Source organism: Strix uralensis, chromosome 2 (genome assembly GCF_047716275.1).
Source record: "Strix uralensis isolate ZFMK-TIS-50842 chromosome 2, bStrUra1, whole genome shotgun sequence".
In the NCBI taxonomy this organism is placed as follows: Eukaryota; Metazoa; Chordata; class Aves; order Strigiformes; family Strigidae; genus Strix; species Strix uralensis.
The window spans coordinates 16,158,940-16,231,028 of NC_133973.1; the positions used below are offsets into that span (position 1 = coordinate 16,158,940).

The 72,089-nt window shown below is 39.5% G+C and overlaps 1 protein-coding gene across 1 annotated transcript; it reads left to right on the forward strand.

Moving 5' to 3' along the window:
- Nucleotides 1–590: 590 nt before the first annotated feature.
- NSUN3 (NOP2/Sun RNA methyltransferase 3) lies at nucleotides 591–20,315 on the forward strand. The gene is made up of 6 exons (XM_074860757.1): nucleotides 591–716; nucleotides 2,046–2,155; nucleotides 3,691–4,034; nucleotides 5,630–5,784; nucleotides 6,316–6,437; nucleotides 20,045–20,315. Exons 1-6 carry the CDS (start codon nucleotides 591–593, stop codon nucleotides 20,304–20,306), a joined length of 1,119 nt encoding a protein of 372 aa, XP_074716858.1. The 3' UTR covers nucleotides 20,307–20,315.
- The last annotated feature ends 51,774 nt before the right edge of the window (nucleotides 20,316–72,089 follow it).

Here is a 72,089-nt window from a genome sequence, read left to right on the forward strand (position 1 = left end):
CATCAGCTAGGTCAGTCTGTTCTTCAAACCGTTAACAATAATTAGTAAGAAACTTGTAATCAGGAGTGACTGTCCTTGGAGAAACATCCTGGAACACGGAAGCTTGTTAGAATTGTTCAATGTAAATCAGTTTAATTAGAGATTAGAGTGTCCTTTGGAAGAACTATCCTCATTATAATAGTAAAAATCACACCCACTGCTTCGAAGACCCCTGCCTGAATAAAGACCCTCACCCTTTGAGCCTGCACAGAAAATTAGAAACCCACTGTAACCTTAAATCCGAGCGAGCATGTTACTAACCGATGAGGGACAGAGGCAGTAAGTAATTAACCAGTAATCATTACAGTAAATGTGTAATCATGTAGTTTGGAGTGTATGAATACTTCTAAGTTCTTTTATATGGTGTGCTGGATTTGTGGGTGCTTTCCACCTGGCACCCTGTGCAGAATAAACCCCCCATCTTCTCTCTGACCCCATCTTGGTTTCGAGTCTTTATTTCTGGTAACCCGGGGCGGGGGCGGTGGGCCGGGCGAGTGGCGCTGCCCCCTCAGCCGCCAGGGGGCGCCGCGGTCCCGCCCCCGGCTCCCACCATGCGGCTGCCGCGCGCGGCGGCCCGGCTGCTGCTGCCGCCCCCGCCGCGCGCCGGTGCCGCCCTCCCGCCGCGGCGGGAGGATCCCCCGGGAGGATCCCGCCATCCCGCCCGGGCCTCGGAGCAGGTGAGGCGCCGGCGGGGCCGGGGCAGCGGTGGCCGGAAGCGGGGCGGGAGGGACGCTCGGCCCCTTCCTGCGCGTCGCCCTTCCGCGGGCCCGGGGCCCTACAGCGGCCGCGGGGCGGTGCTCTGCCCGAGAGGGGTGGCGGCGGCCGCCCGCGGGCAGGGCAGAGCGGAGGGTCCGTCCCTGGGCTCACACTGAAGCTTCTCCGTTGGCAGCGGTGGCGGTGTGCAGTGTGGTAGCGCTCCCGGGGGTGTTTGCAGCTGCCGAAGGCGGCCCGATGCCGCCTTGTGCCCGGTGCCAGGGTCCCCCTCGGCAGCCGTTACACCCTCTTTGTGGTCAGTCCCATGTCCCTTCCGCAGACACCTGCGCACTCCGGCCCTCCTCAGTCCTGGAAGCTCCCCGGGCCCCGTTTGGCCTTTGGGGCCGTTCCCCCCCGCCAGCCCGCGGGTGGCTGCGGTGCCGCGGTGGCCCCGGTCCGCGAGGCCGCGCAGCCCCCCGGCTAGGAATCTGTTGGTTAGAGAGAGAAAAACCGGACCTGCCAGTGCACCGTGGTGCTTCATTAAGCAATTAACGGACAACAGAAGTAACTCGGAGCTTGGCAGGTCCTTCTGTTAATGGTTCAGAGGGGAGCGGGAGGAGGAGGCAGGATGGTAGGGCGGCTGGAGGAAGCGGAAGGCTGCTGCATGTCCTTGGGGAGGGAAATCCATCTAAATTTAGTGTTTTAACTTTGGGGTGTTCCTTCTGAGTAGCCCAAGTTTGCTAAGAAACCAGAAGTTCTTCCCCCCCATTAAAAGAAATTTTCACAGGTTAAAAATATAAAAGAACCAAAAGGTATAGGCGATTTTTTTTTTCCTTATTCCTGGAATAAAATAGTTATTACAGTGCTTCATGGCTCAACTCCAGCTGACTTCCACAACGATTCAAATTATTTTTTTTTTCTTTTAGTTAAGCACATGGGTACATCTTGGCAGAAGTGATCGTAGTGCAGGATCTCATGTCTTGCTTATTTTGCTCCTGGTATATTAGAGTCCCAGGAACCCACTGTATTATTAGCACAGTGGATGTAGAAGAGTATTATCAGCAGGCTTTGAATAACCTCTTCACAGGTAGGGAAGAGAGGAGTACATTAGCTTAACTTGTTTGTTCTCTGAAATTTCTGTTAGGTCTTGATTGCATGTGTGGCGTGACCTTGATATTTGAGCATCCTAATATCACTGATACAGACATCATTTAAATTGATAAAATGTTCTTTTAATAATTTAGTGGGAACTAAAATTCTCACTAGAGTTTCGTTTGGGTTTTTTTACTGCTTTTTTTCTCCTTTCTCTGAAGCTGGAAAATAAAACTAAAAAGAAACTTCAAAAGCAGATTTGTCAAGTTGCTCTGGATCATTTTGAGAAGCAGTACACAACGGAACTGGGAGAAGCATGGGCCAGCGTCAGGTCTGTTGTTTTGGGGAGATGGCGGTGTGAGAGGAGAGGTTCTGTTATTTTTTTAAGTGGTTCATGAAATAACTTTGAAAACAGTCATGGACTGTTACAACTGCTTAAGTTTATTTTCAGTTTAGAACTAGTGTAAAAGTGTTAAATAGCAGAAGACTAAAGCTTGGAATTTTAGTTTTTTCCTTGACATGATTCTTTTGGATGTGATGAAGCTTCTGTTCTCCTGTATGCTGTGCACTCCAAGAAGACTACAATCTTATGTGTTTGTTGACTGTTTTATAAAAACTTGATCCAAAAACCATCCCTTTATACTTAACAGCTTCTGTTAGGGTTTTTTTCCCTACAGCTTTATGTATCTTGAGAGACTGAGACAAAGATTTTTAGGAGACAGGTACATCCCCTGATTTCTTCCATTAGAAGAAGTTGAATATTGACAACATGTACAGAAAAGGCTATCGCTTTGGGCCTTGATCACACAGCCTCTAAAGAACTGGGTGTGGTACTGAGAGAAGACACTTTTCCTGCTCGCTGGTGGTGGTTGTTCGTCGGAAAGCCAGCGGAGGAGCCCTTCTGGAGAAGTTCACTGCCTAGCTTATATACTTTTCAACAGGAATTTGAACAAAAGCAATTGACTGACCTAAAGTGCATGAGGAGCGACCCATGATCAGTGCCACGTTACTTTGAACGGAAAAGCATCTTACATGATCAGTCTTAGAAACCGTGTGATTCCTCTAGTTTAAAATAAGTGTCTCCATTGTTTAAAAAAAAAAAAAAAAAAAGATGTGTAGCATTAGTTTAAGTGAATCAACTTAAAAACTCTTTCAGGTTGGATCAATGTGTTTCTCTTTTAGGCAGTAAATATTCCTGAGGAGTATTTTTTGAGGCTAAAAGAAAAAGTAATGAGAGGAATTCAAATGGAAAGTGGGGGAAATCCATGTAAGAAAGGTCTGAAAAAGTGAACTGAAATACGAACAAGCATGTTCCTCCCACTGCAAAACACTGCTTTTTGACTGTCTGATAGGAATATCTATTGGTTAAAGTTTTTCTGGCCCAATGTTTGCAGAACATGAAAGGAAATTTAGAAAAGAACACTTGTAAAAACTCCGTTGTATGGTGTTGGCTGGAACAACCATTGCAAAGGCAATGTGATTCTTTTTGTTGTGATATTTACAACTAATATTACAGTTGTCCTTTGTCCCTAGGGAAGTACTTTATAGTCAGAAGAAGCATTATGCTTCATCGTTTGTAAATTCTGCAATTGTTTGTTAAAGAATGAGGAAAAGTAGAGAACATCTTGTTTCAGAATAAGTGCTTTAAATGCAATAACTAGAGAAAATGGTGGCTTGATTTCCTATTAAAATTATTTTCCTGCATACTTTTCTTAATCACACCTAATCAAAATGTTTCCTTTTTGATTATATCAGAATCATCCCATGGTGAGATTGTTACTCTTATGTAAGAAAAGGCTTCCTACACTATGGAAAGCTCATTTTATTTGTCAAGCTGTTAAATTACTTTTCCTTTTTTCAATCTAGAGATGTACTCACATACCCATTGTGCTGGCAGTACGCCATTCTGCTTAACAAGTTCAGCCCATCCGCTGAACTGGAAAACACCTTGCGTATGAAGGGATATCATCCTGCCTTTCCAGGAAGTTTGCCCTATCTTCCAGCATCCTTTAAGTGTTACATCAGGAGAACCCCTGGGAGATTCCCTGCACAAAAACACCAGGCTGGTAAACTGAAAGAGTATTACCTGCTGAATGCCGCTTCACTGTTGCCAGTGTTGGCATTAGAAGTGAAAGATGGGGAAGATGTTTTGGATCTCTGTGCTGCACCAGGGGGTAAATCAGTAGCTACACTGCAGTGTGCCTATCCAGGTAAAGCATCGAAGTGCTGTTAGAAGCTGATCCCTGGCTCTGTGCTTGGGCTATTTCAGTTGTGCCTGTTTTCTGTACAAGATTTGGGTTCGGGGCAAAAAACCAAACAGCAGTTTAAGTAGTTCCATGCTGTTTAGTAAGATTTTTATGAAGTCTGTTTACCTAAAAGAGGATGAAAAATGCAGTAGTTATTTAAATATAGGTTACTGTAGACTGATAGACAAAAGTGGAGTAGCTCTTATGTTTTTCTTCCTCCACCGGTTGCTTTTTTGTTACTGTTCAAAAAGTTACTTAAAATGATGTAGATTTGTTGGCACAGGGAGTTAAGTAATCTGCAATCTTAACAATACTTGTAATTTTGTTTCTTTTTTTTTTTTTCTCCTTTTCCTCTGCTACCTCTCTGGCCAGTTCTATGCAAACCGTATAAGTAAATCTAAGTGTACTGATGTAAAACAGAGAATAACAAATTAAATGTGCAAGATCGAGGCAGAAGGAGAAAGCTTATGATGAGGAATTGTTCTGTATCAGTATTTAATAAGCTTTGTGGGTCAATCCACCTGGTGTTCTACAAGGGCACAAAAATAATCATAGTGTTTAGAAGGTAACAGCAAACAGCAGGTTGGTCTTTCCAGGGCAGGGAGTTAAGGCAAGCTGTGATTGCTGTTTCCAAGTGTCTGTATTAGCTTGGGTAGTAACTGTCTCAAAATGTTCCCAGCACCTTATGTTCTTACTGTTGAGACCGTTACTATAACCACCTGCACCTGTTGATTACTGCTGGTTCTCCCTTCCTCTTCTAGAGGAATGAGGTGATGCCACTGAGGTAAATTAAATGTGGATTGCCCTTTACAAAAGGTTTGCAAAAATATCTACTTCTATCCTATGGTTGCTTCTGAAGATACTAAATTGTTGCTGTGAACATAAGATATAAGGAAGTTGACTCTTAATATACCTCAAAGAATGCTAAAATGTCCCATATTGTGCTTGACAAACATGGTGTAGGACAACCTGTGGAGACATGAAAATAGAAATTTTATTAAATTAGAAAACGGGACTAAGGAAAAGATACTGTGCTGTGTTTCTGGTCTGGGTGCAAGCAACAGCAGTGTTTCTTCTGAAGGGCTAACTACTCTGGCTACAGTGTTAAAATAAGTGCAACCAAAAGGTTTCAGTTAAAACACTTCTAGCTTAAATTTCAAATAACTAGGGAGTTGGACTGCTTGGCTTAGGATACACAAAACCGATATTTTATTTATTTAAGAGGTAATTAATAAGGGTAATGTATTTAATTTAGACAATGGCTCAAGGAGCCCAGAAAGGCACTCACTTAGCACTGGTCTTTGGATATGGATTATGTTTAAAGTTTGTTTTACTATGGAAGTCTATTGCTACAATAAGTATTTGCTACTAAATATGGATTCCTCTGTAGAAGCATGTTGAAATTTACTTGGGTTTATAAAAATTCAGCAGTGTTATAAAACATGCAATAACATAAGCACATAAGGTGTATAGTCATGGCAAAACAGTAGAGCTTCTGAAATTGGTGTAACTCCTTGTATTTGTAAAAAACCAAAACTTTATTTTTTTAATTTTCTAAGGTCAGTTTCACTGTAATGAATATGATGATTTGAGATCAAGATGGTTGAAACAGACAATAGAATCCTTCATCCCGGATCCTTTGATTAACTTAATAATGGTCTCTAAACTGGATGGTAGACAGATTGGAGATCTTAAGCCTGAATTATATGACAAGGTAACATTATGTCTTATTCGCAAATATATTTCTACATTCTGCTGCTTCTTCCTGTGCTGCTTGCTTTTTAATTTTCTTTTTTTTTCTGGCCCCCACAAAAATATCTGATCTGTCAAGGGGAACCAAGGTCATGTACAGGATTTGCAGAGCCTCAGGAATTACTTTATGAAGCATGTTGTACATTTAATTGTGTTAGATGATGTTACCCACTGAGTCTTGGTAGTGAATTCTGGAGACCTTGCAGCAATGTTCTTTGCGCAATGTGTAATTAGGAAGGGGGGCAACAAGTGAGAGCTCATCAGGTAGAGGGTACTTTTGGAGCAGTAATTTCTTATCCCCCCCCTTCTCCCTCCATAACTCAATAAAAACATCTCAAAATAGTAATTACATCATTTCTGCCACAAAAATGGAAAATAAAAAGGGTGTTCTAAGTGTTTGCAAAAGTAAGTTGAGTGGATTTTTGGCACACAGTGTTCAGAAAGTGAATATCTTTATTGTGAATTGTCTTATTTGCTCTTATTTATTGTTTAGGTACTGGTTGATGCTCCTTGTTCAAATGACAGAAGTTGGCTATTCTCTTCTGATATTCAGCAAGCTACACTTAGGCTAATACAAAGGAAGGAGTTACCATCTCTACAATTCCAGCTGCTAAGGTGAGAAGTGCAAAGGAAAGCTATTAAAGGAGTTTTTCATAATTAATAAAAATGATATGGAGGCAAGATTTGTCATGTTTCATAATCAAAACCAGGTTTCACCATGTGAAAAGAAAGTGAAGAATATGTTGTTGCAATGCTGTTTGCAATAAACAGTTGATCTAGGTTAATGTGAATATGGAAGTTTGTACAGGGTAATATAAGCAGTGAGGCATAGGTCCTCTATTACTGTACTGCTGTACAGTCCTCAACTCACTTGTTCACGTATATGTCCATTTTCAGATGACTCAGAACAGGCTGGTACAACATCAAAATATTTTTGGTGGACACAGCTAAAATGGTTTCAGATATATTCCTCAGCTGAAGCAAAAACACACATACAATTTTTAATAGTGCTTTTTAAAATGTCTGTGAAAGTAGTTTATAAACCTACCAAGTTGGGCGTTCTTCCCCAACTCCTTTTGTTGTTGTTCTTTCACAGAATTATCCTTTACGGTTCTTTATTGCAGTCTTTTTGATAACTGAGCTGTAAGTCAGGACTCGTTACCAGCCGTCTCTTAGGTCATTAGTTAGTGCTGCTTCAGAATTTGCTTTCTGGGCTGTTTATATGAAAAGATTGCGTCCACTATTGTACTTTCTTACATGCTGCTAGAATTTAATACCCGTTTGACTATGTGTAGCAGAGAAAGATTACTGATCATAATTGATAGGGAAAAAAAAGTAAAAGAATGTGGGGTTTGGTGGGAAAGGATTGTTTGTTTATTTTTCAAGAACATCCACCTGTAATTCAAATCAAGGTTGTTGTGTATTACATTTTTTAATACCAGCCATAGGCTAGAATTTGTGAAGCATTTGAAACTACAGTTTTTCTTATTGGGGGGGAAAAAAAGTGATTTCCCAATAATACCTTCTAGACTTGAGTGTTTTTTGCAGTCACGCCTGAAGTCCATCTGTCAAAGCAAATTGAGGGAAAAATAACATATTATAAAAAAGAAAAAGAAAGTTTTTACGGAAAGTTCCCATTGCAGCAGTTCAAGATAGTTTTGCATGACTTCCAGTTGAAAAAGGCCTTGCAGAAGCCTATGATTTATAACAGAAATACAAGTATCTTATTGCAATAATGCATCATGTCACCCATTTCCTTTGAAGAAATCAATCACATCTAAAACACTGACCTGTTTCAGTTTTCCCTTTTCAATATTTGACATATAAAATCCAATTTGTGAACCTGTACCAAAAGAAAGCATATATCATGCAGAGAAACTTTTGAGAATTTGCATAAATCACTCCAGATTGTAATTCTGAAGTGGAGAACTCATGACAGCAGAAACCTTGTTTTTAAAAAAAGGAGACATTCCTGTCAGCCCAAATCAGATTTAATTGAGTATTCCTAAATCAAGAAGAGAACTTTGCTTCTGTTGAAAGTATACTTTACTATAGCAACAGCAATAAAAATTAGATTTGTAAGGACAATATACTTTTGATATGTAAATTGAAGTAAAAGGACGGTAATTTCATTGCTCTGCATAGATCTGAGTAGTTCTGTAGATTGACCAATCTATTGTTATGTGCACTGGATTTTTTTTTTTTGTCTTTTAAAAGATTTTGGAGCATATGAAATAGATGGTTAGGTTCAAGAGTTAGAGATTACAAGCGTTATTGGGTAAAATATTTGACGTATACTTAGTAAATGGTATAGCTGTTCACTGTATTTTTATTGTACCTTTTATCCAATCACTTTAGAATGAATTTCCGCTACTAAAAACATCTCAGATCCCATGTGAAAGGGAAGAAGGAAATGATAAAATGAGACCAGGAAAGACTAACTGGTTCATGCAAGTGCATTAGATGTTTGGCAGAATTAAAATTGTGGAATGCTACCCTGTTCAAGCCTTTTTTTTTATGGCTAGAGTCTATAATTATAAATAAAAAATTGAGTTTGAATCCCATCTCTGATACTTCCAGTAATATTCAGGAAGGCTGAAGCTATGTTGATCCAGCTGTACTGCATTTTACGTGAGTCAGCTCATGAAGAGCTACCTATGGTCTATCTATTCAGATTACCTGGTGGTTTATGCTCATGGGCGTTTCTCACCTTGATTCCTGTATCTGTAAAACAAAAACAAGCATAAAGCTTGATGCCAGCAATATTGTTGAGAGTAGTGTAAGAAATACTGTGTGATTTGAAGATGAAGCTTAAAGTATAAGGACCAAGCATTATTTCAGTTTAGCAGTAGTATTAAGTATAACACACAAGTGGGAAGAATGAAGTGCAAAGGGTCGTTCTGTTTTCATTTCTATCAAGTCACATTTAGCCCAGAATTTGAGATTCCCTCTTAATTAAGGAAATGCTTCACTTGTAATCTGTTTTTCTGGGTTTGGTCATCTTGCGCTTTTTTTTTTTTTTTAAGCAGATCTGCTTGGGGGGGGAAGCTGGGGACATCAGAGAGGAAGTGAAAGAAAGAAAAGTAGGTTTTGCAAGACAGTGTCATTTATTAAGAACGTAGAGGTTTCAGAGAATGAAGATCTGGAAGAAGTGTTGAAACTGATGCAACAATCTTCCTACTCCAGTCTGAATAAAAACTGAAATGTAAATAAGTGACATAAATGCTGAACAGCAAATCTTAAAAGCAGTGAGGGCACCACTGATTTGAAGGAAATTGAGATTGTAACGATTGTTAATACCAAAATCAAAGCATCCCTGCTGCGTGCCATAATGCAAGAACACACTGCAAATCTTGTTATTATTTGGAGTGTTCATGCAGAAAACAAACTGCAAAGTAAGGAAGGAATGTTCATTTCCTGACACTGAATGCTAGCACAAAATACAGTGGTTCCTCTAAGTGAATTTGCCAATGTTATCAGTTTTCAGATAGAAATTAAATTTTGGATTAAGCTCAAGTGCATAATACCTTAGTGGTGAAACTGTTATGGATGTTATAATTATTCCTAGACCAGTTACTGCAGCTAAAAGAAACTGCATTAAGGTTCAGCTGAAAATAAATCCAACAGGATGCAATTTAGAAAACGCAGCAAAGGCATTCAGACTACTGTAACTCTTCTATACACAACATCTCTCAGCGCCAATTGGTATTTAATAGCGTTCTGGTCCACAGGAGCTCAGACTAACTTTAAAAAATACATATTGGTTGACTTTCCATTTTCACCTCTTTTTCTTCCTAGTAGTTGGCTACAATCGAGATTGTGTGTATGTCTTAGGTATTATTCAAAGCAAAGTTAAGAGATTTGGGTGAATTCGGGATGCATGAGAAGTTTGAAGTGTGCTTTGGATTACTGGTGGCGAAATAAGCCATACAAAATGCTCATTTTCCTAGCTTATCTCTTTCAAGTTGTATGTATTCTCATTTTCCAGAACTCAGGGTGAAGTATTAAACTTGGCTTGAGAAATCCAGAAAACCCTTTATTCTTCCTAGTTCATGAAATGTTTCAATCCCTGTTTTGTTTCTAAATACGATTTTTAAGGAACTGTGTCTGGTTCTGTATAACATACAAATCTCCTCTTACAAACCCATGCAAGTGGAGCGCAATAGTGAGGTAAAATGAATGTTTCCCTCTGTACAAAGAACGTTTTTGCTTTGGGTATCAGTCATAACATGGTATTTGAAATTGCTGGTCTTTTTCAAGAAAAGGTTACCAGAAGTTTTGAGGTTTTGGGTTGGTTTTTTTTTTTTTTTTTTTCTTATTGAATAGTTTGGGAGGTAGAAGGGTTGTGCACATGCTTTTATTTTGAAGGAAATAAAGCAACCTCAACCCAAGTATTCTGAACCTATTTTTCTGAATTAAAGGGTACTTAAACCATTAGTTAATGTCATATGTAAGTAACCAGATGTTGTGCAAGCGGCTTCATAAAGTTTTTGATCTGTGTTTGTCTTGCTTCTGTCCCAGAGCAGTGACTGATGATGATGCACCCATTTCCTATGGTGGTTTAGCAATCTACACACATGGGAAGTAAAATGAGATTGACTGTTTTCCTTGAGTCATCAGGTAGAATTGACAACCTGAGTCTCTAAAGCCTAATCTACATGTCACAGGACCTGCTTTATTTTCTCTAGTTCCAGACCTTTGAAAATATATCTTAGTTAGAATAAATGTTAAAACTGTTGGTGAAAGTATAGGACACAAACATAGCAAACCTTAAGTTATAAGCTGCTCTGTTTTCTCTGGTATGTGAAAATTAGTGATGTGGTTTCATAGAATGCGTATAGATTTACTTGTTGAAAAAAAGTCTTTTTCACATAGTGTGTAGTAAATACTGTGATTTACTGGAAAAATCCTGATAGTCCTCCTCCTGCATTCAGTGTCACCTCTAGTTTTCACTGAAATGTAGCGTTTTCTACGTGTACCTAGAAGAGGAATTGTGTGCTCTTAATTGGGGGGGGGATGTTGTACAGTGAAGGCAAAAGTTGTTTTTTATACATTATACCATCATATATTTAGCATATGGTACTATTGCACCATTTCTGTTTTAAGACAAAAGTGAAGTAAAAAGGAAGATACTCAGAAATAGCTAGCTGTCCTATGCAGTGATTCAGTTTTGTGATTTGCTACTGACAAAAAAAATAGCAGCCTTTAACATTCATTGCAAAGGCAAGGAGAGCCAGTGTCTTGAACCTTTAAAAAAATTTACCATCGTAGAAGTTGCTTGAGTGTTAGTGTCAGGCATTAAAAGGGTGGTAGGGCTGAATGTCATGGGGGAAGGAGAAGCACAAGGGAGTCCCTCCAGAAATACGTCAGCCATCTTGTGCCACAGATTTCTGTTTCAGCATGTGCTGGAAGGAGCTCTCTGGGTGAAGTTCAAGGGTGTTTTGGAGTGACCTGAGGGGATTCTGAACCGTGGTACCAGAAGGGGAAAGGTGAGCTGAGGAAAGAAGTGGATGCCATTTTCTGTGGAGAAGGGAAAGAAGGCACATAGGAAAGTGGAGAAAATCATGTTGAGGATTGCTTCATCACACTGTTCTTCAGCTCTTTCCCTGGAATTTTTCCCTTTGCTGCCCTGGTGCTGCCCATTTAATCCACTCGTTATCCATAACCATCTAGTCAATTAGCTCCACTGGGAATTTTTTAGAATTGCAACTGCTGGACCAGCAAATCTTTTGTGGGTTGTGTGGATGATTCCTTCATTAACCACCTTCTATCTTAGAAAAGCTGCATACTTTATATAGTCTGCTGGCCCTGGGCTCCAGATTGGGCATGCTGCCCAGGGTGTCTTGCTGTGCAAACTGTGTTCCCTCTCTGTGCATTCTTGACCCTCCAGATGAAAACAGTTAGGTAGCTGCTGACTGGACAAGGAGATTTTGGTTTTTGTTCTAACTTCGTATGCTTTAAATGTGCTATGTTTGTGCTGTGCCATTCCTCAAAACACTGTTGATTATGTTGCTGGTGGTATGAGTCATTTTACTGAGTGTTTTAGACTCGTGGTTGGTTTGAATTTCTTCACAAAGAGTGACTGCTGTGGCCACTGTTGTAGCTCCATGTTGTCTTCCATCAGAGATGTTAAAATAAATAGTTCCTGATTTTATGTACCGCCTGGTTCCTTAAGCTGTGGCAGTGCCCTGTGAGTAACTCACAGATCAAGTCCCTAATGATATGTTGCAAAACAGTTAATTGAGTTAATAAATAACTGCATGAATAAACAAATAAGCTACCCAGCAGCTAGTCATTTGTTTTGAGATCACAGGTTTAAATTCAGACACAAATTTTGCTTTAATTCCACCTTCAGTCCTTTCTGTGTGTACGTGTGTTTCAAAAGCTGTAAGGAAAAACACTAAAGCTGTGTGGCAAAGTCTGTAGTGGGCTTCAAAGGTCTTTTGTTCTCCCTTCTGTAGCTGAGGTGGTCCTGCTTGGGCTATATATGTTCTTCTTCTTGTAAATAGTAAGTTTAAGTTGGAAAGAGGGATGGACCTCTGAGAGTGTATAAGGTAGGAAGGTAATTCTGGGATGACTAAAACAACAGAAGGATTGAAGGTCTGTGACAGTGGACTACCTCTGGCTGCTGGACAGCTGGAAACAGCCTTGCTGTTAGTGATACAGGGCCTGCAGAAATCCAGTGTGTGAGTGTGCGGGGCAGCTGCAACATTGAGAGTGAAAGCAAAATTCTTGAGCATTGTGTTGGCACTTGTGGCTCTTAAATCTGTGAACGGGAAATAAACCAATCTGTTACCATTGCAAAGGCACTGCAGTTCTGGTACTGCAAAGGACGTCTCATAGCCCTGTGTTAGCGAGACAAATATTTCGGAAGCTGCCATGCATTAGAGGAGAAGACTCAATAATGTTAAACTGAACGTTCATTTTTTTTCTTTAGAAGAATTTAAATTTGTTTGCTATGGAAATGTTATTTATCAGAATTTTCAGGACACATTTTGGCTAGAGCAGAACAGGCTGGGTTTTTTGAATTTGTGGTGTTTGGTTGTTTGGGGTGTTTTTTGGTGACTGTGTCTACTTTTATTTAGAGTTCAATCTAATGCTGAAAAAAAGCAGTTCACTTCATGTTTGTACTGTTGCTACCGTGTTATTCTGAACTGCAATTCTCTCCACTGTAGCAAAGCTTACTTTGAGAGGAGCAGAGGGAGTACCTGCTTGGGATATGGAGAGAATACTTGAACTACTGTCTTTGTCTTCTGTGCACCTCTGTCACCGCCCATCATGAAGTATTAAAAAAATTGGTATTTTGACACAGGAGGAATTTCCTTATCATTTTGAATTGGTTTGGAGAAATAAAAGCAAAACCTTTAACATGCAGGCCTTATTGCCACAATGTATCTGGACTCCTTCCAAGAGGAAGAAGGAAATGTGTGATATCTTCAGTAATATCTTCATATCTATATTTGACACTGTCCCGCATGACGTCCTTGTGTCTAAATTGGAGAGACAGGGATTTCATGGATGGACAACTCAGTGGATAAGGAATTGGCTGGATGCTGGCACTCAAGAGTTGTGGTCAAAGGCTCAGTGTCCAAGTGGAGAGCAGTGACAAGTGGCGTTCGTTCCTCAGGGGTCGGTGTTGGGACCGGTGCTGTTTAACATCTTTGTTGGCAACATGGACAGTGGGACTGAGTGCACCCTCAGCAAGTTTGCTGATGACCCCAAGCTGTGTGGTGTGGTCGACACGCTGGAGGGAAGGGATGTCACCCAGAGGGACCTGGACAGGCTGGAGAGGTGGGTCTGTGTGAACCTCATGAAGGTACAACAAGGCCAAGTGCAAGGTCCTGCACATGGGTCGGTGCAATCCCAAGCACAAATACAGGCTGGGGCATGAGTGGATTAAGAGCAGCCCTGCAGAGAAGGACTTGTGGATATTAGAGGATGGAAAAGTGACTATGAGCCAGCAATGTGTGCTCACAGCCCAGAAAGCCAACCGTATCCTGGGCTGTATCAGGAGAAGTGTGGCCAGCAGGTCAAGGGAGGGGATTGTCCCCCTCTACTCCTCTCTGCTGAGACCCCACCTGGAGTACTGTGTCCAGCTCTGGGGCCCCCAACATAAGAAGGACACAGACCTGCTTGAGTGGGTCCAGAGGAGGCCACGAAGATGATCAGGGGCTGGAGCATCTCCCCTGTGAGGACAGGCTGAGAGAGTTGGGGTTGTTCAGCCTGGAGAAGAGAAGGCACCAGGGAGACCTTATAGCGGCCTTCCAGTTTATAAAAGGGTTAGCAGTTTTTATTCTGATCAGACATTATCTTGCATATTGAGCAGAAATACATCCCAGCTGCCAAAAGATGGCGCTGTTGAAGTGTTGTATTATTTTAAAATTGCTCTAAAATATATGTAATCTTTTTACTTTAATACTGAAAATGGTTGAATGATTAACATAATTAATGCTGACGCTTCCAATGGCATGCAACATAAACCCAAGCACAGGAGGAGTAGGCTGGACATGCAGGTGCTAGCTATGGAATGAAATATGTATTTATTGTCTGCCTATTTTTAAAAGGATGTTTGAGATGCCAAGACTTTTAGAATGAACAAAATGTCAGCCTTTCATGTTGAAAAGTGTGAAAAATCCTCTTTTTTGGTTCTGGCTAACCACATTTTAGTTGCATGTAAGAGTTTTTTGGTTTTAAAATTATTGTGTGGCTTTAGAGTGATCTTTTTTTCCCTGAGATATTAAATAATAAAACTGCTCTCTTTTACCTAATTTACTGTTAGCATTTTTTCCATTGTTAGATTTAAAGTAATTCTTGAGAAATAAACTAGATAAAACTGCTTTAAAATAATACATTTCTTAAAAAAAAAAAATAAAAATCTTATGCAGTACTTCTGTAATATGAGGAGTTAGGACAGATTAATGCATCTTTCGTACCTCTGACTTCCATAGTACAATACATGTCATTGAGCCCGTATCCAAAGACACACCTTGCAAAAATGGAAAGTATTGTTAATTCTTTTTTTTTTTTTAAAAAAAAAAAACCACTAAACTTAATTTAGAATGAGGAGAGGAACAATCTGTGTGTGTTAAATTGTTCTAGAGTACTTCCTGCACGGGATGGACATCAACCTTTTGTTTGGATTACAGGTGTCTGTTGTGCTAATGTCCTGAAGATTTAAGAGTGGATTCAGTGGCTATAAAATGATAATGTCAGTAGTTCAAAGGAAGTGTGGAGAAGCATGAGGCAAGTTCCTATAGAATGATGTGCCAGTGAATCCCACTCTGGCAGTTTTCCAGCTATTGTAATTCCAAGCTATTCATGATTTGAAAATGTCATTAAAATTTTCAACTATTGGATATCACTAAAGTCTCCTAAATTCTGATATACTGATATGAACTAAAGTTGTGTTCAGAACCCCAGAAAAGAGCTGCTTTTTTTTTCTTTAGTTTAGCACGTATGTCATCTTGTAACGAACATGCATTAATACTTGCAGTTCTCTGATATAATTACTACTTTTGCATACTGTTTTATATTGTCTCCTGGAAGAACTAACCTTGGAGATCTTGTATACAGGCAAGATTTTTATATTTATATAAAAATATATATTTAAAAATATATATTTATTTTAAATATTTTCATATTTACCTGGTAAATAGGGCATGTTAATGGATTGTCGTGCATTTCACCAATTTTGGTCTTTTCTGCTAGGCCTTGACTATATTATGACACTAGAACAATAACCTCACACTTGTGCAGTGGTGTAGTATAATAACAGGCAACATAAAAGCTTGATTTACACATATTAGCTGTCAACAGTGATGGTGCTACTGTAGGGTCTCAACTGCAAGTACTGAGGGGTTGTCGTCTTACTAAAGCAGAAATGGTTGTAGGGAAAGGTGAACAAGTTACGAGGTTCCAGGGAAAGTTTCTTGTGCTTTTAATGTGTGTTCTTATGTTTATCCATATGAAGCTTGAGACTTTGCAGTATTAGTACCTCTAACATGTAAAATTCTTTATAGTAAATGTGTATACCTGAATTTAAAATTATGACATTATATATAACTAGATCTATATTTGAACTGGAAGTTTTAATTCTTTAATAAACATGAAGGTCATCTGTACCACTAAGAGAAAAGTAACTGCAGATTAATTACCTTTAATGTATTTTATTTTTAAACAATATATTATAATAAGAGGAAGGTGAAAAAATATTTTCAGGGTCTTTTACCCTGGCATTCTTTTTAATCATTCTAGATTTGGAGCCCATTTTTAGGTGTTACAAAGTACCTTACAACAGGCACCAAATTCCTTCAGCTAAGAGTCAAGCTTTAAGGAAGGATTTGGAGGATAATCAAGATGTAATGTAAGAAGAATCTTACATTTTTAGATGGTGAAGTCATAGCAGCAGTGAGTTCTGCTAGATGTCTGTAAGTTATTCTCCAGCTCAGACCTCTCCCTTGGATAAGCTTGTTTCTTAAATTTATCTGAATAAATTCTCTTATGAGTGAATTGTCTGTCTGTCTGTCATGCTGATGACGAGGGGACCAAACTCTCTGGATCTGCTTAGCCCAGCATAGCATCACCCTGTGACTTTGAGCCCAGCACTTCCTCACTTTGAATTTTGCAGCTCAGTGCAGGTTTATCAAAAGCCAAGCACGGCTTAATCAGGGGTGGCGGTCAGTTGACTTTGAACACAGACACTGAAACAACTGTTGCTGAACTTGACAAGATGGATAGATACATTGATTAACCTTGCAGTGTAAACCAATCCTCCTTAGATATTTTAATTCATGACTTAGGTTCAGAATAAAGATAACTGCACTGAGCAGCCTGACCTTTCTGGGTCATGGGCCAGTGAAGATTCCTAAGCTAAGGAGGCTTAGAGTTAGGGGCGTTTTGATGTGAGATTTTCAGGATTTTGTTTGGAAGCCCATGCTGCGCTTTCCTCTGAATCACTGCCCCAGTGACTCAGTTGTAGGAGCATGGTGCCTTTAAAAGTGTTGTCTTGAATGGTTGTTACTTTACATATGGTAAGGAAAGGACTCTTAACAAGTGCCCAGGCTTTTAACCCTGTAAGCTGTAGTTATATCTACTTTTTTGGTGTTTACCTTTACGTTCTACCTTTTCCACTCTTACATGGTAAAAATATTTTCTCACTTGTTTGAATGTTCATGTAGTATCTGTCTTATAGGTAGGAAAGCAGTTGCTGTTATCTACTTCTATGAGTAAAGTTATCAGGTGTGCTAAAAGTACATCTTGATTGTCATGCAAAAATATTTTTGCATTTTCAAGCCAGCTAGCTGCCCTCTCGTGGCTTGGCATTCCTGTATGCATGGAAAAGGTGTAGCTGGAGGGGACAATTCTATGAAAATGAGTAAAGTAGGTGGTTTCTAATAATACTGTGAAGATCAGCTTAACTTTGAGAGCCCATTTAGACTTCAGCTCTGTTCTCTTTGAGTTCTAATGTGAAAGCTAAAAAACAAGCAACTATTACATGGGGGGAAAAAATGCTTTTATGTTTTCCAGAAGCAGTATGAGGCTGAGAAGCTGGAATCAGTGTGTGGTTCTCTTACTGTCTTGCTGTTCATGAGAAGGGAAGGTTGTACATTCCTGCTGTGCTTTACAAGTTACCTTTCATACATCTGGGTGCACTGTGGTTGCAGCCGCATAAGCCCTGCCCTTTTAAATGGACAGCTGCAAACAAGGAAGGTAGCTGGAGTGACAGTGGAGACAACCTAGGACCTCGAGGCCAGGACTGGTGCTTTTGTAGCCTGCTGAAGAGTGTTTGTGTGTTGGGATGAAGAGGGGAGGAAGGATGAGTGTCTGGAGCTGAGCAATTCAAATGCGTGCTGGTAACTGCAGAATTTTAGAAAGTAAGATCTGGAAGGGACGTTAGGATGACACCTGCTCTGTTTTACTGTCTCAAGGTAAGTGTCATCCTGTATCAACCTGTTTCTAAAACAGTCTTAAACATTTGTGTAGGCTCCCAAAAGCTACTCAGAGGTCTGAGATAAGCTTGTAGTTTTGTGATAGCTTTAGCTAATTTTGGAAGTATCCTAGAATGAGTCCATTAGACTCAGTTGAATTGAAAGTATTCAGACTAAGTGCTCTGTAACATGTTTTTTCCCTATAACAGGCTGAACTTGAACTGCTCACTCACATACGCTAAATGTGCTAGCCATCTGCTCACTCTCCATCTTTTTACTGAAGACTGATACAACAAAGGCATTAAACACTGATTTTTCTTTGAGCATCTTCACTTGAGAGCTCTGCTCTTTTACGCTAACTAAAATTGGAGTAGTATAGACTCCGGTAAAATATGTACTTGGCTTGCTGATTAATGTAACCAAGACTCATAGAAAAAATGAGCAAGATAATGTGTACACTCCCCAGAGAAACAGATTGGGTGTAATATGCAGGAATTTTCACCTGGGAAGGTGAACACAGTTGTATTATCTCTGTTTGAAACAGTAATTTGTCCTGGTGTTTCCATATTATTTCAAACAGGACTTTCAGAGTAGCTTTGATCTGTGATCTGCTTTGATCCTGCTTGTGATGAGGCTTTTTTTTATTGATTCTTTTCCTGAAAAGGTCCAATCCTGTTAAAAGGACTTATCTTTTTCCCCTTGTATTTTCTTCTTTCCTTTCTCAACTGTTTTTTTTTTTTTCAGATATCACCCTTAGAAAGTCCTCAGTGTATCTCTGGAGTAATTGCTGTTTCAGTGGCATTGTGTTTGTTTATCTGGGCTCGGAATCAGGCTCACTGCATTTGGGGGCTGCTCACCTCATGCAGTCTGAGGATAGGGGGTGTTTTCTTTTTATTTTTCCCCGTAGATTTGTTTTTGAGGGGTTAGTGCAGTATTGTCAGTAATATCTACCAATCTAAGATTATTCAGTGTCTTTCCATACAGCAATACTGTGTGTGTCACTGTGCTCCATAAATCCATGCTTCCAATATCTGCCCTGCCCTCGAGCACCTGCTAAATTCCCAATGACACACTTGCAGGTCCCCTGAATGCCTGCCTTGTCTCTCTGATATTCACAACCTGAGTAACAGCATTCACCTGTTCAGATTCTCTTGCTTTTAAACAAAAGAAATTTTGGTTAGGGAACAATTGTATTTTAATGTGGTATTTGCTTCAGCCCAGTAGTATCTGTTTTCCAGAAGCAGTGAGGTGATCTGTTTGAATACTAGCTTACAACTCAGTCTTTGAGCCATTATGTCCCGGAAGGCTCCAAAGTGTGTGATTAAAAGGGATTATTTTAAGAGAGCATTTTAATAGCAAATGAACCTTTAGTGTAGCTTCCTCTTTCAGTTATGTGGTGGTACCAGATTTGAAGAATGCTCTTCTGTGGTGCAAGATTTGAGATTTTTCTTACTCTCTTAATTTGCAGTAGGTAAATATGGATTGCATATCTCATTTCTATACTCTCATAGGTTATATTTTATCTATCCAAAAAGAGGACCTTGCAGATCTGCTTTAAAGTAATCTGTTTAAACTCGGTTTCAGTGGGAAAGTGAAAAAGAGCCTCTGTTCTGTCCATCCACCAGTAGTCATGAAGCTTTCAGGATACTTGAAATCTTAAGCCACCATTTTGCCTTTGTTTAGTCAAAATTTGTCAGCAGGTTAATAGGTGAGGGGAACATAAACAGGAAATCCAGTAAGTCATATTTCCTTAGGAAATCAGGTTGAAAAGTAGTGGCTCAGTGAAACCCCCGAGTCCTCTTACCTGCTAAATATATTGCTGAATTTGCAGAAATGTTTGTAGAATTACAGCCCAGTAATTAGTTCAGGCTATTACTGCAACTGTACATTCTGATATTTGTTCATGCAAGCAGCTAGCTAAGTATCTAACTAGCACTTTTGATGTGGTGTAACCCATTTTGTATGCACAGTTGCAGCATTTTCACAGTTGTGCTGCGCATATAAATTCTTGAAATATGTTCTGCAACTCTGAATGGATGCTGCTTTCTGCTTGTCACTGTTGTGTAAAAAATACTTTCAGTTAACTGAGAATACATTAATAAATGAGAAAGCAAAAATGTGTTGCAGGTAGTTTCCTGAACTGTCAATTATATACTGTTAAGACATTTTCATGATGATATTTTTCTCATATGTATGTATACCTACTTACAACTCTAGACTTAGAAGTCTTTACATGTTCCTCCACCCCCAGTATGTCACTTCTTATGTTGCTTTTTTTTTTTTCTTTATTTGTAGGTCTGCTATTAAAGCATTGCGTCCTGGTGGATCGTTGGTCTATTCTACGTGCACTCTCTCAAAGGCAGAAAACAGCGATGTAATAAATCTCATTCTAAACTCCTGCAGTAATGTTATGCCTGTAGACATAAGTGAAATGGCCAAAGCTGTTTCTCAGGAATTCACTTTCCTCAGTGGTATGCAACAGCATGAACTTCTGGTTCTCCCAGAGAAAGGGAAAGCATGGGGTCCAATGTATGTTGCTAAATTAAAGAAAATGTAGTCCATCTGATGCCTTTAGTTTTTTATATGGGATATGTGATAAATTAATATTTATTTCTAATATAGTATGTGTGTATGAACATGTCCAAGGCAACTGAATCTAGAGCATTGCAAGTTTGTATCAGCTGCCCCCTAATAAAAGGAAGCTAGACACTTAGTTTAGCTTAAAATATTGAATGTGTCTTCTAATGTGGACTTGGGGGCTTCTGTGAAGTCCTTATGAAGTCAAGGACTCTTTGTATTATTTTCAAGGTAATGCTCTTAAATGGATTTGTATCCTAGAACAGAGGCCTAGAATAGAGGTGGGGTTTTGCACTGTTTTTTGGTTTTGGTTTTTTAGTTACTAATTCAGTTTAAATACAGTATATTTTCAAATGAATGGTTTCAGTGGTCTGAAGTCATGGAAATCTTGCATTCTCTCTCAAACACATCTAGAAATCTGTTTTCTTGTAAGAACTGATTTGTATGCAGAGTCTGTCATCTTAAGCACTGACTATTCCAAGCAACTGGCAAAACAAGTTTCATATTTGCTAAGTTGTTTACTGGTTAAAAACTGCCTTTTGTTTACAGTCGTAAAAGTTATCAGCTATATTGACACCAGCTTTTTCTTTTTTTTATATTTTTCAGCTTACAAAAATATAAATTGAAAGAGTAAATTATGTTGTAATATCCTTAAAATGGTAGATTTAGATGTGTTTAGCTTTGGTACTCGGTTTGTGGCATAATGCAGTATATCCAGCAGTCTCTAGAGAACATATTTGAAAAAGAAGCATAATGATTAATGACTGCAATAATAGCACAGTATTCAAAGAGTTTTGTTACATAATTACAGTCATGACGAGCAAAACAGACAATCTGGAGAAGTGGCTTGTCCACCAAGTTAAGAAATGTTGCATGAATTCATGATGTTTTACCTGTGGTGTGTAAGGAAAGAGAGTCCCAGTGAGAACATGTACTGATGGTGTTTTCAGGTTCCCTCAATTCTGCTACACAATGTGGGTTAATGTATAGACATACGTGCACATACACACACATGGTCATGTGTATGCACATGCAGACTGTGTCTCCCTATGTACTGCCTGTGGGCTAGGTGTGAAAACTTCTGATCCAGCAGTGCTCGAATTATGCCTATGAGAGGATCATGTAACGGTGTATATGTTAGGTCAAATGTTTGTCCTGAAGCAGAACGGAGCCCTTTCATCCCTCTCTCAAGCAAAGAGAGGTCCTTTCCCTGACTGAAGCTTATAGTAATTGTTTTTAAGGAATGGTGTTTTGAAGAAGAGACTTTTTTTTTTTTTTTTTTCTGGTAGATAAGTTGCTTGTGTGGAAATGTGTGTGTGTACATTTAGATATTTCATATGTTTTGTGTGTACATCTCTTGTATATATGTAATTATAAGTTTTTTGCAAGCACAAACATGACAATACGGATTTAATTTTTTTCTGAATACAAAAGAATATTAGCTTGTAAGTACTGGAAAAACTACCAAATTGGTCATTCTGCACCTCGTTAACAAAGGCAGGAATAAAGTTGATTGCCTGAGGCCTTCTGTAGGGAGCTTCATGTAACTATGCTGGAAATGCAGTAGTTGTACATTAAATTCTCTGGTGATTCTGTTGCTGTGAGCTCAGAAATACAACCATGACAGAACTGCTTTTTGTCTCTGAAAAATTCGGTTGGCTTTTCACTGCCTTTATTCTCTGTTCACCTTGTTACGCTGATGAGCCTCGACTCTGCATTCACCCCAGTTCTCTGTCAGTACACCCGTGGTCATGCAGCACTCAACATTTGTCCCTCCTCTGAGCATTGTGGCTGCTGGGAAGGTCCTGTCCATAGAATCTAGAGCAGTAAGAAGGCAGAGTTCAGAAGCACAGCACCTGAACTGAAGAAAATCTTAGTTGTCTGCAAGCAGATGCTGATTGTGAGCTGTAGCTTTGGTTCTTCAGGCTTCTGTGACTAAGAGGAAGATGGGCTGCGCAGTTTTTTTCGCTGCTGCATCTTTTGCTGAAGGAAATAAATGCATAAGGTACTCTGCCTCTTTGGTGCATGAGCTTCCATGGTTATTCTTTCACCTCCTTTGTGATGAAAAATGTTTGAGGTGCCCCCGTAGTATTACATCGTCAGCAGTGTCTCTGAAAACTGAAGAGGATATAAAGCGTATGCAACTTGAGGCACAGAAGTTACTAATGTATGCAGATGATACTGTGTTCTTATGAAAAGACCTAACAGCATCTGTCCCAGAAACATTAAATGTAATATCTAGATTTGGAGTCATCTCAGGCTACTGGATGCAATAACAATACCCTTGTCAAAACGCTTTCCATCAGTTTTATTTGCCCTGTGGAAATTGAAATGGAAAGCCAAGAATGTAACTTACTCAGGGATGGAATTAAAATATGTGGTTAAACTGAATGGTTGAGGAGAATGTGGGCTAGGTAATCACAGAAAGAACAAAGGGATCCTTGAAAACTGAACTTCGCTCAATCTCAGCATATGGGCGAGTCCCTGTGAACTGCATTGCATTAGACCTAAATTATGCAGTAAGGCCTCCTGATGTATGTAAAAGCTGCACTGAGTTCCACATAACCCTTTGCTGGTCTCCTGGAGTTTCTTTTCAACTAGTCTAAAAGTGCACCAAAAAGGCAGGGAAAAACAAGGCTAATTAATATGTGATACTTACTTTGCTTTGAGCAGATGAATGCTAGTTCAGAGTGCTGCAGAGGTGGTTTTTTTTTCCAGTTCTAATCAGTTCTGGCTGGTGACAGGGATGTGAAGGGAGAAGGGCTGAGAAGGGAAAGCAGAAGGGATGGGAGGCATGCCTGTGGAGGTAAGGGGCAAGGTTTGCACATGTGGGGAACAGCATCCACTCAGTGGTGCTTGAAAAGCTTTCGTGTCCATTCAGGCACCTCTTAGATACTTCTGATATCCTAAGATGACTTCTGCTCACCTTCAGGACGAGGCTGCAACATTTTCCTTTTTTATACCTTTTTCTCAGGGAATTGTAATTTAATTCCTCTACTATGTCCTGCCTCCTCTTTCGCAGGCAACTGATGGAAATGGGATAGCAAACAAGTCAGGCTAACTTAGAGAAAATTGTAGCCCCAGGGAGAAGACAGGTGAGCAAGCTGTGAGCAAGAAAATAACCGTTTTTGTTGGACTGTGGAGTAGCTAGAGAAATCTACGTGATCTCTAATGAAGGCAATTAAGAGAGCATTTGTCCGACTACTCACAATCATATTATGCACAGCACACATCAGTGCCAGTATACCTCAGAGGCAGCAGGGATAACTGGAGCTCAAATACTATCACGCTTTTCTGCCATTCCCTTTTCAAACATACGAAAAGTAATTCCCCTGTTAGTTTCGGGGGGGGGGGGGGGGGGGGGGGGCGGCTCGGCACAATAAGAAATGAAGGCCTTCTATAAAGGTGACTTCAGTATTTGCCAAATTTTATCCTTTATTCAGTGAACAATTCAATTATGGCTTGTCAAAAGCATTCTCCACTCTGGAATAGAGTGGAAAAACAGATTACACACAAATGATTGTGAACTGTTACAGTCAACTAGGGGACTAATGAACTCTTGGCTTTCTTACTAAGATGTGCAAAGAGAGGATGAAGCATGCTGAAAGAGGGGTAAAATGAAAAGATCAGGAACACAGCAGTGGAAGAAAAATGTGAAATACTGGAAAAGAGATGCCATGGCTTTTAGCCTGGAAGACCAGCGATGCTGGAGCCTGCGGAGGAAAAAGTCTGTGAGGGTCTGGGTGGTGGGGAGAGAAGACTTCCTTTGGGGGAGAGTGGGAGCCAGTTACCTGTGCTGGGATGGGAGGATCCCCCTTAGTTCATTTGGCTACCTTAGGAGAAAAATGTCTTTTGAGGACATCAATCATGAAAACTGGGGGGTTTCCTTTAAATTTACAGGATATTTAAATTAGCTATGATCACTTAAATAGAGCATGGCTACCTGTTTCTTGCAAAATGAATGGTTGTACCAGTGCAGCATTCCTATCAGAAAAATTCATTTGGTGGGAGGAAATGTTGAGAATCTGATCTGTCTTAAATAGGCTGTTCTGTCATAGAATATGGCCTGCCGATAAGCTGATTTAACTTTATGCAATTGGCTATAAATAAGACTCTTCCAGGGGAACTTGTACAGGCACATGTTGGTGTAGTCTCTTATCTTTCAGGTAAAAACTCTGGTAAAAGTGAAACTTTCTTGGTTATCAGTATGTCAAACTTGAATCAGAGAGCACAGAGCATATTCAGTCACTAGTCTTAGCTTTTAGATGGTGCTGCTGTGTCCCCACCACATGATTTTTTTACTAAAGATAGTTTTTAGTAAGACAGGTCATAGCAATCATGGAACATTTGTCAGAAAATGCTTTCATTGGCTGATCTTCCTGGCTGCCTCCTAAGATTTAAGGTCAAGGCCTTAATGGCCTTGAAAGGTTTTATTTTCTTAGTAGTTGTACATAGCTTTCAACAGGAGCAAGCATCACAGAGCTCCCATGGCTCCATTTTAAAAATGTGTTTCAGGTGGTACCAAAATAAAATGCCTCGATCAAAAAGTCACAACTACTCTTGAGAGAAAGGGATGGAACATAAACCTAGGTTTTGTGCCAGTCTTTGTATTTCACTGAAGAATTTCGACTCCCTACAGCTGTGTTTAAGGTGGTCACTTATATAAATGCTTCCTCACTGTTTCGCTTTGTGATAGTGACAGAATTGGCGTGGCAGTACCATGGTCACTTACCAGTGTGTCATGGTGATGTAAGCATTCATGGTCACAGAAGAAAAGGAAATGGATCTGCTACCCCAAAACCACAGGTAATAATCAATTCCATAGTAAGTGCTCCAAAAGTTGTTGCAGAATTAAGTCTTTTGTTAAAGAAGATAGGAGCACTGGAAGGCAGCACAGCTGCCCAAATTTGAATGAGGCTAGCGCTTCAGCTGGTTAGTGACATTCCTACCTTGTTCTTTACAAAATGATGCTTCCCTGATATATGGCTTTCATCTTTAATGACTGTAGGAGTTTGGCCTGACCTTACTTCTGACAAGGCTAATCAAATAAAGCAGTCAGAATAGGCAAGGGGTTTGTTTACATGCAGCATCAGAGTAGCTCTTACAGTGATTCAAAGGAGATGTGGGCTAACTGTTGCTTTGTCTCGGTCACCCACACTGTTCATGTGTAATACTTGTATAGCTGCACCTGTGTCAGGTATGGGCCCTGACAGGACTCCTGATTCTCCCTTTGTATCAAGTGACTTCATTTGCCTCCGGGGAGATCTCTAGAGGTGCGTGTCTTGCTTCAGTGAGTATCTGTGAATGAACGGTTTTCAAGTACCTTAGTATGGCACGGACTAACAAGGCAAAACTTTGTCTCTGAATAGGTGTTCTGGTAGCATCTTAACCTGCTTGAGGTCCCTTGATTTGAAGACACATAAAGACGTAGCATATATTTTAGATGTACTTTTCCCCTTTTTTTTAATGTACTCACTGCTTATTAAACATCCTACCCTAAAAGAGGAAGGAGGCTAGTGCTCCCTGCCCTAACTAAAACAGGGTAAAACCCAGAAGTGTGATAAGGCAGTAGGGAGTGGATGGGCAAGGAGCAACATGAAAGTGAATACAGAATGATAGCTTCATTTTTTAATGATTTCAGTCTTACTCAGAAATGTAAGACAAGCGTGTGTGTATTACTGAGAATTAAATAGTGGTTTCTAGACTGAACATTTCATTAGATTTTGACCAGAAATAACCATGTCCCCAAACTCCTCATTCAATCTGGCTGACAAAATAAGGACTGCCTGTATCAAGGGATTTGGTGTTGTGTGTGCCCCATGAACATATTATTGAAAAGGGTCTCCAGAATTGCCAATTCCAGTTCCCTGCTTTGGTAAGTTTCCAGTATGCCTGCCGTAGACTGCTAAAACTTTACCTCAAAGATTTCAGGTTTCTTGTGTCCACTGGACCTCAGTTCTGGAATTACGTTACTCAAAATTCAGAGAACTAAATGATCAGTTCACCTCCCTGCCTGCTTCTGGTGTTCACCATCACACCAGTAACAAATGAGCATTTACTACTGCCTGCATTTGGATGTGGTGGGCTATGAAAAGCAGGGAAATATGTAACTGATAGACATTTCAAAAAGTATTTTTCTAATTGTCCCAAAGTAAAAGAAGAGGAAATTCAGAGCGATATATCATGGGTTTTTGGTAGGGATTCTTTGCTTTGTTGATTTATTTTCTAGGAAAAATCTAGCTTGGCTGAGTGTGTGATTAAGTAGCTGATGAAATAAGTCTTTACAAGGAAGAGAACGTGCCAGAACATTTAACTGGTGTAAAACTAGACTGCACAGAGGGTTAGAAAAAGTGCAGGGAGGAATAATTTTGTGTTGGCAGGAAGTAGACTTAATAGTACTTTTTTATCTGTAATTTTTATGATTCTATGGCTAACTAGGGAAACGTTTAATGTTCCTGATACAGCAACTGAAGGTAGAAGAAGGAAGATTGACATACCCAGCACTGTTATAATTCATTTCATTACTTCACACAGGGCTTTTATATTGTCATGCCCATAAAGCGCCAGTGTGTGCGCTTATAGCCAATTCATCTTTATATACTGCTGCTGATCCCATTGAAGTGAATGGCAAAACTCCCATCAATTTTAATGGCAGTGGGATATGGCCCATTTTGTAGATATACAATGTATATTTCCTGCACACACTATTTTTCGTGTATAACTTGCCTCTCATCTGAGGTTCAGAGAATGTTTTATAAAGTGGCTAAGTCATAACCATTGATGTAGTCTCCAGCTGATGAGATAACGTGATCTGTCTTCAGAACGAGATGTAAAGGTTGACATTTATTTATCTGCCTATCTATCTATATATCTATCCATCTATCTATTTATTATAAGCACGGTATGCACGTAGAAGGTCTCCATGTGTAAAGTACTGTCTTTGGAAAATTTGCCCAAATAAATTGCAGGAGGTTTCTATGTTAGAAATAGATGATGTTATACCTGCAAGGTTAACATTATGCTTCAGCGTTTGAAAAATAGGAAGCATCAAAGAAAATTGAAGGCAGTATGGATCAGTGGGTTAGTACATTACACAGCAGTCTGCAGCACCAGCGGCTGAGAAAGGTCCCTTTTGGAAAGCATCTGTTTGGATAGCGACTCACTCAATTAGCAAGCTACAAACAAAAAATAAAATTAATTATTGATTCTTTGGATATTTTAGCTAGTGTTCTTATTGAGAACATTTTAGACAGAGGTAAGGTGTCTGTTCCCTCCAGAAACCACCATCCTTGACCCTATTTAAAGAAAATGTACAATGTATGAGCAATATTTTAGTAACCGTAAGCCTTACTGGTTATGCATTGAAAGATCTGGATTCATAGCAGCATTCAGCATGTGCATACTGGAAAAGGAGTTTCTTGACAGGCTGATGTCTTCACTCAAGAAGCTTCCTTTCTTCACAATAATGTACACTGGAGAGCAGTCACATTCCCAGCTTAATGAGGAACAGGGTTTGTAGAGGACTTGGGCAGTTTGCAGTTTAACTCAAACACTCAGAATGTAGTTGTGAGTTATGTACCAGTAGAGACTAAATAATTCAGCAGACTGCACTGCAGGTGACAGATCATGAAGCCTTACTGTACAACACACTCTTCCACTTAGTGCTTGCTGCAGTCACAGGTCCTGGAATTGGATTACACAAAGACTTACAAACTCTTCCCTTGACTGGATGTATGCTAGGCTATATCTAGCCTGTTGAAGTACCCTTGCCTTTAGTTAGCACCATGACATTGAAGACTATTTATGAATGCGTAGATTTAAGTAGTTGTGCTGTGTTGGTGTAACACAGTAATTGAACAGACAAACACCACCTTTCTGAAGGACATTTGCATCATCTAAATGTGCATCATCTAAATGTACATCATCTAAAAGTCCACTTGCATCCAGTCTCTTGCAGCCACTCTTGGAAAACAGTAGTTACCTAAGACATATGAATTAACTGGTCTTGGTTGGCTGGTTTTCACCATCTTGGTATTTTCAGAGGCTTGTCTGGGTTTTCTAAATATGTGAGTAGTCTTTTATTTAAAGTTGACTTGAACTGTTAGGCTGGGACTTATATTTCTGTGTGGTTCTCAAGAGAATGCAAACCTTGAATTCAAGTGCTGAAAACACAAAGTGCTGAAAACAGTTTCATGTAGAGCTGTGTCTCAAGTGTTGAACTGTGCACTGTAACACCATTCATTGTAAAGCACCTATAAACTGCAACTATGGTTTTGTGGAGAGGATGGTGTTGTGGCTGTAGCATTAACCTGAAGTTCAGGAGATCAGAGTTTGATTCCTAGTTGTGCTGGTTTTGGCTGGGATAGAGTTAATTTTCTTCGTAGTAGCTGGTAGGGGGCTGTGTTTTGGATCTGTGCTGAAAACAGTGTTGACAATGCCAAGATGTTTTCATTATTGCTGAGCAGTGTCTGCACAGCATCAAGGCCTTCTCTGCTCCTCACACCACCCCACCAGCGAGTGGGCTGGGGGTGCACAAGAAGCTGAGAGGGGACACAGCTGGGACAGCTGACCCCAACTGAGCAAAGGGATATTCCATACCATATGATGTCACGCGCAGCATATAAACCTGTGGGAAGAAGAAGGAAGGGAGAGACATTTGGAGTGATGGTGTTTGTCTTCACAAGTGACCGTTACACAAAATGGAGCCCTGCTTTCCTGGAGATGGCTGAACACCTGCCTGCCGATGGGAAGTGGTGAATGAATTCCTTGGTTTGCTTTGTGCACGTGCGCGCGGCTTTTGCTTTACCTGTTAAACTGTCTTTATCTCAACCCACGAGTTTTCTCACTTTTACCCTTCCGATTCTTTCCCCCATCCCACCGGGCCAGGGAGTGAGTGAGCAGCTGTGTGGGGTTTAGTTACTGGCTGGGCTTAAACCATGACAATAGATTTTCTATTGATTTCTTTTGGTCAATTTGCTTCTGATGTGATTTTTAGAAGCCCTTAGTGTAGGCCTAACTCTGCTATCAGAATCAAAGTTCCTATTGACTTATCGGAAAACAGAGTTAAGACTTATTGAAGTGTATTTGCTGTTTTGTCCTCAAAGTTTCCAGTGCTCATTTTTCCATCTGTCTACTGAGAATTATGTGTTTTACTCATAGAAATGATGAGAGGATAAATGTACAGATAGATATGTGTGAGCCACACAGATCTTGGAGCAACAAAAGCCAAGCTTGACCCAGTAGCATTTGTTTACTTTGTAAAGGTCTGACTGACTCCACCAATTTCCAGAAGCTGACTAATCTGGGAATTTATTTTGTAAATTATGATGATACTTTTTAATGAGGATTCATTATTTTTGCTGAGAATGTACAATAATAGCAGAGGGTGGGGATGAGGAAGGCTTTTTGCCACAAATTTTCTTCCCATGTTCTTTCTTAAAAGACAGAGTCTTGCAACTCACAGCAGCTGTCAGTAGCCTGCAAACTATTTCTGCCCTCCCTAGCAGATGTCACAGTGGCAATTGGCAGTATACTGTCAACTCCAGAGATGTCAAAGATTAAAATAAGTGAAATTGTTAAACAAAAAAGATATAAAATGTTCTTTCTTAGACAAAAAAAAAAAAAATAATGTCTGGGCTTCTGACAAAAGCCTGTCTCCCTTACATTTCCTTTTTGCAGAATACAAAATGTTCTAACTTCTAAACTCTGCTTTGCTTTAGTCTGAGAGATGATGCTGCTTTTTCAAATTATTGATGCTTGACCCAAGAAACACAAAGGGCATGTTTTATTTTTTTTGAAGTTGCATCATACAAATTGGCTCCCAATGCGGAAGAGAAAGTGGTTTGGAAAAGCATTTACAGTTGTGAGGTTTCAGAGGCAGGGGATGTCAAAAGGGGACATTATCAAATTTCACTCTCTGAAGGCTACTCTGCTGCTTCAAGGAATGCAACATTTTTGTGGCTCTTAGAGTTGATTTGCAGCAGAAGTGGTTTTTTGGAAGGGGGAAATAAATACTAGTTCTGACAAGAAGGGATGTCTGAGGAGGAACAGGAGAAGAGATGTGTTGAGCTAAAGAGGAAAAATGATCAGACTTTCTGCTGGATTTAATTACCATACTTAAAGTAGTACACAGGGACTATGAATGGAATAAATATTATACATTAGTAAATAGAAACATATGCATAAAATGGATTTTGAGCCCCAAATTTCCCATGCTGGAACCAAAATACTGCAGAGTGCACCAACGATTTGGAAGAATGATTTAAAATAAAATTAAGATAATTATCGTAATGATTGGAATACCAGTGTGTCAGTTATTTCCAGGTGTTTTCAAGTGACAGAAGACTTGAATCACTGGCTTAAAGTGGAAAAAAAAGAGTCTTAGGAACAAAACAGTACTCTGAACTGCTGGCTTTGTCCCCTTTCCATGGTCTGACTTGCATAAATTTGTAGATATAGAACTTCTCATACTCTGCAAGCAGTAAGATCTTTATCATTAAAACCTGGGAAAGTCCAAGTTCAGGAAGTTGAAGTGCAATGCCTGCCTTTCAACTGGAAGATCATTTTCACAAGATGTTTCCTAGAATGAGGGCATAATAAGCTGTGACTCAGAATAGACAGAATTATTACTGGTAACCAATTTTGGGTGACTTGTTTTAACTTCATGCATTGGGCAGTCTCTTGGAGAACTATACAGAAGTCAACATGGCAGAGTTGCTCTTTGCCAGCTCTACTGAATGGATCCATGTTTTCCTCTGAAGTGTTTGACAGTGACTCTTTTCAGAGATTCAAAACTGGACTAGATTGGACTGTATAGGCTTTGTTTGATGCTGAAAGGCACTGTCTGTGTTTCTGTGAAAAATGGTCCAAACAGTATTTAAAAAAAAAAAGCTTCCCACTATGCTCACATGTGCACACACACACAGAGCCTTTTAGTTTAGACTGTAATGCCTGAAAGATACATACAGTGTGATTAAGTTCATGGGATCAGAGATAAGGAAGTGAAAGCTGATTAAATGCACTGGGCTCTGTTTTGTATTGTCTGTTTTATTGAACTGTTGGATTATTGATTTCTTTTATATATTTTGAATAAGCAGAACATTTGGAAGGGGAAAAAAACCCCCTACGCTAGGGAAAAATATCTTAAAAATCTTAAGCCTTCCAAAGTTTCTTCTTTTTTTTTTTTTTTTTTTTTTAAAGAAAAGAAGGTGGTAAAATTGCTGCTTCTGAAATAGGTTCTAAAACAAGGAGAATATAAAAAGCTTTCTAAGGAAGTACATTCTCTGTTGAATCCTACATTAAAAGGAAATGAGAAGTCTCTTTCACTCTTTACATGATACCTTTAGTGTGTCTGAAATGGAGTAAGGTTAACAGTGGCCAAGTGACCAATGTGTCAAAGTCATATGCACTTCCTTGAAGACTTCGTCTTTCAAAATGATTTCAGCACTTTGAAAATGGTAACTTAAAGCTCAAAATGGACAGTTTCAGTTAGTTTTATAAGGCAGTTCTTCCTCCTGCTACCTTGGTTACTTCAGGTACACAGCTGCTATTGCTGATGGTGAATGGGAAAGTGCATTTGATCTGCTGTAGAGGATTTTAATGAAAACATTGTGCAGACTTGTTTTGAAAAAGAAAATGTAATGTTTTCTTGAAATACCTGCAACTGGTTTAGACTATTTAATTGATCATTGTTATGATGAATAAAGCAGGACCAGCTATGAATGGGTGTGAAATTTTGCAGTAGCAACGGTGGTGCAGGCAGAACTTAGAAATGCCATCATACCAGCTCAACTCTAACAGCCTGTATATCCGTGTTTAACTCAAATTATGTGACAGAGTGTTGCAAAGAGGATACCTTTAGGAAGAGAGGACAGCATACAAATGCCCAATGGTGGTGTAACAAAGATAATTTCAGACTGCAAACCATTGCTTTGGCTAAGTATGTTTCAGAGAGTCCATCTGATATCTGCAGTCAGTCTCCACAATGTATTTGCACCCTGACAGCCCACTCCACAAGAACATGAAAGTTTAGCTGAGTGCAGCTAAGCCCATATAGGCGCACAAATAGGTTTCACCTTCAAAGGAATGTAAGATCCATAAGAAAAGCCCCATCCCTTTGGATAGCAACTTTCTCCTCGTGGTCTGCTGCCAGGTGAAGTGTGGCCCAGAAGAATGGTCACGTGCTCCTCCAGGACATATCTGCTGCTCTCCCTGGAGTGAGCACATGGGGAAGCTCAGCTGTCCTGAGACACTTTGCTCCCTTCGCTGCTGCTTCTTCCTGCTCTGCAGCACATCGCACTTGTACAACACCCTCCCTGTTTGTAAAGAGAATTGTTTTGTTTCTTTCTACCCAAAGTTTTAGGGGAGGTAAAAAGAAAACCTGTAAGAACTGTAGGAGAGGCAAAAGCAACTCTGGATGGGGGTGAACAAGATGGTTTGGTGGGAGGGAGAAGTGAATGAGTGCTTGAGACAGTTACATTAGCATCCAAAATAAATTTCTTCAATCAGAAGCACTGGCAAGGATCACTTCTATGATTTTAGGGAAGCTGGAAAGCATATTAAGGGGTTCTCTCGTGCATTTTCTCTCTCAGCAGTCATTTTTTGCTGTACTGGGGGCAAGGTATTGGACTAGCTATGTGTTTGGTCTGATAACATATGGCTGGTTTTAGGACTTCTCACAGTAGGATGGCTCACTTCACAAACTCCTCTCCCCAAAAAGGTAACATTTAAAGAGAATGAAATGATCCTTAAAAACTAGTCTTATTATTGCATGTATAGCAATATGATTCCAGGCTGCTTTTGGTTTTCAAATTTCTGTGGGTAAGCAGTAAACTTGAAGATTTTCCTCCAAAACGGCAATGGTACTTCTGAATCAGCAAAATATATACCTGATCTTTGCTCTTCTTTCTTTGGTGTACTTCCTTTTTGAAATAATTGTTTTAGAGCATCGCTAAATCTGAAAAAGCCAGCCTTAAGCACAGCCATTTTGACAGTGGCCTATCCTGGAGGAAGAAGTTAACAAATGTGACAAGTGATACTAGAATATCACTGTATTAATGCCTCCTTATGTTTTATGTTGTATATTTGTTCGGTGAGCCTAATGACATGAGAGTGAGATCAATTCTTTCCCCTTTCTGTCTTTAACTCATATTCTGTAATGACAAGTCTGTGATGATTTCTTTGAACTTTTGCTCTCGGACTCAAATTGGGACCTGCATAACCAATGTTAACGTTTTGTCTCTCATGGGCTTCAAGTAGAAGTATTTTTCTATTCTATGATATCTAAATATTATTCAGCTGAAGAACTGATTTTCTCACCTCTTCTAAAAGGTCTGATTATGCTTACTCTAAAATGCAAAGTCTATAACGAATGCCAACCTAGTAAGTTTACCGGAGGGTGGTAAAACAGTAAAAGTTAAGTGGTTGTTTTCTTTCAAGAATCCGTTCAAAATGGAGTAATAGTGAAGTTAAGCATCAGTTCATTGGCTTAATTTATATCATGTCTGAGCTATTCCAACCTCTACTGGAGAAGAGCTGTCTTGGCTATTATCACATTTGGATATAGAGTCAGCTCTAATCTTGCATATTTTCACTACTGTATTTCCAGGAAAGATGAGTCTGTTGAGCCTTGCATACAGGCCTGTCAACACATTTCAACTCCCAGGACCAATATTATAACACATTTATCTCAGAAACCTACTCCATTAAAGGATGTCAATACATATGTTAGACTTAAAGACTTTCTAACTGCTCTTACCTTGTAGCAGTCCCTGTTGTTCTGAATTTACACACTGAAAACATTATCTCCTGTCTGTGTCAGGAGGGCCTTTGCTCTGTATTCTTTCCCTACAGACCCATTGTACTTTGCATGCCGTATTTCCTCTATCAACGTTGGCAGGTATACTCACAGGCTTATAAAGGATTTGTTAAGAAATTATCTTGAGACCCTTGTGTCTGATGCAAATATAAATAAGTCAGCTGCAATTTTCCTGTCACAAAGGAGATGACATAAAGGCAGTGCTTGAAAAATGAAGGAAAATACATAGCTCGTTTATATGTTAAGGGAGACAAGCCTTCCTGGGATTGTAGCCCCTGGCACTGTGACAAGGCAGCAAAACTCAAGCAAATCCTTAATAGGTATAAATTCTCTCCAGGGACAGATGCTCCACTGGTGTAAATTCTCAGCAGAGCAGTGGTAGCCAATACCAGCTAGGAATCCGCTCCATCCTTTGAGAGGGAAAGGTTTTCTAGAAGTTTTCACTTCCAAGATCCAGGCTTCCACATCGCTTTGGTTTAGCGATTAGTTTAGGACTATAATCTCTAGATGGTCTGGGGGCACAAGCCTAATCATGTAAGCAGTGTGCTTTGAGCAAAAACAACCTCTGAAGCTTGCTTTGTTCTCGGAGGAAAGGGAATGGTGTCCCTTGGTTTCTTCCACAAACATAAACTTTCTGAAGACTTGAACATACTTGTAGCTACTAGGGATTTGTCTTGCTATTCCAAAGGTGTCTGGAATGCTAGTACACAAAAAGTAAGAACCTGAAAAGCAGGGCTCAGAGAAGGGAAGAGAGACATAAGACCACAACTAACAAGCTACTGACTTGCTTCCTCTTTTAAACATAAGCGTTCTCTCTAACTTATACTGTAGGCAAGCCCAGTCCTATCCTACCTAAAATTTTCTGGCTTTATTCTCAGAGTAGAAGAGACTTACATACTATCTGCTTGGTGAAAACTACTGTACATAGTTTATGCAGTGCTTGCAAACAAAAGTGACAGTTTTCTGTCTAGTCCTATTTGAATTCCTGGTGCTGTAAATGAGACTTACTTGACTTTTAGTGTCTAGAAAGGCAATAACTTGCATCTATATATATGGATAGTTCTATATATATATGTATACTGGTATGTATATTCATGAGAAGAGTGTATTAAAATGTAGTGACACAAAAGTAATTTTCACTTCAATTTCAGAGAATAAAGCAAATCCATCTTCTATCAGTCATACCTCTCCCACATTGTCTGCCTCAGAGAATGGGATTTGAATTGTTCAAATAGAATTAGTATGTCATGGCCTTGACCTGAATAGAAACAAGAATTAAAAAAAAAAAAAAAATATATAGAAGATGCCTGTGTAATCTGTGGGGCTTCTAGGGCTGTTAATCTGTGAGCATTGTTAATTCACAGTAGCAATAACCTCCTATATTAGTGAAGCTGAGTGTCAATATTAACACGTGGTATTATATGCATTAAAAATGCTCTGTTTGCCTTTTTTTTTTTTCTTTCTCCTTCTAACATGCATGATCAGTTTTAGGTATAACACTTTAAAATTTGTACTATATTCAGCCAATCCAGATCTCATTACATTAAACAAGCACTGTACAGGAAGAAAATGGATCACATAAATGCCACTAATATTATTCATGAATTTTCCTGTTGCAGAAGGTTGGAAATATTCTAGAAATATTCTCTTATAAATGACTTTGTTTAAGTTCTGGTGTTGTATTTCTGTATTTTTTCATTACTATTTAAGAGGTTTTGATTCATTTCTTCAGATAAAATTCAATTCTTTACTGTTGCTGTTTGTTCTCTACTGTTGATGGTAATGTTCATCTCTCTTACCTCCTTTCCACCTCCCTGTTGGTCTCTGGATATCAATCTGTATCACAGACCGGAATCTCAAATTGCTGTAGCTTTTCACAGAATAGGGATTGGTTTGGGGGTTTGTTTTTTTTTTTGTTAGTGTGGTTTGAATCAGCCACAATTTATGACTGTTCAATACTGTTTCAGCTACTGTAGGTAATAGTTTAATTACCTGTTACCTGATGTAAAGCTATACCTGATGTAAAGCTATTTACATACTGGCAGTTGCTGTTGGACATTGTGTTGTAAAACAGCCCAAAATATGGGTACAGAAATATATAGATTATTTAGTGCATATAATATAAAATTAGAATATGTATAATATATGTAAGATACATAAGTAAAAAACATATAATATTGTATATGGCATGCATATGGTCTAGGACAACTGCAGGTAAGTATTCTGGAGGTGTCTTATTAATGGAAAAGCTCCAATTTTAAATTGGACCATACTGTAGTGTTTAATAGAAATATCTGTGTCGTTAATTTCTACAGAATACTTTAATACAATTTTAAAACAAGATTCTATCTAATTCCACAGGTTTTCACAATAATTTCTGTATAAATCCATGGCATTTATATGGTGTTTTATTGTTTCAGTTATTCTTTTTTTCAGGTTGCACAAAATCTTCCCATAAAGAAGTACAGTATCTTTTACTTGTGATTTGCTAAAGTCCTAGACCAACCTATGTTACGAAATGCAAAAGTGACATTCTCTTGACAAGAACAAGTCTATGTTTATTGAGCATTGTTGGTTACCTGAAAAGATCACTTGTGCATATTAATTCAAGAAAGCTCTTCTATTGGTTATGATATATGTATGTTGAATGCCTTTCCTGGTCTGTCACTATAAACATCAGGAGGGTAATGATGTACAGCCTACTAGTGGGTTTGAGCTTCAAAGAAGAAAGCATGGTGAAATGGAGCAATGGCAAAGTCGATGAGTGTTGTGAGTTCTTTTTAGTGATACTACTGCAGCTAATTCACAAATCTTTTTCCTCTTCATTCACTCTCCTGTCTATTTTTGGAGGAGCAGGGTCCAGTGTGAGAGTTGGCAGATCTTGAGGCATTGTGTTATCTCCACTTTGTTTCACTTCGTTTCTGTTCTCACTAGCCTGGGGCCCTTCTGGTAACTTTATCATTCACATGGCCATGAGGTCTTGAGGGAGGGCGGTTTCCAGTGATGCTGACATTATTCACTGCATTACATCTGTGAATACTGGCTTCAGAAGCTACTGGCAAGAGAGCAGTTTTTCTGAAGAATTGACCTCTTGCTTGACCATAAAATTTCAACACCTTTTCTTGTTTTGTTTTGTTTTTTTTCCTTCCATCTGCTGTGGAAGGAAAGGTGAATATTGGGCTCTGGAGAGGACAGGAGACCAGGTGACTTACTACTGGCTCCTTTATTTGTTGACCACAGGGTTTATTTGTTGTCCAGGTCTATTTATTTTTTATTATTTGTTTGTTTGTTTATTTCAAACAGGTGAAATGATTCTGATTCACTTGGCCAAGCAAGATCACTGTGACTGACAGCGTACTTTTAATAGATTCCTCCAGTAATGATTAGGCCAATGTAATACAAGCAGTGCTTGAATTGTTATTTACACTCACATATGAATATTCAGTGATGTAGTATTTTTGGTGGCATGGGTTGTTTTCTGTAATTATGGTAGGTCTACTTGTCAGATAATACCAATATACTGATTGATACAAAATGGCACTAATTAGAGAAATCTGAAAGGTCGAGAGGGTCAGAGATGTGCTGCTTGTTGTTGGTGTTTATTTCTTTTGACTAGGCTGAGATGTGTGAACTGGATTTTTTCTAACTTGGTGATTAATGTATAACAGTATTCATTTTAATAGAAAATTGCTATTGGTCCTGAATTTCTATAGTCTCTTTTCTATCCTCTCATGTTTGTGACTTCTGTTCACTAAAGTTATTAAAACTCTTGTGCATTCTGGATATGAATAAGAAAATAAAAACTGTTACTAGTATGTTCACTCTTTACTACCAGAAATGCACTTTTTTTTTTTTTTTCCACAGCAGATCACTGCACAGAATGAGTTATAGCTTTATTTACCTTTTATTTTATTTTACCTATTATTATTTATTTTACCTATTATCCAATAATTTTGCTGCAAAGGGGCTGTTAATAAATCTAAGCCAGAAGGGAAACACCAGTGAAAATATGGAAATATTCAACCTCAGTCCCAGGTAAGCTCGTTTTGGTCTAATGCAAGTTCTCTGGCATATCAGTGTGTAAAGAGACATGGAGGAGAGTTGAAGATGGTGGTGTGGGGGAGAACACAAGCATTCAGATATGGTTTATCTGCCTCATTTCCTGAGCTGTATTTCATTGCTCTCATTCTTTTGCTGTGCTAACTAACCACAAAATGGCCACAGAGTTCCATCTTCCATCCTGTCTCAGGTTTATCAGGCAAGCAGTCAAAGCAGGGTAGGGGAGAGGCATTCTGTAGCCTAGATTATGGCATTGAAGGCTGCACGATAACGTTACAGGGCATGAAGTGAAGTCAGTGCGGCCCACAGGATGGTCCAGTGTTGAGGAAAACCATTCTGCTTTCTTCACACAGAAGGGTAGCTGACTTTGTATTCACAAGGGAGGCTGTGGCACCTGAAAAGCTTCATACCTTGTAGAATTGCATATTCTTGAGTATAAGCAAGCAGGTTTTGAGGTCAAACCATTTACTGTACAGAGGGCTTTCTAGGGCAATAACTATCTTGCCCTTCTTTTCTTGTGTTTCTGCAAGGTCTAACATCACTGGGTTCTGGTCCACAGCTACACACCTAAACATATATTGTGAAATATACATGTAGTGAAATACACATAATAGATTTGTGTAAATGTGGAGCTAGGTGAGCATTGCTGTAATCAGCTTCATTTTTTTTTCTTGAATCTGCACACAAACAATCATCTGAACAAGGTGAATTTACGTAGAAAAAAATTCTTTATGCCTGTAGTTAAAAATGCAACATATCGAGTCCTGATATCCAAACCATTTGTATCAGATTTCAGTTAGACAAGGCAATTTTTCATACCATGACAACCATCTGCCTAATAGGAGATGTCCCTTTCCTTTCAAAGGTGGTGCTCCTATTTTTACTAAAGGAAAGGAGAACCTTTCAGGATTTTAAATTCTGAATATATGAAATAGGTTTTCAATCTCAGAGCAAAGTGTAATTTCATTAAGTTACTTTTTAAATAAAGTTATTTTTTGATGTGGCTTAAAATCATGTTTTCTTCTAGGCATATCTGAATTCAGCACAGCCGGGAAGTATAGGCTATACGTATAGGCTGATGATTGACGCTCTACTTCCTAATTACATGCGTAAGTAGGAAAGAACAAAGAGTTTTCTGTTATGTTCAAAGGCCAGAGACAGACCATTATGGTAGTCTGATCTGACTTCCCACACAACAGAGGCTGTTTGCAAACCCTTGAAGTAACACACGGTTTGGATTTGTTGTTTCAATTTTAAATGTTTTGTCTATGTGAAGCAAGTGCAAAAGGTGTTAGAGAGGGCTTAAGCAAGGAATAAAAACCAGGAGAATTTGGAATCCAGCCATTAGGGTTGAGATGAGGAAGAGATGATCTTGCAGTTCAAAGCTACTGTGAGAGGTAGAGAAGAGTTTTGAGCAGTAAGAGGATAAACAAGGGAAGAGAGATGAGAATTTCCATTTAAGAGAGCAGAGAGCAAGTAGAATTTTAATCTTGAGAGAATGACCTAATACAGATTAGGACTTCAAAATGGAAAAATGCAGACTAAGGTGTATAATTTGTCATGCTAAAGAAATTTTTATTTGCAAGACTGTCCATTCTGACTTCTAAAGGAAAAAGTTTCTCCCATGCCCAGTTATGCACATTTATGGCTTTGATTAAATATCCTCGTCCTTTTTACAGCTGTTAGCCATATGCCAGCCCTATTGTATAATGGGTTTACACATTGTCATGGAGTTCGTTGTTGATTATCCAAGGCTTAACAGAAATAGGCAAGCTTCAAACTGGTATCTCCAGCTTATTTCTAGTTACAGCATATTTTTCTCCTCCTTACTTTATCTTCCCCACCATTTTTATTCAAGTAGCCTGTCCTATCATAAGTCAAGACCATAACGTAAAATCTTTTTGGGAAAGAGACACTGTTTTAGGAGAGGCTCATGCAAATGTCTATATTCTACATTCCCTTGAGGTAGGATCATGTCTTAGGCTTTTGTGGCATAGTGCAGGACTCTTCTCCTACAGATTTTGTGACATAGCAAGCCAGACGGTCTCATGCTGTTATGTGATGCAGTGCAGCACTTCTGTGTGTCAGGAAAAAGAAAACTTGAAGTGTTCTAGGAAACTGGAGCTCTCTGCTGTTGCACAGGCTTTGAACCTTTGGCATCATAAGTACGGTTGGGTGGGTGGATGGATTCCAATCCACTGTGGAGCTGCAGCAGAATGCAGCAGTGTTAATTGATTGTATTAACAATATGTTCTCACACTGTAGGGTTGAAATAGTAGTGTATGCTTGTAGCTGGAAAAGTCTTGCTCAAAAGACGTAAACCACATAAAGCACCTAGGTCTCAGTGAAGCAGGGTTCATGGCTATGTCTGTATTACCTAATAACACTGTTAAACAGAAGCAAATGTGTGCAGCAGAACAGTTGGGGCCGAGGATCCAGCATTGTGTATTTCAACAGCTTACGCTGGGTCAACTGTAGCTTGGTGCTGTGAACTCATTGGCCATTAGTGACTAAAGAACATTAGGTGGGCTCTTGGAGCGCACCGTCTGAATGAGTTTCATCCAAAAGGAATCCAGTTTTCACCCTCCAAAACACCCCATAATATGAACCAAAAGTCTGGTGAGACAGAGTTACTCCAAAAGCACAATCCTGATTCAAAGCAAAATACCAGTGTACGTGTTTTTCACACCTACCCTGGGAATACACAGGGAACTGAGCAACTGAGACAGCTGTTGTGTGATCCCTCTTCTGTTTAATGAAAAGCCATCCTGTGCTGGATGAGTTTAGCAGTGCTAAACTCTGCTAGGTGGCAGGGAGACTGCCTGGTCTTCTCAACTGTATAATCTCAGTTCACTTCTGCCTGCCCTTTGCTCCCTTCCTTAGCCTCAAGCTGTCAGTATTTTGAGTTAGTTGGACTTCAGAAAGAAAAGAGTGAGTTAAGCCTTCTTACATGTTTTTAAAAAATCCCACTTGAATATTGGTTTCTTGGTGGATTTTCAGATCTTTAAAGTTCATGTTTTCAAGCTTTACACTGTGCTTGTTCTAATACAAATTCCACTAGCATTTTCTGTGGATCTCTGATCCTTCAAGTCTAAGATGATGAAAGTAATTAGCGAAATGGTTGTTCTCTAAATATAGGGAAGCCTTTTAAGTAAGGGCATAGAAAGAATTAACCTTTTTTCCCTCCCCATATACCTCCTAGAGATTTGAACAATTGATTTTACATAGGTAACAAATTAAAGTTTAATAGCAGTATGATGAATACACTTCAGTTCTGCAGCTTATTTCACATGCTCTTGAAAATGAGTGCTTAGACACATTATCCATGAAAGATAGCTGACATTTCTGGTAATTGGCACAAACACGGAGTCTGTGAGGCCGTTTTACTCCTTTAGCTGTTGGTCTGGGTTTTTTGGGTTTTTTTTAAGGAAAGCAGACTTTGGAAAACCCAATGGGTAACCGTTAAGTTGGAACATACATAAGTATACAGTCCCTTCAAAGAACACTTCTGGCCTGAACCACCTGAGTCTGTTGGATTGTTACATGTACCATTAACTAAAGAATATGGAGATACTGCAAAATTCATTCCAACTACTAAACCTTATGTGTCTTTGTAACTGATTTTGCAAGATATTTAATGCTGTGTAGTCATTAATGTCCCTTGGTTGAGCTCACCTTTTCCACTAATTCTACATCAAGGTAATCCAACAGTTTATAGTCCATTGTTCCTGATCCACCCTGATGTAAGGGAGAAGACAAAGATGCCTCTTGGTCTATATTTTATAACAAGAACTATGGAAAACTGTGTGCTGTGAAATCACTTAGAATAGCTGTAATTTTTCTCTGAGGCTTCAATTTTGCAAACTGTCCAGAAAAAGCTTATGAGATTTTTAGTATAGTCTCCATGGCATGAAATGGAGAGAGCATGGATATGCACAGCTATTCCCCACATCAAGATCTGTTTTCATGTCATTTTCTACTGTATTCTGAACTAACCATGAAAAAAAAAAATTAGGAAACAGGATAATTACTTTTGAGAAAGAGTTGCTTACAGGCTTTTAGGTATTTTTGATCTCAGTCTGCTGTACTCAAGTGTGATAATGGATAATTCATTTGGTAAATTAGAACAAGATTCTACTACTAAAACATCTTGTCACAAAATTTGTTAATTGAAGCCAAGAAGTCAAAAGACAATGAAAGCAGTCATGTATATCTAACAAAAGATATGTGTGTATGTCCTGCTTTAAAACTCATGAGCATAAATGTATAAATGGAAACATTTTCAATGGTAGAAAAATCCACCACTGAAGAAATCACCCTTTAATATAGAAATTTGCAATACAAGTTATAGAATCTTAATTCATGAAACTTTACAACTAGCTATTCTGTATAATTAGGTGTATTTTGAATGCGTTGCATCAGATATACAGACCACAACTTGAGAAACGATTTCCATCTGAGCTGAAGCTCTTCAGTTTTTTATATACATATGTATATGCTTCATATACAATCTATGATTAAACATATGTGCTTTGTCTTTCGGAAAATCAAACACATAAAGTGTGATCCAGAAATGGCTGAATCGAGGAAACAACTACATTGACTTTAGGCATCTACTTTTATGTTTTGGCACTTTTGAAAATAAAAGCTTTTCCTTTGTCTTTTGGTACTCTATGATTTTCATTCCCTTCATCAGAACAATAAGTCTTTGCTAATTTGCGATGGTGAATGAAAAAACTTGTACATTAATTAATTTTGTGCACTAGCAAGTAAACCATTTTACAAGGATGGGTACCACTTCAGTAAACATATTCTGTTTCTCTTTTTTGTCAGTGTTAGCATATCTTTATTTATGATGCTTCATAGTCTACTAGTCAATGTTCTGTCCTATATCTGCAGAAATAATGAAATAATAATAATAATCTTGACTACAGCATATGCCTTATCTCTGAAAGGTGAGAACAGTCCACAAATGCTATTTTCTTCAAATAATAAGCAATGCTATTTAGGAAAGTGCTTATAAACAAATGTCTTACGGGACTTACACAGCATCATTTTAAAGGTTCTGCTTTTGTCAGAGAATTAAGCTAAAAACCATCTGCTTTCTGTCTTAGAAACATTGGAACAAATCCAAATTGGGAGATAGTAGCCTCACTTGCACTGAACTAGATTCACTTTAATACTAATTGGAATACCAAGCACCTGTAATTGCCTCCCGGAGCCTGTGAGAAGGAAGCAACATGATATCCTCCCTTCCCCTGCTGGCTACAGCTCTGCTCTGACAGAAATGCCCAAGGGCAGGAGCCCGAGTACCACGGGTTTTTTGCCCCACACAGCTGAGTAGTCTTCCCAGTGTTCCTCCTTCTCTTGCCTGTATTCCCCCTGCCTGTGAGCTTGTCTTCTCTTATGGTCACCTGTGGAAGATATACCTTTTCCTCCTTCCAGCTCATGTGGCTACATCCCTCACCAACACTTACAGTGTTCTTTCCCAAATTACTCATTGCTCCTTTCCTAAGCCTCATGCTGCCTGCCACTCTTATTTAACTCTTTCTTACCATTGACATACGCTGGTTTTCCATTCTCCCTCACTTTTCCTCTACAAAGTCTTAGTGTGAGAATGCAAACTGCTGCTCAAAGCAGTAACTGCAGAAAAGCTGCTTGTCTCAAGCCCATAGGACAATGTCACTCCAATGCTGACATGAGCTGCCTATACTGTTTTCAGAGGCAGAATGGGGAAATTGCTTCTGCAAGGAATATAAGACAGATGGCTGCAAGTACAGCAAGTACTTATTTGCTGGAGGGAAATAAAACCTGCGCCTATTGCACTCTGACAGATTGGTTTGAAAGGGTTCCATGCAGTTTATAATCTCCAACCTGGTAAAGAGAAACTTATTTAGCATCAGTGACTCTCGCCATTTAATCCTAACTCTTTCAGTGGGAAGAGAAGACATAAGATTATAAGTAGTAGCTTGGTAGCTATAAGCAACTGTTTTAATCAATATATCTGTAGGCAATGTGGAAGTTGCAGGATGAGGAAATACTGGATGTGAGAGACAGTGGTACCTTTCCATGAACAACAAGGTCAGAAGAAAGACATTGTCAAGCAGGTAGTAAATAAACATAAATTTTGCCTTCTGTGGATCCATATACGGTCATGTGTTCATATCTGATTACCTTAGATGGATTAAGATATTAGTAAGACAATAAAAGACAGGTTTGGCATCATGATGGCACTTCTTTGTCCTTGAAACTCTGTGGTTGGAGAGGTTCCCATTTGTGGATGCCAGGTGGTTCTTGAAACCTGGTTGCTGAAATGAGGGAAGATTTCTACCCAAACAGGTAGTTTTCCTATGGATATTCTCTACTCCTGGTTGTTATATATCTTTCTTCTTTTGTATTGTTTTAATTTTCAGTCTGTGTATCCACTTTCTTTCTTCGTGTTTTGTTAATGACCAGTTACTAGAACAGTAGTTTAGTTCTAAAATCTTTTTGTTTTTACCAGCCAGCACATCTGGGCATGCTCAGAGTTACTGATATTTTTGCAGCAATCTCCTTGGAATCAGGAACATAAAATTGGGAAGACAGATTTTACTGAATGTCAGCTAAAGTATCCATCTCTCCCCATTCACATGCCTGTTTTGTGGAAGTGAAAACAATATCTAGTAGCCTGCTTCCTCATTAAAATTAGTCTGACATTTAATAATTTTCCTACTTTTTCAACTTTATGACAAAGGATCCATTAGGCTCTCATCCCTGCCTTTACACTGTTCTGTTATAATGGAGGGCTTCCAAGAAATAGTACTTCCTCCTCTCTACAGCACCTAAAAAGAAACCCTGTTCCGTAGGGCTTCGGCTTTGCCTCCATTTACATGATGGTAAATGGAGAAGAACTGCAAAGGAGTCAATCCTGTCACTCTCAGTCCTCAGTGCATAAAGCCCCAGTTGCCATTAGTCTTTTGGGGTATATACCCTATGAAAGTGTCATTGTCAGGACATGATTCTCCTAGATGATATTTCTTAGACAATTATTTCAGGCTACAGTTGTTATAACTGATCTTGCTTTATTTTACGGCTTTATTGTCCCATGCTTTGTTTTATCATTGCTTTTTTTGTTTGTGGTTTGTTGGGTTTTTTTGTTGTTGTTGTTGTGGGGATGTCTTTAGAATAAATTATTTTAATTTATTTTAGATTATACCTAGGTCTTTGCTTTTTCAGTCTATATGCAGTCTGTATTTTGAATACATTATTTTTTTTTCTGCTTTATATGGCATCTACTAATGTCTTGTTATAGGAATAAAGATGTTTAGTTTGAGCTTCGTCCCCTTCTGATGAACCCCTGCTGTAGTATCTAGAGGGTTTCATATATCTCTACTCAGCACTAGGCCTACATTTTCATAATATGTATTTACCATAAAAATGTTAATATTAAATATTGATTAAAACATGCTAGTCTTTGAATTGTGTGTGTCCTGGCACAGCAATTTTCTAGTGCCTGCATGTAAGAACTTCTATTTTTTCTTCACAGTCTTCTGCACTGAAATCGTGATGGTCACTTATGATGAATCATTTTAATTGCACCATGATTTGTAATACCGCATTTCTTTAAATGCCACATGCAAATGGAGGTCTGTTGCTCCACAGTCTGTGATAGAAACGTAGACATTTGTTCCACTGAGTAATGGGGTAGGATCAAATTTTCCAGCAGAAATCAATATTAGATACAGTCCAACATCACCTGTAGAAATGCACTGCATTAGAAAAGTGAACATCAAATGAATCACTCTTTCTGTGGCTTTCTTTCCCTTGTGGATGAGCTCTGACCTCAGAGGAAGTGGTGGTGTTTGTTTGTTTGACTTTGCAATTGTTTTATCTATGATTAGAAGATAGAATTTACAGTCATAAGCCCTAAATGTCTGAAAATGGGTAACCCCTCAGGGTAGAATTTAGCAGATTACAGTGGCTGGAGAGAAGGATGTTTGCCTTTCCAAGGAAGGGATGGATGTAACCAGAGCAACCTGTAACAGCTCTTTTAGTTTGGCTCTGGCTAAGAACTGAGAAGTGGTCATATCAGTTAGTCAAAATGACCCAAATCAATCTTAATGAAACTTTCATCTTGTTTTGCTGCAGGCAGACCCAGTGAGATTTTTTCAGTTCTCAGCACTGGTGGAGAACACATACCTGTCTCACTTTTCCTGAAAACAAGAAGTCAGGCTGGGATGCTGATATAGCAACTCCTCTGTGCCACTGCTCTCTAGACAGCAGTCTGGTTTTCTTCTTTGGTTTCGCATATTCCACAAGGAAGTATAACTTAGAGTTTTTTCCTTTGTGTTTGTTTGGATTTTTTTAAATAGCTGTGCCTATGGTTTACTTGAATCTAACTACTGTATTTGTAAGGTGCTAGCTATTGTAATAAATAGACAGAAGGCAACCAACAGAGTGTTGCTGTTAGAGAAGAGATGAGTCTTGGTATTTCTGTAAGCTACTCTCCTTTGTTACTTCAGACTATAAAATGAGTGTAGGAATCAACGTGCAATATTAGATCAGCATCTCAGATACTCCAGTAGTCTGTGTCCTTACATTCCTTTGGCCCTGGACACTTCATAGACACCCCAAAGTGTCTATGTTGGTGATAAACTGATGTAGAAAGTGGGTGGTTTTTCTGGTTTGTGGGGTGGTTGTTGTCTTTTTTTTGTTTGTTTTCTCCTAACTTCAGTGATTGAGGTTGACTAATTATCTGAAAAGTGATGGTTTATGGCCCTTCAAACTTCTGGAGACTTTGCTTTTGTTTCCTTATTTTCAGCATGCTTTTGGATGTTCTTGAGAACCACCCAAGGGAGATCTGCTTTTAACACCCTTATTAGGGAGGAGGAAATATTTTACTTCAAAAAGCCTGTATTCTGTTTGTTTGTTACTGTAAATTTAAAAATAACAAGCTTAGGAATATTTCAAAGTTCTCTAGAGAATGGAGCCTAGTTCTGGAGGCTGATGGCCAGATTGTGCTACCAGGTATGATATAAATCAAGAATAACTCCATTGATTGCAGGGCCATTACTCTGGCATAACCAGGAGCAGAATGTGACCCTCAGTTTAATTTCTGAAATGGCTTCTGAATTTATTGGAGCTATGCATCTCTGCAGGACCTTTCATGGCTTTGCTGCAGTCCTAGCCTGATGTAAATCAGATTTCCTTGCAGCTGAGAACAGTGCTGATTATATATGAAGCTCTAATAATCTTTGCTGGAGTTTTGTGTTCCTAGGACTATCTTAGGCACTCAGACAGCTTACCCTTCTGCCTGTGACCTGAAGAAAGAGGAAAGTGTTTTACAGTAGTAGTAAAGAGATTACATTAGATGAAGTTATTTTCAGTAGCTATATCAGGAAGATTGAGAGTCAGTTATCCTGGTCAGGTTCATCTTTAGGACACAAGCAAAGAAGAGGGTTGAGACATTTATGTTGTACTAGCCAAAAAAGATTTAAAGATGCTGTGTTTGCACTGAGTACTTGGGCCTTATCAACGGGAGCAACTAGTGAGGTCACTGATCATATTTTGGGAGCTGGAGAGTATTGTTTCACTCTCTTTTGGGGTGTTCCTTGACCTCTTGGACTCTTTTACTCAGGAGAGCAAGCAGACTGTGTGACTTTCATCACCTATGGCAGTGCATATTTGGTAGGGACAATAGTGCTGAGGCTCCTGATAGTATTTCTGGGTCCTGTTTTGTGAATTTCTTCTCTGTTGCCAAACATGCTCTGATTTCAGAAAGCTTTCTGACATTGCTCTCTGCTGACCCTGCCTTCAATCTCACATTTGTATATAAGTTGTATATATATAATTTCTCTAAAATAAGATGCTAGCTACTTTTTTTTTTTTGCTTGCTTTTTTTTTTTAAAGTAATACTTACAAGATGTAGAAGACTAGATTTCCAAAAGTAGCTTTGCTATTTAAGACCCCTGGCTTTTTTTTAAGTGAAATTTAACATCTTGTAAGACAAAAGATACTGCTGTATCCCTCTGCAGAGGGAAATATTGCTTGAAGAAAGGCCATATGCAATGCTATGTCATTCTGCTACCTATTTTTAAGTATTCACATACTCCCCACTTACTGGAAAGAAAGATGGCTGTTCTGAAAATATGACAGCTGAATCGGTAACCTCTGTGTCTCACAATTATAAGAAACTGATGATCAGCTGGTAGATGGGACTGTGCAAGCTGGAAGGTAAGACTAGTGAAGCTATGCTGACATAAATCCACTGAAAAGCTTACTCAGTATGTGCCCCAGTTATTCTGCCCGCAAGACTTTGTTTTGGCACCCTTTAGTTATCTTGTCAAGCAGCTGCTTCTTTCTCTGCATTCATCTGTGGTTCTACTGCATTTTTTTATACATTAAAATTTTCCCTATTGGAGCACTGAACTGTGTTTTCAATCAAAACAAGGTGAGTGTTTGATTCCTGTTTGACTGAATGATGGAAGTACCAAATCCTTCCAGGATGTAGTGGTATCAGAGAAGCATTATTATGTTCTCAACAGCTTATGGTGTGCTTGGAAACATACATTGTTTTCCCTTTCTAGACCTTACTCTGCCTTTCTGGGGATTGTAATACACTTAGAAGTTTGGCTGTTTATAGTGAGGGGATTTCACTCAGGTTTCACTTCCCCTCCACTCTGAGTTAATTCTGGCAGATGAGTGCCTTTATATGCTCACTTCTGGCACAAGTTAAAATGGTCTGCTTAGCCAAAGAATGAACCTAAAAAGTGTAATTATCAGTTGATCTGCCATTCTGAAGCAAGACTGTCTAGTAACAATTTAGTATTTTATTTTGGTAGCATTGATTCACCAGAATTGATTGCATTTTGGTAAGCAGTACACCTGTTTCTTCTTCAGTCTCTCTACTCAACAACCACTTCATCTTAGTAGTAGCAGCTAAACTGCTAAGGTAGCTGCTGCTGAAAAATAGAGAGACATAAGGAACTAATCTGAAAAAAAATCCATAAATAAAATGCAACAACCCTCAAAGAGTTGGCATTACCTTTTCATGGAGCAGCACACTGGAGTTGGTGAGTATCAATAGAATTCATCTACACCTGCACCTGATGGGAAGAAGTCATGAAGCAAAGCAGGATGTTTTCTATTGAGATCCAGAATCTGAGTATGATTTATCCCTGCTCTGCTTCTGTACAACCAAGCTGCTCTGTTAGCTGCACTTAGTGGTCTGTGGGGTATCCTGTAAAGATGTTTTCCCAGTTCTGTTCCCAAGTGCTGTAAATCAGAAGCTCTTTCACTGAACTTGTTACTTGAGTTGTGTAATATCAGCACAGATGAGGAGAGAATTCTACTTATTATATAGTATTTTTGGCTGTCAGCAACAAATTCCTATTTCTGGATGAATTCCTGCTACTATACTATGAAAGGGTTAGATGCTATTTTAGGAGCTCAGAGAAGTATTCAGGTAAAATTGCTCAGGGAAACAAATCTGTCGTTTCTGGAGTTCTGTCATGTAAGTCACCAGACTCGAGTTGCAACTTGAGTAAGAATGCCTTTCAATAGCTTTTGTAATTAATAAGTTTTGCAGAGAAAGAGTAAAGATTGCCCCAAGCTTTTGGAGTTTCTCTGAAGATATTGTGTGGGGTGGGGGGAGAGGAAGTTTCTCCTGCCTTGGAGAGGGCTCCAGTGTACCTGGGGAAAAAAGTTACTGATAACAGTATCACAGACCCTCTCCACTCCCAGTTAATTCTGAAAGCTGGGTGCCTTTGCATGCTCGATTCTGGCAAAAGTTAAAACAGTCTCATTATTCTAAATCCCTGTTCTGTTGTTCACAGCTGATTCACAAGGATGCCCACTGCTCTTTCCAGTTTCTCCCATTACTGAACTGTGGAATCTTACCAGGGCATTTTCTTCTCTTTCTTTACCACCGAGTTGTTTAGCTGACTCTTGGAGGGGAGCTGTTCCTTGGCTCAAAACAAATTGAAGTAAAACAACCCAGTTAGGAGATGGCTGTCTGACATTCAGGTGTTGACAGTGCTTCAAATATCTCTGTGACTACGCAGGGTTAAAAGACCGTACACTTTAAAACAGCTTACACTTTGAAACAATGGAATTTACATGCTTCAGAGGTTTCCTATCTCCTTATCTTGTCTGTTAGGAATTAATAAGTTAAAGGCATTCAGCTCAAGAGTGGTGACTTGGTTGCGTGCCTTTTATTAAGTAGCTGAGGCGTGAGGAGACTATTGCTTGATATATTTACATAAACTGCAGCTTACAGAGATGAAGATTTTTATTTTGATGAACTTTCTTTAATCCTCTGCACTCCTATTTATCCAGAAGGTGATAAAATACACCTGTCTGTTGCAATAAAAATATTATGCTTTTATGTGCTGACTTATCCCTTGAGGTCTCCAAACACTTTGTAAACCTTTTGACTAAGCTATTGTGAAGAGAGAGTGTTTATTCTTCTTTCCTACTTAAATTGAGGAAGAAAGGAATGAAGTGGTTTGGCCAAGTTTAGTGTGTGAGCTGCAAGGCCTAAAGCAGTATTTAACATCCATTTCTAATTATATATAGCAACAACTCCTTCAAATTTTTGTTTGTTTGTTTTTTCCTTTAATTTAAAAGAGATTATCACTCTGTTGATTTTATCACTTGTTTGTTTTTGTTTGGTGTTTTTTTTAGGAAAGCAGTAGGGAATTTTTTCAAAGAACTAGTTCCCGGTCTTGCATTTTCATGCAGAATTCATGCAGAATTGTTCTGCAGATACTTCTAAGGAGATATCTGATCCTTCAGGTCTTCTGAATTTTTTTGTAGATAAGTGTGTTTGTGGTAACCCTATCAATCTTCAGGAGTGTTTCAGGTTTGTCCCTTCCATTAGCTAGTGGTGTAACTAATGCCACTGGCTGTTGGGGGTGGGTTTGTGTTCTTTTTTTTCATCATATTGCCTTTATTCCTGTCAAAGAAAAGTCAGGAATTAATCATTAGAAATTTAGATTGTTCTATTGAAATTGGTCACTTGGGATCAAGGTAAAGGAAACCCAAAACTTTTAAGATGACAAGAATGGATATGTATGTAGTCTGCAGCATCTGGAAAAATGCTTCTGGAAACAATCCATGGAAAAATTATGGGTCCTGGGCAACTCTAAGTAAGCTGGTGAAGGTTGTGGGTGCATAACCTGGTGAATTTTAAGTCCTTTAAAGATACTACTGACCAGAGCCTCAGCAGTTGCATTATTTTTTAATGCTTATATATTAAATATTCACCTAAGCCTACAGTGCCATCCTCAGGCACTCCCCAAATTAATAGATCTGCTACCAGTGCTTTCCATCTTTTGATAGCACTTTCTGTCAGATGCTCCTTTTCCATTTTTTCCCCAGTATATACATTGAAGAGATGGTCTGCCTGTTTTCTGTGTATAGCTCAGGTAAAGAAGCAATGAAAGTACCATGACATTCATTTATGCTGGCATTTCATTTGGTAGGTTTCCTTTTTTTCTCACTGGTAAATGAGAAACGAAGAATTCCCTATATAAGTACAGTGATTACCAAATAGTGGCCGACTTTGGCTTCTTCATGGATGTATTTTTAACAAGAATTTGTATAAGCTTGGTAATTCTGTGTGTTTTCACATGTTGTCAATTTTAAAAGTGATCACTGATGTTTGGTTTGTGGTTTTTTTTTTTGCCTGTCACTTTTCCTCAAAATGATTGATCTATAATAAATGAGATAAATATATGGAAAACCTCCATACTTGTAATCATTTCTTGATTCTTCTTCAATTATTTCTTGATTCTATTCTTACATATTTGGACTTCCCATCTTTCTCCATCTCTTTCCCCTCAGTCCTGATTTTTGACTCTTACTATCCAGCCTGTGTCCCATTCCTCTGTAGTTTACAGAAAGCAGAAGAAGCAGGATTGGAGGAGTCATTTGTAACTAGTGTTTTAGCGCTTGCCCTTTCTTGGCTGTCTTTGTTTTCCTCTGGAGACTACCTAGTGAGTGTGGAAAAGAGGCAGTGGCAAGGGAATAAAGAAATATCTGGGCACAGCTTCCCTGCCAAATGAGCCCAGTGTCTTTGGATGCTTGGAAGCCAATTACTATGAATTCTCTTTTGGTTTGCCAAAGCGCTTTGGCTGAGTTCAAATATGTGTATTGACTTTCCAGTCCCAAATGTGTAGCATAACAGATTTAGAGAATCTGCATATAAAAAAAAAATAATCACAAGACATACACAGATAATTCATGAAGGTAATTTTAAAGTGCCATTGGCTTCTGCATTTATTGTAGTCAATTCTGTGGCTGATGTTTCATGAATTTTTAGTACTGATGGAACAGTTTTTAACTTTAGAAGTAAAATGGTGTCTTAAACTACCACCAGCATACACGTTAAGTAACAAAATTTTGACCTGAAAGAGGGAAGTGCTATGTTCATTCAGTCTGGAGTAGCTACAGTTTATTGTGGAAGATTTTCTGCTGCTCATGTCATAAGCAGAAACATAGAATCATAAGGCAGAAATGAGTAGCACCCTCAAAATGAAGGCTGCCTACATAACACGGGTTCAAGAAACTGCCCAACTGGTAAGACGGAATTGGTAGTTGTGGAATATTTTATGATAGCGGTCTTGTGGTGTGCCTGAAGTGAGAAATGCAACCATTTTAAACTTGAAGGTAGTGTTGCTTGAATAATTTGTGTGCTTCTGTATATGCATGTTTGCACAGCAGCAGCACTTATTGGAACTAATGCTAGATATTTCTGGTGTTTTCATTTGGTGTAGAGCTTTGCTACTTGTAATTTTGAAAGTGATGGCATTAGCACATGCCAAAACAAGCAACCTGATAATTGCTTTTTGCTTTTCCATTGTTCTCTGCTTATAGTAACTGCTTCAATGTTTTATGTGTTTGCACTGACTTATTTTTATCTGTAGTGGTTTTTAAAAGCATAAAATATACAACTGATAGAGCACACTTGCATCATCCAGCAAAGCGTTGCACTAGTATTCCTTTCACAGCTTTTCTGAATCAATAAAATTTATATCGCTATGATCACCTAAAATAGGTTTCTGTAACTATGTCTTTTTGTTCAACATGATACTAGAACAACACTGCTTTACACTCAAGAAAAACAAACAACTTTGGCTTTCCTGGAAGTAAAATATTTATAGAGAAAAAGCAGGTGTGAAGTCCGCTGGCAATTCTTAAAGCAGAGAATGAAATCAAAGCAAATGAGTTTCAGTGCCATCTTGGGATGCTGTTCAAGGGTGCTGGAGGCAGCGGCAACACTTGAAATGTTCACAGCCACGTTCTGCAACAGGGTAAGATATATGCAAGCTCTGCTTGGTGTGGATTCAAAAACTGTGCAAGGTCCTCAGACCTATACCTTGGCCTTTGTGTACAGCTGGGCTATTCTTTGGAAATTGGGGCTTCTACCTGCAGAGTTCAGTGCCTCTGTTTCAGTCCTTTGTGTCCTTGGGGCAGGGTGCCTGTTTGGTCACAGGTGAGCAGACCAGCTGTCTCTGCACACAGGGAACTGTGGAAGGCAGAGAGGTGGTGCTGCCCTGTTGCACGCATGCAGCACAACGACAGGGAGGTGTGAGGGGCTGGCATGAGCACTGCTTTCCATACTTGAAATGGCAGTCTGGAAATAGCCTCAGCTTTTGCTGCCTTAACCGGGTATCTGGTAAAGGCCAAATTTTGGTCTGGTTAAATTCAGGTCACTTCAGTGGTATCAAGAGAGGTATGCAGATCTGTGCCAGAAAGGGATCTTGTAAATACAGTCATATCATGTTAACATTAGATATTGCAATGCATTGTCTATTACAGCGTACTCTGTAGTTAATTCCTATCTGACTGATGATCCAAAAAATGCCAGATTTTGAATTTTCTATGATGGCTATAATAACACTTTATCATCAAATGTCTCTCAAATACAAATCAAGGCAGAAGAAACAGTAAAGCAAACATCTCTTCAAATTATCACAGAATCACAGAATTGTCTAGGTTGGAAAAGGCCTTGAAGATCATCCAGTCCAACCATCAACCCAGCATTAACAGTTCCCAACTACACCATATCCCTCAGCGCTATGTCGACCCTACTCTTAAACACCTCCAAGGATGGGGACTCCACCACCTCCCTGGACAGCCTATTCCAACGCCTGACTACCTGTTCTGTAAAGAAATGCTTCCTAATATCCAGTCTAAACCTTCCCTGGCACCACTTGAGGCCATTACCTCTTGTTCTATCACTTATTACTTGGTTAAAGAGACTCATCCCCAGCTCTCTGCAACCTCCTTTCAGGTAGTTGTAGAGGGCGATGAGGTCTCCCCTCAGCCTCCTCTTCTCCACACTAAACAACCCCAGTTCCCTCAGCTGCTCCTCGTATGACATGTGCTCCAGACCCTGCACCAGCTTTGTTGCCCTTCTCTGGACACGCTTGAGTAATTCAATGTCCTTTTTGTAGTGAGGGGCCCAAAACTGAACACAGTCATCGAGGTGCGGCCTCACCAGTGCTGAGTACAGGGGTAAGATCACTTCCCTGTCCCTGCTGGCCACGCTATTTCTGATACAAGCCAGGATGCCATTGGCCTTCTTGGCCACCTGGGCACACTGTTAGCTCATGTTCAGCCGGCTGTCAATCAACACCCCCAGGTCCCTCTCTGACTGGCAGCTCTCCAGCCACTCCTCCCCAAGCCTGTAGTGCTGCTGGGGGTTGTTGTGGCCCAAGTGCAGCACCCGGCATTTGGCCTTATTGAAACTCCTACAGTTGGCCTCAGCCCATTGCTCCAGCCTGTCCAGGTCTCTCTGCAGAGCCTCCCTACCCTCGAGCAGATCAACACTCCCACCCAACTTGGTGTCATCTGCAAAGTTACTGAGGGTGCACTCGATCCCCTCATCTAGATCATCAACAAAGATGTTAAACAGGAGTGGCCCCAAAACCGAGCCCTGGGGGACACCACTCGTGACCGGCCGCCAACTGGATTTAACTCCGTTCACCACAACTCTTTGGGCCCGGCCATCCAGCCAGTTTTTCACCCAGCAAAGCGTGTGCCCATCCAAGCCTCGAGCAGCCAGTTTTGCCAGGAGAATGCTGTGGGAAACGGTGTCAAAGGCCTTACTAAAGTCAAGGTAAACAACATCCACAGCCTTTCCTCATCCAATAAGCAGGTCGCCCTGTCGTAGAAGGAGATCAGGTTTGTCAAGCAGGACCTGCCTTTCATAAACCCATGCTGACTGGGCCTGATCATCTGGTTGTCCTGCACGTGTTGTATGATGGTACTCAGGATGAGCTGCTCCATCAGCTTCCCGGGCACCGAAGTCAAGCTGACAGGCCTGTAAAATCTGTTCAATTAATAAAATTGGCAATGAATCTAGGAATGTTGGATGAATCGAGAAGAATGACAGGTTTTTCACCTCAGCATCACTGGTTCATATGTTGCTAAAGTTAGGGAAAAAGTGGTTATTAGGTGAGATGGAGACTTTGCTAGATCTTTCCCTGCTCTTTGTTCTATGGAGAGATCAGCATTAGAAGAGATTAGAATTGGATCTGTTTATGAGGAAAGAAAATTTAGAATGGTGAAAATACCTCAAACAGTCTGGGAGTGTAGCAACCACCAAAGCTGGTCCACCCAATACAGGAGAGAAAAGAGTAAGAGCATGTAAGGTTCAGCTCATTAGGTGGTGAGGAGTGCTGGTGCAGGAGGTCTGGAGAGCACCCACCAAGGCTTCAGCTGCCACATCGGACAACTGAAAGGATCTATCCCATCTGCAGGTAGCTTGACAGTTGGAGAGGGAAGATCAGCCCTGCTAGCCTCTGTTCTGGGCACAGAGCCTTGTTGGCTACAGGCTTTGCATTAATACAGGTCATTTGTGGATTTCCCCAAGAGAGAGCAGATCAATTTTAAAAATCCACTTGAGAATAGAAAATACGTGTCACTGAGCTCCCATCTGCTCTCTTACACAGAAATGTTCTGCTCTACAGTAATGTTCTGTAATGCTGTATTAACACAGCTGAAAACTGTAATGAATGGGCCAATGACTGCAGGATGGTGGTAGTTGTTTTTAATAGGCACTTACATGCTTAGCATGATGTAATTGTTAACAAAGGATTTCTACACAGAAATAAATCCACTTATTAATAAAGCCTCTGGGAGAACTGACCAAAAAAGTATTGATGATTTTCAATAAAGCATGGTGGGCTTTTTCTTAAGGCAGAAAGCAAAAAACCTACTGTTTAGCAGACTTGAGTCTCCTCTAGGAATTGCTTAAAATAGTAAATGCCCTCTCCATATAGACAGAAAGAGTCCACTAGAAGTCATTGACTGAACTAGTACCTGAGGGACATAAATTTGATACACATTTCTTTGTCATTTAAGAGAGTCTCTTTCTGTGTTAAATGGGATAGCTGATACGGAAATTACTCTGATCTTGTTTTCCAGCTCTATCTATCGCTGCAGCCATGACAAGGAGCTCTGGCTAGCAGTGCTTGAAGGAAGGGAAGTACAAGTTTTGAAGATCATAACCCTGTCATGTTACAATTCATGGTGAGATTGGCCATTTACACAAATTCATTCAGATTCTTCTTTCAAGATATATTTACTGTATCATACAAAACTGGGCTACATAGTTCTTTCTCAGAGCAAGATTAGAAGTTTATGTATATTTTTCCCTGGGACACTAAAAAATCCTTTTGTCAAACGGAAGAGTTGTTTTTGAATTTATTGCAATATAAACAAAAAAGATACACATAAAAAGTAAAAAGAAGAAAATATGTACTTGATGTAAAATTTGAAATAGTGTTAGCTAATTCAAAACAAAATTTCAGTACTTCTCATTTCAGACTTGGGTTTGGTTTTAGTGGTGATGAAAAAATCATGCATGAGAATTGACAATCGGTACTTACTGTATGATCAGCAAAGCCAAACAGAGCATTTAATCCTATGGTTATTAGTTTGCATAAATAACACAGCAATAAATTTGGCAGAATACGTGGTGAAAAGTGATGACTCTATATGCATTAAAATGTCTGTTTTCCAGCTGCAGAAGAACTGTCATCAATTAAATTTCTTCCTTTGAGCTTAAGATCAGATCTTTCATCTGAAATCAGAATTTTAGCTGTAAAATTTGTATGAAATGAGGAATTACGCCTCACTGGAAGTCATCACAATCATCCAGTTAAAGGTGCCGTGGGATGAATCAGTATCACAGGGATGAAAGGTATGATGGCACCATGCCTACATCCAGGTGTAAGTTGCCTCCAGAGGAATTCAAAAGTATGTTGTTGAATGTGGGTGAAATGTTGGCTGAGTCAAACAAGTCAAACATGGATTTTAAAAGCAGCGTGTTAATAGTGAACGTGCTAGGAAATCCCACCCCAAAAATGTGATGACCAAGAAAGGGTTGACATGAGTTTAGCAATTCCTACTAAAATGTGTTCTTTATTTGCAGTGGTTCCTCTCTTACTGGATGGAAGCTCCAGTTCTTCTCTCTCTCTTCTGGCCTAACTGAATTATTCTGAGAATTAACGTGTCTAGGACTCTGTATTATTTATGCAAACAGTTGCACCATATTAAAAGCAGAGTGCAGCAGACCCTGTTATAAACCTTATTAAAATTCTGACTATTGTCATCACATGGCAGTTCATAAAATGATGTGTTAAAAAAACGTAACCTGTAGTCTGTTCTGTCAAGAGTGTTCCCCTGTTAGATCCATGCAGTTTCAGTCCAGCTTATTCTTTTGTCTGTTTATATGCAGACATAACACTTAACAAGTGATAATGTGTAAACAAGAGTATGCATTGTGCAGATAAACAGACTCCCACTGCTGAACAAGCCCTTAGCACTTTACATTAAAAATAAATACAGATGCAAACTGGAATACAATATTTATTTTAACAGCAAGACTTTATCACTGGTAGCATTCCCTGATGCTTCCAGGATTAAATAAGTGGCTTTTAGAATAGATTCACTAGTCCAGAAGTTTAAAACAGTTTCAACCTTTTGTTAATAACACCAAATGGAAAGATAATAACAATTAGCAGTTCTTCACAATATCAAGAAATAACAATAACTGACTGAGAATTGCTGTTTCCATGCAACCACAAGTCTGTTTACCCACTGACAAATGTAGTCATAAGAGGTAAAAGAAAGAAAGCACAAAGATTTCCACTGATCTCAGCATACTGAGTAATACTGAAGAGGTTTTTATTCAAAACACAAAATGGATTTCGATTCCATACTCTATTGAAAATTCAGAGGAAAGAAGTATAACCATCACTAGACTGTTAAATATTTTCAGTATGTGCTCCTCATTAATTCCAAAGGTGCTTGAAAGAAACTTGTCAGAAGTTAAAAAAAAAAATGGTGAAGTTTCCTTTCTTTCCCCTGAGAGCATCACATCATTAAGCTTGCCTTCAGCAGTTATTCTTAAATGCTAGACTTAGTCCTGTTTCCCTCATCCCCCTCTGCCATTGTTTTTGATGTCCTTTGAGTCACAGGGGTAAATATGAGGTTTAGGGGATCAGTACTGGAGAACAAGACAGTGTTTAGCTCCAAGTTCTAGATTCAAGTCAAACTCAGATCACTAAAAATGGCCTAGTGAAGGGCTATCAAATAATAATAGGCAAAGCAAGGGGAATAGAACAAGAAATGTTCACAAATATTCCTTTGATTAAAATTGTAGATTTACTTTCCTGTTTGATGCACTTTTGCATTTCAAGTATTATAGCAAAAAGGTAAGAAAAACAAAAGCACTGGAAACACCTGGACAAGAACTAGTTTGGCTGTGTCCTGTGTTCACTATGGATGTGACTGTGCATTTTGTCAGGCCACCTATTTAAGGTTGCTTTCTCTTGCATAGTCATCCAGTTAAGTCATTCCATGATTTGGGCTACTAGTCATACAGTAAGAATATTACATTTCTGAATGAATACCTAAGAAATAGTTCTGAGAGGGGTCATGTATTGTGATGGGTTTTTGAAATAGATGTGATCTATAATGCCGAGCAGAGACCAAATTCATAGTCACTCTGAACAACAGCAACATCAAAGCAGTAAATCCACTGGATAAGCTCCCCATTGCTCATCATCCACTCCAGCATTAAGAAGCTTGAGTCCATTTCTTTGAAGATCAATATCCAAATCACATGAAATAACATCACAGTTGCGTGAAAGATAAATTTGTAAAAGCAGTTATGGGATTCATGGGTTCAAAGGTCATTTTTCTCCTCCTTATTTCTCAAAATGAATATGTAACTTCAGACAACTCTTTTAAATCTGTTGCTGCTTCACTGTCCCTCTCCATCAAAGAGAATGATAATATCTCCACCGTATGAAAGCTGCATTGCTTGTGTGCAATCAGTTAAGCCTGTACAATGCTTTATATTCGTATGGCCTTCTTCCTTCACAGTATCTTGGAGAAAACTTTTATTCTTTTTATTGGAAAAAGGGCAAAGAAAGGATTTAGCGGAGTGGCAGACTAATGCATCCTGTTATGGTAGCTCTTTCAAAGTAGAGCAGCAAAGTTATGTGTAGACATGACAGATTACCTAGTGTTTGCACTGCAAATTGTAAATGACTCTTATTAGAACCTATCTTTAATGTGAAAGTTACTCAAGTTACATATTCTATTGTTCAAAATTTGGCCATTCTTATTTTTTGAACACTCAAAAGAGTATGTAGGATACAAAGGAGTATCTTACATACGGGAGACCTAATTTACTACAGAAATGAAGACTTGTCCTTGCAGACCTCCTAAAGAAGTCTTTGATGCTTCTCAGTTGAGAACTGTTCTACAACACCAATATCACTCCAGAAGTTTGAAAATTGAGTTGAAATTTGTCAGGCGGCAGTTGTCTGACAGAAGGGGATTAACTGGAGATAAATCAGAACTGCTGACTGACATCCCTCTTGCTGCAAATTTTCTTATTGTAAAGTGAGCCCTGGAAGTGATGACATTGGAACTAGTGGGACTTTTCACATCCCATATGTATATAACTCTCCAAATTATTAATTTGTCATGTAGATATGTTACTAAAGAATTTCATAGCATACTTGCCTCAGATTCAAAAAATCTCTATAATAGTGAAGGCAGACTTCCCAGTCATCTTTTTATCTCCAGTTCACACTGAACATTCAGGGTAGTTAGTTCAGGCTTAACAAAAAAAAGTTGATTAAGCCAAGGGGCCCTCTCTCCAAAGACCTGCCCAGAAGACTTTGTCTGCTCTGGAGGGTTGGTAGCTGAGTATTGTGGAGGATGTTGACCTCTGAAAAGGGTTGATCAGGAGCTTGCTGGTTGAGAACTGCTCTTGGTAGGCAGGGAGTGGAGCCAGCTGGCTCTGAGGGAACTAGAGCGAGAAACTGAGAAGTGCAATGTGGAAGAGGTGTACTGAAAAGCACTCCAAATCCCAAATTTGCAAGAACTGTGGGAAACCTAAGACAGGGAATGGTGTTCAGGTGTTGTGGTAGTCCTACCTGACTGTGCCAATTTCTTGAGTTTTATGAAGGGAGAGTGAGCTATGGGCAGGTGCAAAGAGTTGGGAGAGAGCTGGGGAAAGTGTTGTAAGGGGCTTCCTGTACCTTGCCTGGGAGCATTTAACTTTGGCTCTTGCCCCTGCCTGAGCTACATCGTAGGCACGTCTGCGTCCAGCCATGTACTTTGCTTATCCCAGCCTTGCCTCGCTGACTTGACTTTCCAACTTGACTTTGACCTTGCCTTATCACTACAGACTTGCCTATTAATAACTTGACTCAGCTGATCCTGGTTACAATTGCTGAACCTTCTGTGCTCTTCTTTTGTGGCTACTGTGCACCTGGGCCTTGCTGGTTTGGTCTTAGCACCTGACTGCACTTCCCTGGTAGAGCAGTGGCCTCACTGCAGCCTGATGAGGTAAAACACGGTGACCATGAGTCTGGGGAAGAATGTGATCAACTTTTGAAGGGCTAGAGGCAGTTGAATCACAAAGCCATTTTGGAAATAAACAGAATTTCTGTGCCCAAGAAATTTGCTGGCAAGGATGATGAAAATTATTGTATCAATGTGAAGCCTCACAGGCTAACAGAACTTTAAACGAATGAGGATCCATGGAGTCTGGACCATCGTAGTTGGGTGAGCTTAGACAGAAGACCGTGACTTGGGTCTTGACAAGTCCAGGGCCGCATCTAAAAATTAGTGGAAATGTTTCTGCTAACACAAGCGAGGGTAGGATTTTACCCTGCAGAACTCAGCAGATGCATGTGTTATTAGAAGACTTAACTGCAAGGCTTTCTGTTTTGTTAGTGAAGTGCAACATATGGTTAACTTTTCTGTTGGATTGTGGTCTGTTAATGAAGCAGACACTTGCAATAATTATACTTCCTTCTCCAAACTCCCTGATTTGGCAAGCTGATCTATTAGTATTCTGGGGGATTGCAAAGGTTTATTTTTTGTTTCCTTAGTGCTCATCATACATGAAAAGCGGCGTATTTTGATTGGTTGGCAGTTGTAATTGCAATTAAACATTTCAGAATCTGGAAGAACTTTTGAAGGCATTCCATCCCTTTTTTGTTGTTTTTATTGTTCTTGTTTTTTGGTGGCTGTTTTATTTATTTAATGAGTTTAATGTTTCGTTTAGATGATGCCAGCTGTCCATTGTGAATGTAAATGACGAGCCAGTGGAACTGCATGGATGCCTTGAACAAAAATGTGAAATAGAAGTGTGTTGTTACACATCCTGCAGGTGCCTCTACTGTGGGAATCTATTCACTCAGAGGACATTTAGCTGATATATTGTACAGCTGGTCAAAGAATGCCCTTAGGCTATCTAAATGTTTCCACAGGAAATGAAATGCTTTGGATTTTGCTGCAAAACATTATTTTATAAAATTAGGCTAATTTTGACAGTCATCTTCTTAGACTGCTAATTTCAGATCTCTGCCTCTTCTATTCAATTTGCCTCTTTTATTCTATGTTCTATATACAGTAAACTTCCGATTTTTTTTAAAAAAGGGGTTGATTTTTTTTTCCCCCCCACATCCCAGGATGCATATATACAATATCTGTTAGTCTGTAGCAGGAAGATGCTAGGAAAAGGCTATGCTGACTCTCTGTAGTAAAGCAGAGAGCGTGAGGGCAAAAAAGTGTTGCCAAATCTGCTTAATCCTCTGATTCAGGTGGACTTTTGATTACTTTGCTGCATTCCAGGAAGCTTTCCAGCTTTTTGCTGCTGGTTACTGAAGGATGGTACTTTTTCTCCTCACTCTTTGTGATGATTACCTTTCAGTCTAGTCAACACATTTTCTTGTGGATGTAATCTCTTAGCCTAGATTGCACTGGAGAACGTGCTGGGAAGCTGTGCACTTCTGAAAATGGGTACTAGAGGAGTGTGAGATTCTCCACGCCCTGGGCAAGGGTTGCTTGGATGTTATTCAGTTATCTTCACTTCATATATTTACCTTCACGTTATTCATAATATATGCTGGTAAAAGTCCGTATTTGCAACAGCCAAAAGAGATGATATGTTAACATGTTAGTCAAGAACGACTTGGGTAAAGAACTGTAAAAGAAAATGTGCTAAATCTACTTATGCTAGAATTAAATAAAAAATATTTTCTTTTCTTGCACATATCCCTTTCACTTGTTGTAAGTAGTATCATAGTAAAGCTGGCTAGAGATTTTCTTTTCTTATGTACTTTAGGCTGCATTCCTCAGAGAGAAGAAACATACTATGGCAACTTTTATAGCTTTTTGGAGCCTTTGAGGGGCTCCAAACAGATTTAATGCGCCCCTCTGCTTTCCAAAAGCAGCATGTTATTGGCTTCTATTTCAGAGTTTAGTCTTGATAGTTCTCTTACCAGTCCAAAGATTGTCTCACTTCTGTGACGCATTTCTGTTTCCAGTCTTTTGATCTGTGGATTAAAGTTTTAGAAATCATATGAATGCTCTGAATTCATAATGCAGCATTATACCTTCATTCAAAGCACAAGAGAATATAGTCTTAAGAAAAATGTCTAAAACAAATCAAGGAAAGCAATGCCCTTCCTTTTTTACCACAGCCTACCTTTGGAAATTTGTCTGTGTCCAAGCAGGTCATGGTTTGTCATCTCTCACCTTGAGCAGACTTCCCAACAACCCAAAATTTCTTCAGAAAACTGGTGGCCAAGACCCGCTCCTTCACTTTTATTTCCTGCTTTTCTGTGAGGCTTTGTGTGTGTCTGTGTATTGTTTTAAGGGTGGATTTAATTTTAAACTCTTTTTCTCATTGGGCTTCAAATGTTCACCTGTCAGTAACATTCCAATTTCTTGCAAAGATTTGTGAAAAGAGCGGGTAATTTTCTTGTGAAGTGTGTGTATGTGTTAATTAGTTGCACAGTCCAGATGAACCTGTACAAATTCTTGATACTCAATTTACCTAGCTCAAATGTAGATGCATGTTTTGTTCTCTCACAGGCTTGTACAAATGCCATGTCTTCTTGGTGCTTGTCCGCCTTTGACCAGTGAATATCTTTGGAAGGAATTCAGACTTTGAAATTGTCTAAAAAGGAAAGTAACATTAAAAGTATTGCACACATTTCACAAAAGAGTGACAGAAATTCTCCATAGTTGCAACATTTATTTTTTCAAATGCTTATTCAAACAGCTGAGGAGAGATAGGATGTGCATAATCCAGAGACTAACATGCCAAATTGGAATTACTGTTCCTGAGGCTAGGTGTGTGGGTGTGAGGTTTTTGTTTGGTTTGTTTTCTAAGAAAAATGCAGTACAGGAAATGGTATAACAGCAACACTTCTGTGTAGCATTGTTTTGTCAGTGATGTGATTAAACTACGGTTTGTTAGTGATCTTATAACAGATGTCCTGGACCATGATACAGAATAAAAGTACTGTAGATACTCCAGAGGGCCCTCCTGGACTCGGGCTTCAGTGGGATTGTACAAAGACCTGTGTGTTACCACAACTGAATACTCGATCGTGACAGGGTAAAAGGTACATGTACCTTGCTGCAGGCCTAGTGCTGTTGGCAGCATATTTGGTTTAGTCTAGTACAAGTGCAAGAAGGGGCAAGTCAGTTTAACAATAGCTGTCTCCATGACCCCTGGGATATTCTGCTGGCCTGCTCCTCTCTGGAGGAAATGATATGTTAACCTTCAGTTCTTCTGACCAAATCTTAATGCTCTTGACCGTTGCTTGTATTCCCATTTTTGTGCCCATGGTGCCCTTCTGCCTGCACTCCATTCCTGGCTGCCTCACTTCTGCTGGTGTCTTGACCACTGTTCTCCTTCCTAGATGCTAGTTGCCCATCTTTTCCTCTATAGCCAACCATAAGCAGTAACTTTTGCTGGGACACTGAAAAGGTTATTTATCACTATAAGACTATGTTACTGCCTAACAGCCTACTCAGCCTACTAAGAAGAAGCTTGGACTAATCCACAGAGCATAGATTTGGGACTTAGCCTATCTAGCTGCAACTTCATCTGTGGGTTTTCTGTCTGAACATCTGTAACCCATTGACTGAAGAGACAGGGAAGATGTTTGTCTTTTTCTCAGAGTGATACTTTGAGAATAAACTGTTAATTTGGAACTATAACATTTGAGGGGTTGGTAAGAACGCATTAAGTAGACAGAAATTAGGCTCTTGATCTGTTTGGTATGTGCAATTTTCTTCTGCTGCCAGGCTCCATCTTTCTCTGTCCTTATTCTCAAAAAGGCTGGAAATAATTTTGTCAAGTTTTATGAAAATGACAGGTTTTCAGCACAGTGAGGTCCTAGAAAGAAAATATGATTTTCCAGTAAGTTGTAAGTGACCAAGGAATCACTTTTAACATGGTGTCACTTTGACTTGACTATAGTCATTGCCAGCACTTAAGTAATAATGAAAAATTAATTGTTTGGAATCTGACTCATTGGGTCTTTACTAAGTGTATGCTATTTCTTGCCCTAATGTTCAGTATTCTGCAAAATATGGGGGTTTTTTTTCCATTCTAAAAGTCATTTCTAGATTTCTATTCCTAGGATACTTCATATACCATGACAGGTTAAAAGACCCTATTATAGCAAATGTTAAGGTGTTCTGCAGCTTTTTTTGTGCCTCTCATGAAAAATGTGCACTCTGCTAATTACAAATGCACTTGGAGAACTGCAGAATGAAGTAACATAGTATGTTCTTTCCAGCTCCAATTTCTTCAGAATAATCAAACACGCCTTCAGATACTTTTGTATTCAACAAAATAAGTATGTTCTTAAGAGCCATTGAGTTTCGTGTAATTTAAATGCATGCCTGAAGTTAAACATGTTCTTAAAAGCTTTGAACAGAAAGAAATTTGAAATAAGTGCCCAAGTTCCTCACAGTCAAAGCTTTCATGCAGTTTAGTTGAAAGTTACTTAATGAGAATAGTGCAAAGCAAGAACTCTTAGAGACCACAGTGAAGAAAAAAATAACAAAAAAAACTAGCACATCAAAACTTTAAATACTAGAAACATTTCTCCCCTTCCTTAGTCTGATCATGGGGACAAAACACCAAACATTCTCAGGGACTGGAAGAGAAGAAAAGGCTGGTGTGAGAAAGAGGCAGTGACTGCATCAGGTTGCTTTGCTTCTGATGGAAGGAAGCATAGGACTGCACAGAGAGGGGCTTTTTAGCATCATCATCATCCATTGTGGGATGCAATGGCACATATTTTATGTCAGTGTTCTTTGACTGAAGCCTAATGATTCAGATCAAAATACAGCAATCTTCAAAAGCTCACAAAATGATATTATTTAATATTTAATATTCAAATTAAATATAAAAACACTGAGGAAACCAGTTAGGTGATATAGATGACTTCCCAGATGACATCAGGTTTAGAATACAGTATTTTTCTGTGAGTGATTTCAATAATTAAGTGAAAAGAAAATTCTGTACATTCACAAGAATCCTAAGGAATTCTGACTAGAATTAGTGAGGTGAGCTGGGGAGACAGTGAGGGTTTTGGGGAGCTGCACTTAATTCCCAGGGGTGAAAGGGAGGGAAAGAAACATCAGTATCTTTCTCTGAAATGGTTCCAGTTCAGTAGGAAAGCCCAGTTTGACCTTGCCTAAATGCGGGGATGGAAGATGACATAAGGAAGTTCTTCAGTGTCTTATTAGGCACTCGGATACTTGTAGAAGGGAGAGGTTATGCAAATGAGTTTCTTTTTTTCCTAGACTGCTGACACAAAACACTGATGAGATTTGGGGGAGGTGTTTTAAATTAGAAACTTGGTAAGAGTTGACAGTTGCAAAGGGTACTGAGGTCACCCAAAGACATCTGGTAGGACTGTCAGTCAGTAACATGAAGGCAATTTTGCAGAGTATGGGATAGGACAGAAAATTGAGCTGCGTTGGAGAAGGAATAGATGGAGGTCAGAGTTGAATTCTCGAAAAGTAACAAGGTTACAGATGTGAACTACATCAAATTAGGCATAGGGCCAAAAGTCCATGTTAGAAATGCTGGTATGCACAAATGCTTATAAAAGTTTGTATAATTTCTGAATTTAAGCATACACCAAGTCAGCAAAATTTACAGGAGAAAAAAATGGTACATATTGAGGTCTATGTTGATTAGGGGTCTCCAGCAGAGAGTGAATCTCTGTTTATTGGGGCCTCTGTTTTTAGGATACTGTTTGATTTCATCCCTCCTCCCCTGCATGTGTCCATCCCCATGTGCCCCCCATTTTCTGTGTTCAGGAGTATTCAGTCCATGGGTGTGTTTTCCTTTGTTTCTATTTTTTTTGTCACCTCTTCCTGACGGCTAGCACAGGCTTTGCTGATAGCTTGCTGGTGAATTTTAGTGATTGATATTGAGGAAACATCTAGAGGTTGCTAATGCCTTAAAAAATACAGGGGGTATGCTTACTATGTCTGTTGCTACACTGACTTCGGTGCATGGTAGTATTTTCTTATACCAGCTGAAGACCTGCCTGTCTAGGAACAACAGCTGGTTTGCAAAATGGGGCAGAAAATGTTTCAAGAACAGACATTTATGCAATGTTGAATGGGCAAACAAATAAACCAACTTGCTCCCTGGTACAATGTGACAATGTGAAAATGAAATCCAAAGAGGTAAGAGGAAAAACAAAGCTAAGATCTAAACACTGGAGTATAGTCTTTGAGCAAAACTATAGGTGTTTTTGTTCTGGTTTTTCGTTTTGGTTTTTCCCTCCTTGTCTCTGTCCTCAGATTCTGTTTGAAATAGTCTTTAAAATTAAAACAGCGTGATCTAAAGTGCTCCTCCTGCCTAATTAACCTTAGCCTGGTGACATGGTCAGCTGTTTACAGCGCTGAAATCCATGACTGCAGAAGTGTATGCAGCTAGAGATGGGCCTGACCCAAAACACAGGGCTGAGCATCTGCAGGTTTTGGGGAAGCGAAGTATATGGCACAGCCTCCAGAACAGAGCACTGTCTTTATTGTGAGCTCAGGTAAACCTCAGATCCAAGTCCAAGCAAAATCTGAGCTGTTGTCCCTTGGAAGTGTTATCTTAGAAATGCTGGTCTGTGGCAGCAGAGGATGATTTAGATAAGGAAACCATGCGGACAACAAAGCATTTCACTTTAACACACAAATACCTTGGACTTCAATCTAGCTAAAACCTTTGACATGGCTACAATATTTCTACAAAAGACTCCCTGTGGAGCAGTTGTGCATTGCCACTTCTTAGGGAAGCAGGATTCTTGGCTGTATTATGAACCTTGATACTCACATGGATAATGCAAAAAATATGTGGAATACCTATAAAAGACATGAATGATATTGTAAGACATTTCTGTGGGATGTTCTCATTTACATCAGGACTAGTTGCTCACTTTCTGCAGGACTGGTTTTCCTCTTGGTTATAGGATAACAAGGTTGCGGGGAGTACTGGCATGTTACTCTGGAGATCGCTGTGCTGGATGAACCGAGAACTGTTCTTGACCCTTGTTGTTTAGAATTGAGCAAATCTGTAGCAAATAAGGTACTTGGTGAAAGTTTCAAGTATGCAAAAAGTTACCTGCCAGCCCCCCCACTCCCTGGATCTTTACCCCTGCCCCTTTTCTGGGTTACAGTTCAATGGCAGTAACATATGAGGACATTTGCAGGCCTTGCTGTCCTGTCAGGTATCCCATCATAGACTGTTCTACTGGTCTTCTTGTCCTGTTCTTCAAGCCTGTCCTGTCTCCCATTTCCATTCTGTTTCTAATCTGAGTAAGTTATCTGATCGGGGTTAGGTATATGTACATGAGATGGACTGTGTTTGCACTTTTGCCATATGTATGAGTTGGGCCTAGGTTCCTCAGTTATTTGCTCCAATGTTTCTTGACAGAGTTGCATTGTGATTTTTGGCCTCATCTACAGAGCTCTCACTCCTTTTCCTTTAGGGAGTTGGTAGTCAGCATTCAAACAGTGAGGATTCCTTATATGTGATGTAGGAGTAAGTCCATGGAAATAGAGAGCTGGAAAATCATAAGGAAATAAAAAGTCAGACAGGTTTCTCCCTAGGTAACCGCTTACACTAGCATCTGCAGTGCCTGGGGCTTCTAGTCCTTCTTGCTGAGTGTTCAGCTGCAGTGCTGCCTAGTAAAGATTTAAAAAGTGTTTTCCTATAAACTCCAGAACATCAGTGTGTGTCAGGAAGTGTGTGAATGCTAAACCTGATGATTAGGAACACAGGTATGTGTGCCAGTAGCTATGCATGGTATGAATATTAATACTCCTACTTTTTACACGGTGTGTGTGAAGGTAGGTGCAAGGTTTTTTTTCAGCTGCTTCACTAAGGTGTTGCTTTGCATGCTGTGCCTGGTTACAGTGTTACTGAAAAGGGTAACTGATACAAGTCAGCTGGGATTTGGCATTTGTCTGGTATAACATGTCAATGCTATAAAAGGTCTAAAGCCTTACGAGCTGCATGAGTGTTCAGATTTGTGAGACCAAACTTCATTAATCCTCTTTTCTGATTTGCTTCTATAGTCCAGTGATTTGTGATCCCCCAGGAAGTGTGCAGACCAAATGGCTCTAGGTACAGGAAAAGGCCTATAAAAAAAGAGAAGCCTGGACCTGAAGCTGCAAGATTGTATAGTTTAGGGCGGAAAAGGTGGGGGAGGCTGGTCCTGTTGCTGTTTTGCTCAACACAAAGGTTCAATTTCCTTGACAAATGATGGACACTGCCTCCAAAATTGGAACTCTGATCCCAAAGGGGCCCTGTGTTATTATAACATAAAGAATGGTTATTAAACTGTCAGAGGGTTAATAGTTTCATCTTAATAATCTTGATAGATGGTGCACATTTCACCAGTGCTCCAAAAGCCCACAATGAGCTTTAAAATATTTTACTATTGGCTTGCCCTTCATTTCCCAAGGAAGTCTAAGGAGAACTCTTCTTGCTAATAAATTCTTTATCATAACTTAGCTGGTTTTCCCCTTATAGAAGGGAAATATATCCTTTGCTGTGCTGTCTGATTAATCGGTCTAATTTTATCAGGAAAATTAAATTCTCTTCTTTATCTAGGAAGTTATTTAAAGAGGTCTGAGCAAAATCCCAGCCCATGAGCCTGATGACTATTCTGCATAAGTGTCTCTACGCTTTATTAGCTTATTACTTTTTAAGTGATTTCTGTCTGAAGGATTCCCTTCAACTTTGAGGGCCATTTGTCTTCTGTTCTCAGGATTTCAGGATGACAAATGGGGTGTCAGATATGACTTACTGTAAGACCTTAAGGGATTCATATAGGGTAGCTCTTACCCTACCTCAAAATGCTCTGTATGAGCTAACCTGTAAAGCTGGGCAATTTTGATGACCAGAACAAATATCTCAACAGGTTTACAACAGGCAAAGTAGCTATACTCTTAACTGAAGTTTCTTAAAATATCATTGATCATTCACTGAGAAGAAAGAAATAATAAAATATATGTGTATATAAATGTGCAAGAGAGTTGATCCCAGTCATGGACATTGGAGTATAAAACTAAGGATCAAGATAAAGGAGAGTCTTGGCAATTTTAAAACAATACAAGCCAATGCTTTGTTTCTCTTTGGTTAGACTTGTATCAGAAAACGAACATGTCCCTGGATGTGCAGAGCTGACAAAGATGCACAAGCATTTCCATTTGTATATATCTTTTGTATTTTCCAAAACTAATGCACGCTGAATCCAGCAACCAGGTGGAGGGGCTCTGCTAATTGACTTTATTCTAGCCTCACCATTGACAGAAAGTGCAACAGTTTGCATTGAGGTAGGACAATGAAGGATATAAACCCTCATGCTTTAGATCATAAGGCAATCTGCAATAACCTGTGTTTAGGAAGAAATTTTCCCACAGGTTTTTAGTATTGCAAAATTATGTTATGGAACTTCTTGTGCCTTCTGGGACTGACTGTCTGATAGTGCAGTTCTGCTACTAGGGTAATACTTTTGTCTTGACGATTGTTCCTGCACACAGCTTCTAAACAAGATGCGAGATTATAGTGACAAGCCCAGTGAAGTGAATCAAATATTGTACTTCCTGGTTTAGCTGCAAATGGGCTTGTTGTTATCTCCTTGGATCTGTGTTATTATTATTTCAACTAGAATTTCAACAACCATACCCTGCTGATGGTTACCAGAGTTAGCAGCTTTCTACCCTTTTATACAAAATTGCCATGTCATTCCAAATAATTCAGCAATAAGAGAACATTAGCTCAGAATGGTTGAGGTTGGAAGGGACATCTGAAGGTCATCTAGTTCAATGCCCCTGCTCAAGCAGGACCACCCACAACAGGCTGCCCAGGACCATGTCCAGATGGCTTTTGAATGTCTCCAAGATGGGACACTCCACAACCTCTTTGGGCAACTTGTGCCAGTGCTTGGACACCCTCACAGTAAAAAAGTGTCTCATGGTGTTCATAGAATCACAGAATCATAGAATCATTCAGGTTGGAAAAGACCCTTGGGATCATCAAGTCCAACCATCAGCCCTACTCTACAAAGTTCTCCCCTACACCATATCCCCCAGCATCTCATCTAAACGACCCTTAAACACATCCAGGGATGGTGACTCCACCCCCTCCCTGGGCAGCCTATTCCACTGTCTGACCACTCTTTCTGTGAAAATTTTTTCCTAATGTCCAGTCTAAACCTCCCCTGTTGGAGTTGAAAGCCATTGCCCCTTGTTCTGTCACTAATCACCTGTGAGAAGAGACCAGCACCAGCCTCTCTACAATGTCCTTTCAGGTAGCTGTAGAGAGTGATGAGGTCTCCCCTCAGCCTTCTCTTCCTCAAACTGAACAGCCCCAGCTCCCTCAATCTCTCCTCACAGGATTTGTTCTCCAGGCCCTTCACCAGCTTCGTTGCCCTCCCTCTTGTATTGAGGTGCCCAAAACTGGACACAATACTCCAGGTGTGGCCTCACCAGTGCAGAGTAGGGGGGACTATCACCTCCCTGCTTCTGCTGGTCACACTATTTCTAATACCAGCCAGGATGCCGTTGGCTTTCTTGGCCACCTGGGCACACTGCCAGCTCATGTTCAGTTGCTTGTCAATTAGAACCCCCAGATCCTTCTCTTCCAGACAGCTCTCCAGCCACACCTCCCCAAGCCTGTAACGATGCATGGGGTTGTTGTAGCCCAAGTGCAGGACCTGGCACTTGTCCTTGTTGAAACTCATCCTGTTGACGCTGGCCCACTGGTCCAATCTATCCAAGTCCCTCTGTAGTGCCTCTCTATCTTCATGCAGATCGACACTTCCGCTTAACTTGGTGTCATCTGCGAATTTACTGATGATACACTCTATGTCCTTATCAAGATCATCAATAAAGATGTTGAACAGAAATGGTCCCAACACCGAGCCCTGAGGAACACCACTTGTGACCGGCCACCAGCTGGATTTAGCTCCATTGACCACCACTCTCTGGGATCATCCAGCCAGCCAGAGCCTGATCCAGCAGACCGTTTGCTCATCCAGGCCA

Bases quoted from the DNA above. Each gene is read 5' to 3' on its own strand.
- NSUN3 (XM_074860757.1), top strand. From the start codon at position 591: ATGCGGCTGCCGCGCGCGGCGGCCCGGCTGCTGCTGCCGCCCCCGCCG. The intron at 717-2,045 runs GTGAGGCGCCGG...CTTTCTCTGAAG, and splicing joins CCGCCCGGGCCTCGGAGCAG to CTGGAAAATAAAACTAAAAA. The intron at 6,438-20,044 runs GTGAGAAGTGCA...CTTTATTTGTAG, and splicing joins CTACAATTCCAGCTGCTAAG to GTCTGCTATTAAAGCATTGC.